Raw genomic sequence first — 72,089 nt, forward strand, 5'->3', positions numbered from 1 at the left:
TTTTTCTCTCCCGCACGCACTGACTGCTGCGCATGCAGATTCATCAAAGTCTACTCTCTGTCTGTAGGAGCAGCGCTGTGCTGTCACACAACACGGAGCAGTGCACCCTTGTATTGTGGTTTGTCAGCCTTCTATCTCGGGAGATTTTGTTTTAAGTTGTGTTGAGTGATATTTTTTTAAACAAAAATGTTGATTGTGATAATAAAGTATTTTGTTGTCACGTACAATGTTTGGCGAAATTCTATCTGAGGTCTTTTGGATCCTTTGGATCTATGAAGCTTAAATATGAAAAGATATCGGTATCGATATCAGCGATACTGGGCCTGTATTTACTTGGTATCGGATCAATACCAAAATTCCCGGTATCGCCCACCTCATAATGGTGTGATACTGATGTGTGTTTACTGGAATGTAATGTTCAAGCATCTGTAATGTAACATGTTGTTTATTTCATTTGTGTTGCAGTTACAGAAAAAAATATTTGAGAAGATTCAGTAAAGCAACTTCAGTCAAAGCTACTGGGTCTCTCATTTTGTTTGCTATCTGTCAGGACAGAATAACCTCTGACACGGCTCTTCCACTGGACCCACAACCATAAATTTGCTGTACTGTAACTTTAACAATCTTAAACTATTACAGCCCTGTGATAGACTGGTGGCCTGTCTAGTGTCTAACCCGCCTCTGGGAAACGCTCCAGCTCCCCTGTAGCACTTTACTGGAATAAGAAGGTACAGAAAATGAATGAATCAGCTATTACATTTGACATGTTTTCTGTTATTTCGCTTACATCATTGTGAAATATAACACATCTTTCATTAACTTTTTCTTTTTATTGCTTATCAAATCAAACTGCAAGGCATGAATCACAAGTAAATATTTTAATTTGACCAAACTCCCTGATTATTTTCCCACTCTTCTTCCCACTTGTTAATCTACATTACACACACTGATCGTGCCAGTTGGAAGGTTATATACAGTGGTGTGCAGGACTAACTAGATGGCTTCAAAATGAAATCTCGACAGATATGCTAATGTTTCCAGCAAAAAACAAATCAGTTTTTCATGTGTAATTAATATACCCAAAAAGTGATTATGCCACTTTAAAGAACTGGACCTTCATTCTCCTGTGAACATATCTGCATCACCAAACACCTCTGTCCAGTGACCTCATGACTGCATTCAGGTATTTCAGGGCTGACGACCCCAGCAGCTGGAGAAGACCGAGGGGACACCCACATTTTACCTGGCTATGGCAAACAGATGGTTACTTTTGAGGTGTAGGATGGCAACCACCATTTGCCATCTGGGATTTTGGAAGGTACCACAGTATGGCAACCACACAGGATCGTTGCCATCCTACACCTCAAAAGTTACTAATTAATGGCATTAAAAGTAATTAACTAATGGCAACCACCCAGGATCCATGATCCTGAGTGGTTGCCATTAGTTGAATGAATGAATGAATGAATGAATGAATGAATGATTTATTCAGCACGCACAAACAAAATCTCTCATTTACAAATCAAGTTAAGAGAAAACAAAAATGAAAACATATAGAACAAAACTCAAACAATTTACCAATTTAGTGCGGCTGAAAGGGTGTGGGCAGAAGCAAAAGCTTATAAACGCCCACCCCGTACATCAGTTTTTGTGTACAAACAAAAAATAAACACGAAAAACAAATACTAGTCAGCAATGTAACGCAGTTAAAGTAATACAACAAACAAACAAACAAAAATAGCCACACAGGCAATTTACTTAATTATGCAAACTATAACAAGTTATTATTTTTTACAGTCTTTTAAAACAAGCCAATGTACTAGATACTTTGATACAATCTAAACAATCATTCCACACTCTAACACCCTTTACAGAAATGCAATGACTTTTAGGAGTAGTTCGAATCTTTCTTCTATCAAAAACCAAAGATCCACGCAAATTATACCTGCACTCTCTCATTTTAAACAGCTCCTGGACATGTTGAGGCAAGAGTCCGTTTATAACTTTATACATTATCTGTATTGTAAAATAATCAACCAAGTCATAAAACAGTGAATTTGTTGGTTCACAATATGTTTTTTTACTTATCACTCTTATAGCTTTTTTTTTTGGTAACAGAAATATTGGATTAGTATTTGTTTTATATGTATTTCAAATCAAATCAAATCAATTTTATTTATATAGCACCAAATCACAACAAACAGCTGCCCCAAGGCACTTTATATTGTAAGGCAAGGCCATACAATAATTATGGAAAAACCCCAACGGTCAAAACGACCCCCTGTGAGCAAGCACTTGGCGACAGTGGGAAGGAAAAACTCCCATTTAACAGGAAGAAACCTCCAGCAGAACCAGGCTCAGGGAGGGGCAGTCTTCTGCTGGGACTGGTTGGGGCTGAGGGAGAGAACCAGGAAAAAGACATGCTGTGGAAGAGAGCAGAGATCAATCACTAATGATTAAATGCAGAGTGGTGCATACAGAGCAAAAAGAGAAAGAAACACTCAGTGCATCATGGGAACCCCCCAGCAGTCTAAGTCTATAGCAGCATAACTAAGGGATGGTTCAGGGTCACCTGATCCAGCCCTAACTATAAGCTTTAGCAAAAAGGAAGGTTTTAAGCCTAATCTTAAAAGTAGAGAGGGTGTTTGTCTCCCTGATCTGAATTGGGAGCTGGTTCCAGAGGAGAGGAACCTGAAAGCTGAAGGCTCTGCCTCCCATTCTACACTTACAAACCCTAGGAGCTACAAGTAAGCCTGCAGTCTGAGAGCGAAGCGCTCTATTGGGGTGATATGGTACTATGAGGTCCCTAAGATAAGATGGGACCTGATTATTCAAAACCTTATAAGTAAGAAGAAGAATTTTAAATTCTATTCTAGAATTAACAGGAAGCCAATGAAGAGAGGCCAACATGGTAGAGATATGCTCTCTCCTTCTAGTCCCTGTCAGTACTCTAGCTGCAGCATTTTGAATTAACTGAAGGCTTTTCAGGGAACTTTTAGGACAACCTGATAATAATGAATTACAATAGTCCAGCCTAGAGGAAATAAATGCATGAATTAGTTTTTCAGCATCACTCTGAGACAAGACCTTTCTAATTTTAGAGATATTGCGCAAATGCAAAAAAGCAGTCCTACATATTTGTTTAATATGCGCATTGAATGACATATCCTGATCAAAAATGACTCCAAGATTTCTCACAGTATTACTAGAGGTCAGGGTAATGCCATCCAGAGTAAGGATCTGGTTAGACACCATGTTTCTAAGATTTGTGGGGCCAAGTACAATAACTTCAGTTTTATCTGAGTTTAAAAGCAGGAAATTAGAGGTCATCCATGTCTTTATGTCTGTAAGACAATCCTGCAGTTTAGCTAATTGGTGTGTGTCCTCTGGCTTCATGGATAGATAAAGCTGGGTATCATCTGCGTAACAATGAAAATTTAAGCAATACCGTCTAATAATACTGCCTAAGGGAAGCATGTATAAAGTGAATAAAATTGGTCCTAGCACAGAACCTTGTGGAACTCCATAATTAACCTTAGTCTGTGAAGAAGATTCCCCATTTACATGAACAAATTGTAATCTATTAGATAAATATGATTCAAACCACTGCAGCGCAGTGCCTTTAATACCTATGGCATGCTCTAATCTCTGTAATAAAATTTTATGGTCAACAGTATCAAAAGCAGCAGTGAGGTCTAACAGAACAAGCACAGAGATGAGTCCACTGTCTGAGGCCATAAGAAGATCATTTGTAACCTTCACTAATGCTGTTTCTGTACTATGATGGATTCTAAAACCTGACTGAAATTCTTCAAATAGACCATTCCTCTGCAGATGATCAGTTATCTGTTTTACAACTACCCTTTCAAGAATTTCTGAGAGAAAAAGAAGGTTGGAGATTGGCCTATAATTAGCTAAGATAGCTGGGTCAAGTGATGGCTTTTTACGTAATGATTTAATTACTGCCACCATAAAAGCCTGTGGTACATAGCCAACTAATAAAGATAGATTGATCATATTTAAGATCAAAGCATTAATTAATGGTAGGGCTTCCTTGAGCAGCCTGGTAGGAATGGGGTCTAATAGACATGTTGATGGTTTGGAGGAAGTAACTAATGAAAATAACTCAGACAGAACAATCGGAGAGAAAGAGTCTAACCAAATACCGGCATCACTGAAAGCAGCCAAAGATAACGATATGTCTTTGGGATGGTTATGAGTAATTTTTTCTCTAATAGTTAGAATTTTATTAGCAAAGAAAGTCATGAAGTCATTACTGTTATATGGCTGGGGGGGCCTGGCTGCCGGTTTGTTTCTGTCTTTTGGTTTTCCTCCCAGGTGGCGTGCGTTTGGGACTGAGTGGCTGTGTTGCTGAGGCTGTCAGGACCTCACCCTGATCACCTGCGACTCATCAGGACTCACAGCTGTGGTGCATCTGGATGGATTGGAACATGTTGGCATTTAAGACTGGAGTGCACAGTGTGTATTTGCCAGAGACTCGACCTTGTGACCAGACGGGTGAGATCGTCGTCTCGGGAGCCATCTCATCAGCAGCGGATGCTGAGAATGTCCAGGTTTGATGCACAGTCTGTGAAAGAGGAGGGGGGTGAGGTTTCACGCTCGTCAGCACACTTCCTGAGGTACGTTAGATTTTGTGACTAACAGTTATACAGTCAGTAAATGTGGTGTCCCTCACACCTTATTGTATTGAGCTGTTTGTTAGTCATGTATCAGCTTCCACTGCAGTGGAGTTTTGTGAACTGGATGTTCCATGCCTGCAGGTTGGGAAGCTGATCAGTAATCAAGCCAGGAAGTGTTTGCTGTTTGTACACCTTTAAGTGTTCTGTGTGTAGAGTGTGGACTCACATAATGGTTCCTTCTTTCACAGACTCGGTTGTTGCGGCCACCTGGGGGGTGTCGGCGGGGTCCTTGGGTCCGAAACAGCTTCTGGCTCCGGACCGTTAGCGCTGCTGGGAGCGCACCACGCCAGGCCGCACCTTTTTGTTATTATATTATCACTGTTATGTATTAAATTCAGTTAGCCTTTGTACCGTGCTCTGCTTATTTCATACTGGGTCCTTCAAACGCTGGTCGGTTCTCCGAGCTGCGTCCGACACATAACAGTAGTCTCTGGCCAAACATCATGGACCCAGCGGTAGCAGAGACGGTAACGCGCCGGGAAGGCAGCAGCAGACGTTCAGTGGTTATCCGGATCAGTTGCGGGGCTCTCCGCCCGGAAGGTGCGTGTTTGAGAACCCATTACTGGATACTGATTTGTGCTCTCTTGCAGCCGTGTTCCTGTGTTGTGCCTTATCCATGGGTTGTGGTGGAGTGTGACTGGCGACGGCTTCGCGTCACACTCCGACCGGATAAGAGGTTTAAACGGGAGCTGCAAGAGTGCGTTTGTAATGGGTTCACGCGCACGGCGGAGCTCTGTTAGCACGGGTCGCTGGGCTTCCTGTGTTACAGTCGTAGCCCCGTTTCCCCGGACAAAGGTAACTACTGCGTCTGTTGTTTCAGCTCCGGCGTTATTTAGTTGAGCACATTTTGGTTGTGTGTTGCACTCAGCTGCGCACATAAAAGCAGCTCGTTTGTTTTTTCTGTCGCCAAAGGGTTTTTTTTGTTTTTAGCACTCTGGCTCCCCCTTGTGGTGACTGAATCACGTTACCGTCAAGCTCTTGAGTAGGAACAGGTGTGTTCCATTTGGTTGAGCTTGACGGTATAACTCACTGATTTGTTTTGTGTTAGTTCATTTTGTGTGGGTGTTGTTTGAGTTGGTTTTTGTGTGGGATTTTATTTTTTGTTTTCCACTATTTGTCTGGGGTTGTGACCCTGCAGCCTGTCTGAAAACGAACAAAAAAAGACAAAAAAAAAAAAAAAGGGGACCCAAACAACTGTGTGTTGGTCTGTTTGTTTTTCCTTTTATTTTTTTTTGTTTCACTTCCCCAGGGTTAGATGGAACGGTCCCCTGGGGGGTGATGGGGTGGTACTTGGGTTGTTTTTCCTCTTTTTGTTTTTGTTATGCCCTCTCTTCTCCTCTGACTCCAGCCGGGTGTGCCGTGGTGTCGGCATTGCTGGAGGGGTGCAGTTGGGTTGTGCTGGGCGTTTCCCAGGTAGCCTCTGCACCCGGGAGGGGAGGGGGGGGGTTTGGGGTATCTTTTTGTTTCCCCCCCCCCAGTTTCCGCCCTCAGGGTTTGACTGTGGTGTCCTCTGGGGGGGAAAGGGCTGTAGGCCCATCTAGCCATGGACGGCCGGGGCTGGGTCCATTGGTCATGAGGGGAGGCGTCTCCTGGGGTTGACGAGTGGTCCTCTGGGAGGCGCTGGTAGTCCCCGTGGGTGACGATGGATCCCAGAGGGACCTCGGTCGTGGTTATTACTCCTGGAGCTGGCGGGAGGCCCTCTGGGGGGTGTTGGTCCCTACATGTCGTTTGGGGGGAGGAGGGGGGGGGGGGGGTGTTGTAGCATTTTTGTTTGTGAGCTCAAGTTTGGGTTTTTCTTTTCTCCCCTTCCCTGGGGTTTGATGGAACGGTCCTCTGGGGGGGGGGAGGGGGGGTATTTTGGCATTTTGTTTGTGAGCTCAAGTTTGGGTTGTTTTTCTTTTCTCCCCTTCCCTGGGGTTTGATGGAACGGTCCTCTGGGGGGGGGGGGGGGGGGTGTTTTAGTATTTTTGTTTGTAGGCTTGGGTTTGGGTTGTTTTTCCTTTCTCCCCTTCCCTGGGGTTTGATGGGACGGTCCCCTGGGGAGGGGGGGGTGTTTTGGTTGTTTGTGTTTTCTTTTATGACTAATTACACATGTTTGGATAAAGGCTGACCGCACAGGTGTAGGAACTCCTGGCCACACCTGTGCTAAGAGACTGTCAGAAACAAGGGCAAAGATGCAGCCAGTTCAACCAGTCTGTTGGAGGATGAACGCGGACACGGTTTCCAGCCATGGTCCCTGGAGGGGGGTGTTTCTCCTGGGCCAGGTGTGTGTGGTCGCCGGGAGGCTTCCCGTGAGGGTGGGGTACTGTTATATGGCTGGGGGGGCCTGGCTGCCGGTTTGTTTCTGTCTTTTGGTTTTCCTCCCAGGTGGCGTGCGTTTGGGACTGAGTGGCTGTGTTGCTGAGGCTGTCAGGACCTCACCCTGATCACCTGCGACTCGTCAGGACTCACAGCTGTGGTGCATCTGGATGGATTGGAACATGTTGGCATTTAAGACTGGAGTGCACAGTGTGTATTTGCCAGAGACTCGACCTTGTGACCAGACGGGTGAGATCGTCGTCTCGGGAGCCATCTCATCAGCAGCGGATGCTGAGAACGTCCAGGTTTGATGCACAGTCTGTGAAAGAGGAGGGGGTGAGGTTTCACGCTCGTCAGCACACTTCCTGAGGTACGTTAGATTTTGTGACTAACAGTTATACAGTCAGTAAATGTGGTGTCCCTCACACCTTATTGTATTGAGCTGTTTGTTAGTCATGTATCAGCTTCCACTGCAGTGGAGTTTTGTGAACTGGATGTTCCATGCCTGCAGGTTGGGAAGCTGATCAGTAATCAAGCCAGGAAGTGTTTGCTGTTTGTACACCTTTAAGTGTTCTGTGTGTAGAGTGTGGACTCACATAATGGTTCCTTCTTTCACAGACTCGGTTGTTGCGGCCACCTGGGGGGTGTCGGCGGGGTCCTTGGGTCCGAAACAGCTTCTGGCTCCGGACCGTTAGCGCTGCTGGGAGCGCACCACGCCAGGCCGCACCTTTTTGTTATTATATTATCACTGTTATGTATTAAATTCAGTTAGCCTTTGTACCGTGCTCTGCTTATTTCATACTGGGTCCTTCAAACGCTGGTCGGTTCTCCGAGCTGCGTCCGACACATAACAATTACTAGTTAAAGGAATACTCGGCTCAATAGAGCTTTGACTCTTTGTCAGCCTGGCTACAGTGCTGAAAAGAAACCTGGGGTTGTTCTTATTTTCTTCAATTAGTGATGAGTAGTAAGATGTCCTAGCTTTACGGAGGGCTTTTTTATAGAGCAACAGACTCTTTTTCCAGGCTAAGTGAAGATCTTCTAAATTAGTGAGACACCATTTCCTCTCCAACTTACGGGTTATCTGCTTTAAGCTGCGGGTTTGTGAGTTATACCACGGAGTCAGGCACTTCTGATTTAAGGCTCTCTTTTTCAGAGGAGCTACAGCAGCCAAAGTTGTCTTCAATGAGGATGTAAAACTATTGACGAGATACTCTATCTCACTCAGAGTTTAGGTAGCTACTCTGCACTGTGTTGGTATATGGCATTAGAGAACATAAAGAAGGAATCATATCCTTAAACCTAGTTACAGCGCTTTCTGAAAGACTTCTAGTGTAATGAAACTTATTCCCCACTGCTGGGTAGTCCATCAGAGTAAATGTAAATGTTATTAAGAAATGATCAGACAGAAGGGAGTTTTCAGGGAATACTGTTAAGTCTTCAATTTCCATACCATAAGTCAGAACAAGATCTAAGATATGATTAAAGTGGTGGGTGGACTCATTTACATTTTGAGCAAAGCCAATTGAGTCTAATAATAGATTAAATGCCGTGTTGAGGCTGTCATTCTCAGCATCTGTGTGGATGTTAAAATCGCCCACTATAATTATCTTATCTGAGCTAAGCACTAAGTCAGACAAAAGGTCTGAAAATTCACAGAGAAACTCACAGTAACGACCAGGTGGACGATAGATAATAACAAATAAAATTGGTTTTTGGGACTTCCAATTTGGATGTACAAGACTAAGAGTCAAGCTTTCAAATGAATTAAAGCTCTGTCTGGGTTTTGGATTAATTAATAAGCTGGAATGGAAGATTGCTGCTAATCCTCCGCCTTAGCCCGTGCTACGAGCGTTCTGGCAGTTAGTGTGACTCGGGGGTGTTGACTCATTTAAACTAACATATTCATCCTGCTGTAACCAGGTTTCTGTAAGGCAGAATAAATCAATATGTTGATCAATTATTATATCATTTACTAACAGGGACTTAGAAGAGATCAATCAATCAATCAATCAATTTTTTTATATAGCGCCAAATCACAACAAACAGTTGCCCCAAGGCGCTTTATATTGTAAGGCAAGGCCATACAATAATTATGTAAAACCCCAACGGTCAAAACGACCCCCCTGTGAGCAAGCACTTGGCTACAGTGGATGGAAAAACTCCCTTTTAACAGGAAGAAACCTCCAGCAGAACCAGGCTCAGGGAGGGGCAGTCTTCTGCTGGGACTGGTTGGGGCTGAGGGAGAGAACCAGAAAAAAGACATGCTGTGGAGGGGAGCAGAGATCGATCACTAATGATTAAATGCAGAGTGGTGCATACAGAGCAAAAAGAGAAAGAAACAGTGCATCATGGGAACCCCCCAGCAGTCTACGTCTATAGCAGCATAACTAAGGGATGGTTCAGGGTCACCTGATCCAGCCCTAACTATAAGCTTTAGCAAAAAGGAAAGTTTTAAGCCTAATCTTAAAAGTAGAGAGGGTGTCTGTCTCCCTGATCTGAATTGGGAGCTGGTTCCACAGGAGAGGAGCCTGAGAGCTGAAGGCTCTGCCTCCCATTCTACTCTTACAAACCCTAGGAACTACAAGTAAGCCTGCAGTCTGAGAACGAAGCGCTCTATTGGGGTGATATGGTACTACGAGGTCCCTAAGATAAGATGGGACCTGATTATTCAAAACCTTATAAGTAAGAAGAAGAATTTTAAATTCTATTCTAGAATTAACAGGAAGCCAATGAAGAGAGGCCAATATGGGTGAGATATGCTCTCTCCTTCTAGTCCCCGTCAGTACTCTAGCTGCAGCATTTTGAATTAACTGAAGGCTTTTTAGGGAACTTTTAGGACAACCTGATAATAATGAATTACAATAGTCCAGCCTAGAGGAAATAAATGCATGAATTAGTTTTTTCAGCATCACTCTGAGACAAGACCTTTCTGATTTTAGAGATATTGCGTAAATGCAAAAAAGCAGTCCTACATATTTGTTTAATATGCGCTTTGAATGACATATCCTGATCAAAAATGACTCCAAGATTTCTCACAGTATTACTAGAGCTCAGGGTAATGCCATCCAGAGTAAGGATCTGGTTAGACACCATGTTTCTAAGATTTGTGGGGCCAAGTACATAACTTCAGTTTTATCTGAGTTTAAAAGCAGGAAATTAGAGGTCATCCATGTCTTTATGTCTGTAAGACAATCCTGCAGTTTAGCTAATTGGTGTGTGTCCTCTGGCTTCATGGATAGATAAAGCTGGGTATCATCTGCGTAACAATGAAAATTTAAGCAATACCGTCTAATAATACTGCCTAAGGGAAGCATGTATAAAGTGAATAAAATTGGTCCTAGCACAGAACCTTGTGGAACTCCATAATTAATCTCCATAAGAGAGAGACCCTAATGTTTAATAGACCACATTTAACTGTTTTAGTCTGTGGTGCAGTTGAAGGTGCTATATTATTTTTTCTTTTTGAATTTTTATGCTTAAATAGATTTTTGCTGGTTATTGGTGGTCTGGGAGCAGGCACCGTCTCTACAGGATGGGGTAATGAGGGGATGGCAGGGGGAGAGAAGCTGCAGAGAGGTGTGTAAGACTACAACTCTGCTTCCTGGTCCCAACCCTGGATAGTCACGGTTTGGAGGATTTAAGAAAATTGGCCAGATTTCTAGAAATGAGAGCTGCTCCATCCAAAGTGGGATGGATGCCGTCTCTCCTAACAAGACCAGGTTTTCCCCAGAAGCTTTGCCAATTATCTATGAAGCCTACCTCATTTTTTGGACACCACTCAGACAGCCAGCAATTCAGGGAGAACATGCAGCTAAACATTTCACTCCCGGTCTGATTGGGGAGGGGCCCAGAGAAAACTACAGAGTCCGACATTGTTTTTGCAAAGTTACACACCGATTCAATGTTAATTTTAGTGACCTCCGATTGGCGTAACCTGGTGTCATTACTGCCGACGTGAATTACAATCTTACCAAATTATGCTTAGCCTTAGCCAGCAGTTTCAAATTTCCTTCAATGTCGCCTGCTCTGGCCCCCGGAAGACAATTGACTATGGTTGCTGGTGTCGCTAACTTCACATTTCTCAAAACAGAGTCGCCAATAACCAGAGTTTGATCCTCGGCGTGTGTGTCGCCGAGTGGGGAAAAACAGTTAGAAATGTGAACGGGTTGGCGGTGTACACGGGGCTTCTGCTTAGGGCTACGCTTCCTCCTCACAGTCACCCAGTCGGCCTGCTTTCCCGGCTGCTCGAGATCTACTGGAAGGGAACTAACAGCGGCTAAGCTACCTTGGCTAAGCTACCTTGGTCCGCACCGACTACATTTCCCCAAACTTCAATGCAGTAAGTCATATAAGGGACAAGTAATGAGTGATACAATGAAACCAACACATGTTGGGGAGAAAGTATTGTACTTTGTACAAGATAACAATAACTTTTGATATTTTGGACTCAATATGTTTTATATGAGATTTCCAACTGAGCTTGTCATCAACAAAAACTCTAAGAAATTTAGACTGAGATACAATTTCAATTTCAATGCCATTCAACAATAATTTACTACTTACATTTCTGGGCTTATTTCCAAATATAATGCACTTAGTTTTACCAAAATGAAGTGGTAATTTATTAGCGTCAAACCAGTATTTAACTTTTTGCAGTTCCCTCTCCACCAAGTCCAAGAGCTGTCTCACATTATCTCCACTACCAATCACAGTTGTATCATCAGCAAACAAAATACAACTCAAAGACTTAGAAACCAAACCTACTGTATATCATTAATATACAGCAAAAACAATAATGGCCCGAGAACTGACCCCTGGGGCACTCCACATTCTCCAATTCTGATTTTATCCCACCAAGGCAAACACACTGATATCTATTACGTAAAGAGACCCATTTCTAAGATGCCATTTTTATCTAAAATACTTGAAAAGGTGGTCTATACTCAATTACAGTCGCACCTTACTGCATTTGACATAACTGAAAAATTCCAGTCTGGTTTTAAACCTTTGTACAGCACTGAAACTGCTCCTTTAAAAGTTTTTAATGATCTTCTTTTAATCATGGACTCTGGCAGCTCAGCTGTGCTTGTGCTTTTAGATTTAACTGCAGCCTTTGACACTGTTGACCACCAAATCTTATTATCTCACCTTGAATCGTGCGTTGGATTAAATGGCACAGTGCTCAAATGGTTCAAGTCCTATTTGACTGGTCGGTGCTTTTCTGTAAACCTTGGTCCCTTTGCATCACAGAAAGCCCTTTGACTTGTGGAGTACCTCAAGGTTCAATTTTAGGGCCAATTTTATTTTCGCTGTACTTGCTTCCTTTGGGATCAATTTTTAAGAAATATAAAATTCAGTTTCACTGCTTTGCTGATGATGTGCAGATTTATCTACCTCTGAACCTTAAAACAAACTCATCTGCCATCCTACAGACTTGAAGATGAAGATGATGAAGATGAAAACTGTTTATTTCGAACATTTGATACAACAACAATTACAAGATAGATCAGTAAAGACAACAACAAAAAAGTTCCTACTGTGTACCCAACATGTCCGAAAAGGGGTAGGGTGAAGCATCAGCTTGTTTATCCCTACCCCTTCTTCCCCACAACCCAGTAATACCCTTGCCACATATACACATAGATTCCTACACACCTAAACCAATATCAATATATATATATATATATATACATATCTCAACATACATATACATATATACATACATATACATACACATATATACACATACACACACATATATACACAAACATAAATATACACCTACACATACCTACTTACATACAAAATACTATATATTACAAGCCGAAGCAAAAAACAAAAACACCCTAACCCCATTACCCTTCCTCCTCCCTATACCTAGAAAAAAACATATTTTTGTACCGCTGTTTGAACTGGTTCATGCTTGGACATGCTTGAGCCCCACTCCCAATCTGTTCACATCCTCACCCCACAGACAGAAATACAGAAACCTTTTAATGTTGTTCGTGCCCACTGATGCTTTAAATAAATTTCCCCCTCAGACTGCAATCCCCTGATCTGTTTAAAAAACATATTTTTAATATTTGCTGGAAGTAAATTGTTTATTGCTTTATATACGATTTGTACTGTTTGAAATGAACCCAAGTCTGTGAATTTTAAGAATTTGGATTGTAAAATAGTGGATTTGTATGATCTCTATAGCCAGTATTATGAATAATTCTTATAGCTCTTTTCGCATTACTGATAGTGATTGTGTTGTACCTTATAAGTATTACCCCATACCTCTGCAGAGTACTGTAAATATGGTAAAACCAGTGAGCAGTAAAGAATGCGGAGTGAGTTGTGGTCCAGAATATGTTTCGCTTTGTTTAGAACTGAAATGCTTCTTGACAGTTTACTTTGTATATGTTTTATATGAGTCTTCCAGTTTATCTTATCATCTATTATCACCCCCAGAAACTTATTTCATGTACCCTTTCAATATCTACCCCCTCGACTTGTAACTGAACCTGCCTGTCTGTATACAATAGCCAAATAACATGTATTTTGTTTTACTTAAGTTTAATGATAATTTGTTTCTGTCAAACCATATTTCAATTTTCCCATTTCTATATGATCCTCCTCAGTAACTCCTGCAAATCCCCCCCTGAACAAAAAATGCTTGTGTCATCTGCAAGTAATACTAATTTTAATATTTTGGAAACATTGACAATATCATTTATATAAATTAGAAACAGTTTTGGACCCAATACTGACCCCTGTGGGACGCCACAAGCATTGTCCAAGCATGATGATGTATATTTCCCCCAACTTCACAAAACTGTTTTCTGTACTTAAGTAGCTTCTCACCCAGTGCAACACCAACCCCCTAATCCCATACTGTTCAAGTTTACTGATTAATATGTCATGATGATTGTATCAAAGCCTTTTTAAGGTCTATAAATATTCCAACTGAATGTAATTTGTGGTCTATGGCGTTGTAATCTCCTCAACTGATTCTATTAATGCAAGTGATGTTGAACTATGTGCTCTGAATCCATATTGACTATCAGTAAGTAATTTATGTTTATTTATGAATTTGTCTAATCTATTATTGAATAACTTTTCTAATAATTTGGAAAATTGTGGAAGCAAAGAAACAGGTCTAATAATTGTGAAGTGGTGTCTATCCGCAGTCTTATACAGCGGCACAACCTTAGCTATTTTCATTTGATTGGAAATTACCGGTTTGAAATGATAAGTTACGATGTATGTTAATGGTTCTACAATCCATTCAATGACCTGTTTTACCCACCACCATATCAATTTCATTTAAATCGGTAGATGTTTTATATTTACAATTATTCACAATGTCTATAATTTCTTTTCCATCCACTGCTGTGAGGAACATTGAACAGGGATTTCTTTCTATGAGATTATTATCCCAATCCTCAGGTTGGGAATTGGGAATTTTTTCTGCCAAGCTTGGTCCAATATTTACAAAAAATTATTAAAACCGTTTTCCTTATTTTCCTTCTTGATATTATTATCAATGAAATACTGAGGGTAACTCTGTTTTTTATTGCCATTTTTGATAATGCTATTAATCTATCCCATTTCCTTTAATATTGTTTTTGTTATTATATAATATGTACTATAATATTCCTTCCTACATACCGTATAATATTAGTTAATCTATTTTTGTATTTCTTATATCTATTTTTCTGCCTCTTTAGTCTTTAGTTTTATGAATTCTCTATACAGTGTATTTTTCTTATTACATGCATTTCGTAAACCCTTTCGTCATCCATGGTCGAGCTTGGATTTTTTTGTTTTCTGTAGTCTTGTTTAATGGACAATTTGTTATCATATAATGATGTAAATATTTGTAAAAAGTTTCATATGCACTATCAACATCACTTTCACTGTATACCTTTTCCCAGTTTTGCTCCTGTAAATCCTTCTTTAGTGTGTTCATGTTTTCCTCTGTCCGCACTCGCCTGTATTTATTTTCTCCTCTGGCTGATTCCGCCGATGGTTTCTATTATAAACGATGAAAACTGGTAGATGATCACTAATGTCATTGATTAATAATCCACTCACAGTGTTATTCTCAATATCATTGCTGAATATATTATCAATTAAGGTAGCACTATGGGATGTAATTCTGCTTGGCCTGGTGATTTTTGGATATAAACTCATACTGTACATTATATTGATAAATTCATCTGTTATTTTATGCTTATTTGGATTGAGCAGATCAATATTTAAGTCACCACAAATATGAACAGTTTTTTTGATTAGTTTTTGAGAACATTTTTCCCATACAGTCAGTGAATGTTTCAATACTAGATCCTGGTGCTCTATATCTACAGCTGACTAATACATTTTGCTTTTTTCTTCACATATTTCAAGAGTTATACATTCTAATAAGTTATCAATCACAGTTGTCATATTGTCTACTATTTTATAATCCATGTTCTTATCCACATACACAGCCACTCCTCCTCCACTCTTATTTTTTCTGTTTACACAATTAAATTCATATCCATCCAGTTCAAAATCCATTCCTTTATCTTCATTGATCCATGTTTCTGATATAGCAATTATGTTAAATATTTTTTTTTAAACTGACTTAAATATTCTTAATGTTGTTAAAGTTTGCATATAGACTTCTGCTGTTGAAATGGATTATTGATAATTTGTTATCCGTTTTTAATGATCCGATTAAACTGTTCATCTGTATAATAGCAACAACTGTCATTGATATTTGAGAAGAAATTATTGTCCGGGTCTATATCGTGCTCCAAGTCCAGTACATTGTGGTCTGTGTATTTAAATGTTCTCAGTTCTACTTTTCCATGATCAGCAATCCTTTGAGTTATATCCTTCTTGTCTCCAGATGTAGATGATGCAGTAGATGAATAGGTTCCTCTGGTCTGTGTCATGGTGTTGTGATGTGTTTGTGTCCTCATACCTTATTGGTCGTATTTGTCCAGATCCTCGATGTTCCTGATTACCATAACCTTCACTTGTTCTGGTGTTCCGTTCAATTTGATAAATGTTTTGCAGTTGGATGTCCATGTCTGTTGAATTTTTCCCTGCTTTTTTAGGAAACGAGCTTTCCTGGCGATGTCTGCGTTTCTTTGGTCAAATGTTCATTGATGAATACGTTTGTTCTTTTAAGTTTCCGTCCCCTGTTTTAACAATGCCATTTTATGTTTTCTGTTGACAACCTCATTATAACTGCTCGTTTCACTGCTTTGCTGATGATGTGCAGATTTATCTACCTCTGAACCTTAAAACAAACTCATCTGCCATCCTACAGACTTGCTTTCAAGAAGTCAAAGACTGGATGTCTTTAAACTTTTTGAATCTAAATGAAAGCAAAACAGAGATTGTGGTCCTTGGTGACCTTGATCTTTCTGCCTTGGTTCACTCGCCTCCTACTGTCATTCATCTGCTAAGACCCTTGGTGTTTTTATAGACAGCTCTTTTAAATTCGAGAAGCAGATCAACACAGTGGTCAAAACAAGCTTCTTCCAGCTTAGACTTTTAAGTAAATCAAGCGTTACCTGCCCCCAAAACAGCTGGAACAGGTTGTGCACGCCTTGATCACGTCTCGTTTAGACTACTGCAATTCTCTGTATGTTGGTCTTAATCAGTTGTCTCTGCATCGCCTCCGATGGTGCAAAATGCAGCTGCGCGTCTGCTCACTGGAGCCAAACGGCACCAACAACTTTGTCCTGTTTTATCTTCACTGCTCTGGTACCTGTTGCTTTTAGAATCAATTTTAAGATTTTTTTGCTTGTTTTTAAATCAATTCACGGTTCAAGCCCATTCTGTTATTGATATGCTGTCATTGCACACTCCAGGAAGAGCTCTGTGCTCCGCGGACCAGAGTTACTGGTCTGTCCCCAGGTCTAAGCTGAAGACCAGGGGAGACAGAGCCTTTGCTGTTGCGGGGCCCAAGCTCTGGAACTCTCTGCCATAAATGTCCGACTGGCTCCTTCAATTGACTCTTTTAGACTCTTTTAAGACACATCTTTTTGCACTGGCTTTTAACACAAGATGAGCTGAATACTGCCACATCTTTATTGTGTTGTTGATTTATTTTGTTCTTGTATTTAACTAAATATAATTTTAATTCCTTTTACTGTACAGCACTTTGGGGCAGTGTTGACTGTTTGTAAATGTGCTTTATAAATAAACCTGACCTTGACCTTGATAAATTTTTACCAACATTAACAAAATAATCATTAAAATAGTTAGCCATCTAGGATTTTGGAAGGTACCACAGTATGGCGGATGAGGTGACGTGTTGCACCAGTACATGCACTCAGATGTGCATAAATATCTGCCAAATCTGTCCACAGCATAACAAACAGACTTTTGAAAATGTTAATGTGCTGTTTAAGGTTTATCAAGCTTTATATGCAAAGATATGAATATAAAAACACGTTAAACAACTTTCACAGAAAACAAATCACCACAACTTGGTTACAATAAAGCATGAATTACTGTGAATTCAGATGTACATGTTACACAGTTACTGTGAATGAAGATTACACAAAAGCTCCTCAGGAAATTATGAGGGAAAACAGTTACATTGTTCTCCTTCAAACACACAGTAAGTTTTGAAAAATGACTATGAGTAACGCAATCATAAAAATATTACAACAATGCAAAAACAGAAGGGGTTTGTCAAACCGATTCTTTCTACAACTTTAAACATAATGGGAACAAAAGCAAAATATCTTGTCTCATTCAAAACAACAGACAATGTGTGATTCACTCTTTGAAACATTTGGAAATATTTTTAAATGTATCATAAATTTCTTTGAAGTAGTGTTTAAGAATTTATACGAAAGACAGGTTGTATTTAATATTGAAATGAGTTTCGTTAATGAAAGATTTATTTATTTTTACACTTGATGTTTGTAATAATCAGAATATTTGTACATTTAAATTTAGATTTTATGTTCATGTTGAACTACAAACGCAAAAACTAATTAACTTCATTTTTATGAAAATGCTAATGTTCTTAAAGCTTCTGCACATTAACTGGCAAACACAATCTTGCTGAAAACAAGCTCTGTGAAGATTTTATAGACTTTTATTTGAGTCTCTTACTACTGCAAGCTGAACTTATGAAGCTTTTCTGAATTAAAAGTGAAACATCTTCGAAGAACTAAAGAAGACCAGTTGAACTAACTCAACCTACTTGAATACCACTTCCTGGATGACTGAGCATCTTAAAAAAACTGGATTTTCATGTCTAAAAACTGATTCTATATCGAAATTTGACATCTCGTGTAGGACGCAATAACCCAAAACCAAATCGTTTTGCATCCAACTCAGGTACTGCCTCATCAGGATTCTTCAGCTCACACTCAAAATATGCCAGCATGAAGAAAATGAACTGTTTCAGCTCACTGGTGGCAAAGAAACGCCCAGGACACATGGTAAACCCGGCACCCCAGGGCATGTAGTAATACTTCACCTTCTTCCCCCCTTTATAAAAATCTGTTTTTTTGCTCCCGTCTGGATTCAGAAAGCGGTCATATTTGAATGAAAATGGGTCAGGGTGGACCTCTGGATCAAGGTGAACTGTAGTATGAGGACAGATTGCCACTCTGTCACCCTTGCGAATACAATATTCCTGACCGTCAGACATTTTTAAAGTCACATTGTCAACCGCGATCCTGCTCATGGTTGCTGCAACGGTGAGTCGGAGGGTCTCTTCTATAGCACTGTCCAGGATTGGCATTTTCCCCAGCATGTCACGGGTCAAGGTAATGAAAGGAACATCACCTCGGTCTTCCTGCCCAGTTTCCTTAAGGAGCTTGTTGACTTCCTCCTTCACAGCTATCATAGCTTCAGGGTGCTTCAGAAGGTAGAGAAGAAGCCAGAAACAAGCGGTGGTCGTGTTGCTCTGGGAGGCCCAAAGCTGCACAAATGTGAATCGGCATATCATCGACTCTTTCAGACCCATTTCTTCTCTAATCTGCTGATTGTCCAACACCCAGGAACTGACATTGTCCTTCTTCCTTATTTTCTGCACTGCTAAAGCGTCCCAGAAGTCTGACTTTAGCTTCTCTGCCTCCATCTTTTTCCTTGGTGTAAGGACCCCGTATACCAGGTCAGGGAAGAGTTCATCATATTTTAGAAACTTGTGAAACAGAGTTTCTGCTTCCACTCTGTCTTGCTCTTTGGCCTTCTCTACATTTTTATTAATCGAATGTGGCTCATTACCGAACAGTGATAAATAGCCCGCTGTAAAAATAGTGCTAGAGCAGTACATAACATGTCATCTTCTTTCCAGCCTGCTTTCGGTCAGACACTGAGCCAGTAGGGTTGCAACATCACGTCTCTGTAGGTTTCTTCATCATGGCTGGATCAATAACTCCAGTCCATCTCCATTCAGTGGCTTTTGATGAAATTGTCAAGAAATTGATGTTCATCCTTTGCACCCTTATAATTAAGGCTCTTCCTAACCCGCCCTTGCAGTGTTGCGGATGTCCAGCTTTTCTCGGCTCTCCTTAAGAATGGATCCAAATGAAAGCGGGTCTTGACATGAATGTGATGTATTGCCCTCCCAGCTGGACTGTGAAGATCTTCCCATGCTTTTTTTGTCATACGCTCAAGGAATTTACTGGCATTCTCTTTGAAAAGTCTAAGATATGACCCAGCCAAGGGATGAGACCCTTGTCCAATGGGGGTTCTCCACGGCGACGTTGACGAAAATGTACCAAGAAGGTACAACCTCCAATCAGAGCAGCAAGCAAAGACAACCAGGATCGGCAAGCAGCAGCAGTCCCATGACTGAGTCCTTTGGCAGCCACAGAGCTTTGACAACAGACCAACATATCCTGCTAGTTAAATATGTCTTTGCTCCTCCTACAGGTGAAGGCCTTGTTAATATATAACTTAGAAATGCGTATGTCATATGATATCAATTTAAAGGTATTCTAAGTTATATATTAACAGCCTCTTATGGGGGCTGGGTTCATGAGTGTCCTTCTGCAGTAAGACAGACAGTGAATGGTTTAGCATTAAGAGCATGTTCTAAAAAATCCTCCTCAAAACTATCCTGGAATTGAAATCACAGAATGGTTCCTGATTGCATTGTTAGTTCAAATTAAGTTGAAACAACCTATATTTACAGTAAGTGTTTGGGCTACACTCATGGTTAGGGTTAGTTACACTTGACAGACCATGCATGTGCCTTTAGAGGCAAAACGTGCACAGACTACATATCTACTGGGAAAAACAGCATAACACTGAATGTGCATCATAAGGAAACATGCAACTGTTTTAACTATTTCCTTTAAAGCCAATGTGTCACAATTTGGAATATTTTGGAATATTTATCATCCAAATTATGTCTGTGATGCTTTCTTGATTGCTGTTTATTGACTCTTATCTTTTTTACTTTTTTCTTGCATGAACTTTACCTTTGTTCTGATCTAGAAACTAATTCTCTAAGGCCCAAACTATGTGTCTGTTATATGTTAGTTAGTTTGCTAGTCTGTCTGGTGAAAAACTTAAATACCACACACAGTAAGCTTGCCATTTTTTCTTGTAAAATTACATGAAGATGAAGGCTTTACCATGGCTGAATAAAAATACAAACTAACGAAGATAAGCGATCTTGCACTCAAACTCTCAAGTTACAACAACATACACAGACAGTCTTATTTTTAAAGAAATAAGAAATAGGGTAACTAGCAGTGATGCCGGTAACGCGTTACTTAGTAATGCGTTACTCAGTAATGCGTTACTCTAATCTAACCACTTTTTTTTTTAGTAACGAGTAATCTAACGCGTTAATCTTTCCAAATCAGTAATCAGTTACTTCTCCAAGTCACTGTGCGTTACTATTATTTTTGCATTGTGGGTCGATAGCCGCGATGGTTCGTCTTTAAGCAGGACAATGACCCTAAGCACACAGCCAAGATATCAAAGAACTGACTTCAGGACAACTCTGTGAATGTCCTTGAGTGGCCCAGCCAGAGCCCAGACCTGAATCCGGTTGAACATCTCTGGAAAGATCTGAAAATGGCTGTGCACCGACGCTCCCCATCCAACCCCCATCCCCAAAGAGGAATGGGTAAAACCGCCCAAAGTTAGGTGCACCAAGCTTGTGGCATCATATTCAAGAAGACTTGAGGCTGTAATTGTTGCCAAAGGTGCATCAACAAAGCAGGTGTTAATTTGGGGATGAAAATTTACAGGGTGATTCCATAATTTATTCCTCAGAATTGAGTGAGTCCATATTTTTTTCCTCTGCTTGGTCTAAAAAAGTAACCGTTACTGACTGCCACAATCTTTTTTTCTTGATTTCTTATAGTGTTTCTTAAAGCCAGAAAGTTGCCATTTGAAATTACTTTAGTTTTGTGTCATGTCTGTGATCTGCTTTTTTTCTACAAATTAAACAACTGAATGAACATCCTCCGAGGCCGGTGATTCCATAATTTTTGCCAGGGGTTGTGGACCAAGCAGAGGGAAAAAAATATGGAATCACTCAATTCTGAGGAAAAAATTATGGAATCATGAAAAACAAAAGAATGCTCCAACACATCACTAGTATTTTGTTGCACCACCTCTGGCTTTTATAACAGCTTGCAGTCTCTGAGGCACGGACTTAATGAGTGACAAACAGTACTCTTCATCAATCTGGCTCCAACTTTCTCTGATTGCCAGATCAGCTTTGCAGGTTGGAGCCTTGTCATGGACCATTTTCTTCAACTTTCACCAAAGATTTTCAATTGGATTAAGATCTGGACTATTTGCAGGCCATGACATTGACCCTATGTGTCTTTTTGCAAGGAATGTTTTCACAGTTTTTGCTCTATGGCAAGATGCATTATCATCTTGAAAAATGATTTCATCATCCCCAAACATCCTTTCAATTGATGGGATAAGAAAAGTGTCCAAAATATCAACATAAACTTGTGCATTTATTGATGATGTAATGACAGCCATCTCCCCAGTGCCTTTACCTGACATGCAGCCCCATATCATCAATGACTGTGGAAATTTAGATGTTCTCTTCAGGCAATCATCTTTATAAATCTCATTGGAACGGCACCAAACAAAAGTTCCAGCATCATCACCTTGCCCAATGCAGATTTGAGATTCATCACTGAATATGACTTTCATCCAGTCATCCACAGTCCATGATTGCTTTTCCTTGGCCCATTGTAACCTTGTTTTTTTCTGTTTAGGTGTTAATGATGGCTTTCGTTTAGCTTTTCTGTATGTAAAGCCCATTTCCTTTAGGCGGTTTCTTACAGTTCAGTCACAGACATTGACTCCAGTTTCCTCCCATTCGTTCCTCATTTGTTTTGTTGTGCATTTTTGATTTTTGAGACATATTGCTTTAAGTTTTCTGTCTTGATGCTTTGATGTCTTCCTTGGTCTACCAGTATGTTTGCCTTTAACAACCTTCCCATGTTGTTTGTATTTGGTCCAGAATTTAGACACAGCTGACTGAACAACCAACATCTTTTGCAACATTGCGTGATGATTTACCCTCTTTTAAGAGTTTGATAATCCTCTCCTTTATTTCAATTGACATCTCTCGTATTGGAGCCATGATTCATGTCAGTCCACTTGGTGCAACAGCTCTCCAAGGTGTGATCACTCCTTTTTAGATGCAGACTAATGAGCAGATCTGATTTGATACAGGTGTTAGTTTTTGGGATGAAAATTTACAGGGTGATTCCATAATTTATTCTGCAGAATTGAGTGATTCCATATTTTTTTGCCTCTGCTTGGTCTAAAAAAGTAACCGTTACTGACTGCCACAATTTTTTTTCCTGATTTTTTATAGTGTTTCTTAAAGCCAGAAAGTTGCCATTTGAAATGACTTTAGTTTTGTGTCATGTCTGTGATCTGCTTTTTTTCTACAAAATTAAACAACTGAATGAACATCCTCTGAGGCCGGTGATTCCATAATTATTGCCAGGGGTTGTAGATGTACAGTGGTCCCTCGTTTATCGTGGGAGTTACGTTCTAAAACTAGCCCACAATAGGTGAAATCCGTGAAGTAGTCAGCGTTATTTTTTACAATTATTATAGACATTTTAAGGCTGTAAAACCCCTCACTACACACTATACACTTTTCTCAATCAGGCATTAACATTTTCTCACTTTTCTCTCATGTGTAAACACTCTCAAAGTTCAAACCTTAGTAGAAAAATAAGGCCAACCTGTTTTCACGCCCAAACATTTGTTTGAGAAATAAAAATAGAATGTTTTCCTATAAATAATTATGATGGCTTTTTAGAACTAACAAATTTAATTTTAACGATCAACCTATGTGGTTGGACACATAAGAAATTATTAATAGTGACTGACCAGTATTTCACTGTTCCTCTGATCGCGCTTCTTCGTCCTGGTGCCACTGTTGCGTCTTTTTCCACTCACACCTCGCTGCAGGTGTCTTTTTCCGAGTGAAGAACACAGTTATGGGTAGTTGTTGGCGCTCTTTTTCTTCTGGGCGAGAAGATTCTTATAAACAGACACGCAGAACACAATGTGCGTACTCTCCCTTCACGGTGCCGCAACAGGTGTCCCGTCATCTCGACAGAACACCGGCCTGCTTGATGAGGACGCAGAGCACAATGCGCTGTGAAAAAAAACAAACCAAAAAAAAACATGCAAAATTGGACTAAAAAAAATCCGCGAAACTGCGAGGCGCTATATTTTCCAGTATTTCTTTTTCTTTCTTTTTTATTTTTATTTTTGATAACTCTCACATATGAGGGGGCAAGGTTGATGACGTAAGGGGGCGTCGCCCCCAAACGCCCCCTCGTGGCGCCGGGTCCTGGCACTGGCTGTCTTCCAAAGCCTGGAGAACAATGTTCTTTGTGACATGGGGTGATGTTACTCATGTTAGATAATATGATAATCATTTGTTTGAAAAAGATAGAAAAGAAAAGTGTGATTTTTCACCAGCTTTCTGTTTATTTTTTAGGATTTGTTATCTCTCCTGGCAGCCTGATAAGATGTCCTTGTTTTGGAAGACAATGCCTGGGAAATACTTCAATTCTTTATTGTGGAAATTACGGAAGAAATGTAACATTTTTAAAGACATCCCTCATCACAGCACTCTATTCTGGCATCCCTCGTCTCAAAAATAAATTCCATTAATGACCCACCAAGACAAAAAAAAAAAAAAAAAGTCCCTCGATGTTTGTCTGCTCCAGGTGCTTTTCTCAGCATGAAACACAGGACACCCACACTTTGTCCCACCAACAACAACCAAAAGTGAATGACATGAAGTGAATCTTACTGGGTCAGTGTAAACAGAAACCTTTTCAAGAATGAAAAAATAATGGTATGAACTGGTTAGCATTATTTAAAAATAACGATTCTGTTACGGAACATGAAAAATGTACGTAAAGTTTCTGCTTTCATTTTCGTTCCTAGCAAACCAAATGCTTTTGGTATTTGTTCCTTGAACCAGTTCAAAGCCTTGACCACAACAGTCCCAGCATTCACCGCAGCCATCTGTATCTTCAGCATTCTGCACGCGACAAAAATAAATCCCATTAATGATCCACCAAGACAAAAACAGTATGTTAAATTACACGGTCTGGACTGGTGATGATAACATCAGCAATCCAAGATGGTGGCAGTGCTTCCACAATGCCGCCAGTGGCTGTCGTCTAAAATGCATCAGATCTTTGCCTCTTGGTACTACATTCTCTTTGGTGGAAACATCAGAAATGAAACTGCAGTTGAAACAGAAAACACTTCATTCTGGCAGATCTAGTGCAGAGAACTTTATTTGGATGAGCGTCTGGTGGCCCCCTTATCTTGAGGGGAACTTCCCACTTGTCCTAGTATTAAGGAGAGCATGCTGAAGTTATTTTTACATTTATGTTAGGTTATATTTGCAGTAAAGCTGGTTAAGTAATGTTACAAAAGTGTGACATTTAAAAAAAATTATGGTAAAGTACCATTATTTCTTGATTTTCAATTCAACAGCAGACAAAATTCTCGAGAAATACCATCTTTTAAGTTTTAACAACTTTATAATGTTTAAGCGTGCTTGTCTCATTTACAAAACTCTCCATGGCCTAGCCCCTCCTCCTCTGGAGGAATTTATTAGACATAGAGAGCCTAACCCCAGGACTAGGTCTGCTTCTAGAGGGGACTGTGAGGTGCCTTTCAGACGAACTGCCACAGGACAAAACACCATTTCTGTGAAGGGTTGTACAAACTGGAACAGCCTTCCAACAACTATACAAGACAGTCCCACCCTGAGTGCTTTTAAAAATGAGCTTAAAAAATACAAAAAACAATCAAACCTGTCAACACAGGTGAGATGTATTGTACATAATCTCATGTTTTGTTTTAATTTATTTATTGTAATTATTGTTTGTTGTGTGTCTGAGGACTACAGATGGAAAGTAGCTTTTAGCTAAATCTAGCATATTTACACTGAGGCATGAAAATGTACAAAGTGTTCATTAATAGCATTGTCCTCATCAAATAAGTAATAAAGAAGAAAGAAAGTACAAGTAAAGGCGATTAATGGTGCATGTCAACAGCATCATGAGAACTTACGGTAATGAGAATCAGCGGCGCATTAGTGTGAAACTTCCGTTTTTTCCTCTGCGTTATGACATCACAGGCTTCGTTTACCGTAATACACCATATATATCATTGGAAATCCCTTTTTTTTAATTAGGTTGCCAGATACCTACAACTGCATTATTGATGAAGAGAATAAATTATACATCTTGGTTGCAAAAACTTTTTTTTTTTTTTTTTGTTAGCTCCACAAGTATTTTGTTGTTGTCTTGTTCTCTCAGGTGTAGGCCTATAGGATAGATTCGTGATTTTGGGTGCAATTTTGTTATTTAAGCTATTTGTTTGTTTGCCTACACGCTTAATATTGTAAATAAAGTGTTAAATTATTCAGCATTATGTCGTCATATGTTATGTATTATGCTGTACTTGTGCGTCTAATGGTATGAGTGGGTTAGGGGGTGGTGGGCAGGGGGGCCGGGGGGGGGGGTGGTATTGTCCCTACCAAAGCTGAGACCAAACCTACGCCCTTGCCCCTCAGTAATTCTTCCAGCGTGACAGGGGTTTGAAGTGAGGATCCTCTTACAAACAATTTCCCCCTGCTCCCAGACATTTAATGCATCCGTGTCTTCACACTGATTATACGCACAGACACAGTGTCCAACAACATGCTGTAAGATGTATATATATATATATATATATATATATATATATATATATAAACCACACTGTAAGACGTTTATTAAAAATGAATTATAATTATATTATAATTATATATGAATTATAATTATATATATAATTATATTTACTTCTCTGTGCCTTTTTCTTTTTTAAATAAAAAATAAGCAGACAAACGTGATGTGGGTGATGTTTACGTTGGGTTGTTTTGGTTTACAATAAATACAATTCAGCTTTTACACTGTAAAAAATAATCCAGTTGATTTTACAGAAAACGTCTGGCCGCTGTGGTTGCCAGGGGAATTCTGTCAAAATTACAATGAATACGTAAATGGTTTTACACATACATATTTATGTAAATTTTACAGTTTAAACCTATAATTTAAAAAGTTGTAATTTTGATGGTCTTTTTTATGTTGAATTTGCATGGCCATGCTGATATTAAACCATTTTTCTCTGACAGTAAAAATGTCTTACGGCGTGTTGTTGGACACCGTGTGTGTGCGTGTAATCAACGTGAAGATACGCATGCATTAAACGTCGTCAAAAGATTATGAAAAGGATTTTTTATATCATGTATTGAACAACCAACATACTGTTATATTTGTCTGGAGGAGATCGTTTGGAAGCGCTGCACTGAGTCGTGCTCCGGCTCCGGCTCCTACAGACTGGATTAGGCTTCTTATTAGCTCCTGTCAGTGTGCTGTTGGTTCCCACCGTCTCCTGTTGTTTCTCCTGTTGGCTGCTTTTGGTTCCTGTCAGTGTTTAGCCGCACCGCCCCCCTGCCCGTCAAAATGCACAGAACAACACTGCCATCTACGTGAATAGCGACGTACATATTTGAAACTCAGCAGTTTTGCGCTGTCTCAATATTGCGTAAGTGAGCAACACGATGAATGTGTACAATCGGTGATCTACAAATGCTGAATGACACTTCACAAACAGAATTTTGATTTATGCTTTTGTGCTTGTGGATCACAAAACACGTGTACAAATCGAGGAATATTTGTAAATCGCCCTCTGTGCATTCGCAGCTGTTGCTTTGTGTGAATCGTGGGCTGTTTGTGGATTTGTGCAGTTTTGCGCTGAGAATGTCTCAATATTGTGTAACTGAGCAAAGTGATGAATGTGTGTAATCGGGGATCCACAAATGCTGAATCACACTTCTCAAACAGAATTTTCAGTTTTGCAAATGCCTTTTCTTTTTTCTTTTTTTTTTACAAATGAAAAAAAAACACAATATATTTACAAATACATATTTATTTGTAAAAACCAACACACAAGTTACAAATCAGAAATTTGTGTTTGTGGATCACAAAGCAGGTGTACAAATCAAGGGATATTTTTAAATCACCCTCTGTGCATTTGCAAATATTAATGACACAAATTTAACTCCATATATGTGGCTGTGATTGGATAAATTGTGCACAGTGCAAATTCTGCATTTTGTATCACCACTATTAAGTAGTGGAGAAGGATATTCTTTCACCAAAACAGATGAAATCGTGGCTTGCATCTCAGATGCAATGTGTAGCTAAACTTTCAGGTCATCTTTTAAGAAAATCCTCCTCTTTGTGCAGCAGATAACTGAAACAATCCTGCACTTGGTGATACAAGCATCAGATTTGGAAATGAATGTTCTCCATAAATCAGTGTTTAAGAAAAAAGTACGGGCCACTTGAAAATCCAATATGGCGGCCAGGTAGGGGTCAATGAAAAATTACACAGGGGTCAAAATTTAAAAATGCTCCAATCATATTGAAAGCTATACCGCATTATGTGTCTGATCACAAAGATTCCAAAAAGGTATAGTTTGGACTATCTATGACTGAATGTTCTGGAGTTATGGGGTAAAAACAGCAAGAATGGTGACAAAGGTCAATTTTAGTTTGTACAGGAGTCAAAAGTTAAACTTGCTCCAATTTTGGTAAAAGGTGGTGCAAATTATTGGTTGAGCTAATAGGATTAATAAATGGAATAGTTTTGAAGGTGTTGAATGCTTGGTTCGCAAAGTACATGTCAAACAATGTTGACATACATTGGATTCTATGGCATGTGACATATGTTACCCTGTAATGTGACAACTGAGCATGACACATGGTGTAAACTATTCTTTTTTAAAACCCTATTACCCTATCAACCAATTTTTAAATTTTGACCCCTGTCTAATTCATTGACCCCTACCTGGCCGCCATACTGGATTTTCAAGTGGCTTGCACTTTTTTTCTTAAACACTGATTTATGAAGAACATTCATGCCAAATCTGATGCTTGTATCACCAAGTGAACAATTCTGGCAAAAATCAAACTTATCTGCTGCACTATCTATACCACTTCATCCTGAAGCTGTATAACTGATGATTTAAAATGCAAAGCTTGCACTGTGCAGAATTTCTCATGTGCCTCACTACTTCAATGGGAACTCGGAAGGCCAAGTTTATAATGAAGAATGTGGACATATACCTCAACAGTCATTGCAAATACACTGAAATGTTTCTGCAGCCTATTATGCATTTAGAGCTAACCCTGATGCATGTCTCCATCTTCTGGTCAGTTATGGTATTACTCGGCAAGTGGAGGATGTAGATACAGTAAGTGGGATAACTTCCGCTAACTCAAAGTTAACTTCCTTTGTCTCATTAATACCAGCAAATGCACAGAGGGTGATCTACAATGTTCCTTGATTTGCATAACTTCCGCTTTTGTCAAAAGCTCATGTACACGCGCACGCAAAGCCTCCTGCAGATGCTGTTAAAACATAAATATTGTTTTGATTGATTAATAGAGGGGTTTTACTGAACATGACCAAATTGTATGTAAGACAACAGGATCTTGATAATTAAACAACTGCAAATTATTGGATTTTGAGTTTGGCTCATAAGGCAAGGGGTATTTTAGCACTGCATTATTTTTTATTATGGTATCTATGTTTCCTATTGACATTTTATCACCATGCACTCTGAACTGCCTTGACAGTCCTGCTTTAGTGCACAGTGTTGGATTATGATGCATACCTACCAACATTTGAATGTATCAATGCGGGACACCTACGTGTGCCTGCAAGCACCAAATGCACGAAGTGTAACTAGGGGAGTCCGAGGGCGTAAATAACACGGGGGTAAATAACACCCAATGTGGGATGGTTGGCAGCTCTGGTGATGCTATTGATCCAACCCATACTCAGCCAAATGCCCGGTCTTCCTAAAGTATAAAAATCATCAACTTCTTTGCATTAAACAGTTTTTCATTTTCAGTTTTAATTTCAAGTTTGCTGAAGCTGATCAGACTGTGGAATGAAGTGCTGCAGGTTCACACTGAAGTGTGTTGGTCATTAGTGGATATGTAATGTCACCTATTGAATAAATCACCTTTGTAATAATGTACATAACATAAATAAAATATGGTTTTAACCATACCACAAAGACCTATGCTGCTTATTTACGAAATAGTGTTTTACAAACTCAAGTTGTTCCATGAATAAAGGTCATTATGACCTTTATTCCTGGAGTTCAGTTCTTTCAGCAGAACGTTCTGTTCTGATTGTGCACACTTTGCCCATTGTGTAAATGTTAGGAAACACAACACATGCACAGATTTCTTTCCCTTCTGAAATGAAAGCAAGTAAGAGTGAGTGTGATAACTGCAATAGCATTAAGGGGGAGCATGGTGGACAGTTTCTCTATTTCTAGGATTGGGAAAATTTGGAAAGTTCATTCACAGAGGTGGGGTACACCCTAGAAGAGTTACCAGTTCCTCTAACCTGCATGTCTTTGGAAGTGGGAGGAAGCCGGAACACCTGGAGAAAACCAGGCAAACAGGGAGACAACATACAAAATCCACACAGAAAGGGCCATGTGAGAAATGAACCTGGAACCTCCTGACTCCGAGGCAGCAGTGCAAACCAGAAAGTCAATGTGCTGAGCCCAGGCATGTTCCCTGCAACATGCAGTGGGCCTGATGTAATGAAGTGTTCCATATGTAAAAATGTGCAAACTTCATAGAACAGGAAGAGAACTTGAAAGAAAGCTGCAGTTACAGCCAGCGATGGTGCATGTGATCTGTCCATGTGGAGTGGACGTGCACGTCCTCTCACTGGCGATCGGTCCATGAGGAGTGGGCATGGACATGTCCTCTTGCTGGCGATCTGTCTCTAAAGAGTTAGTAAATGTGGAAGCGGCCGGCCCACCTCTTCTTCTTCCATGGTTTTGAAGCTTCACTGCCAGCAAAGTCCAGTGAGATAAATAAAATCTAGCAATGCAGGTATGTACTGATAAAAAACCGAAAAGGATTTTTCGCCCTGGTGTAGGGTTGTGTACAGTTGTGGAGGCTTGGTGTAGAGTGGCGCAGTGTTGTGTAGATTTACATACAGTAGCAGAGTGTTGTATAGACTTGCATGGAACACTGTGTCCCTGCTCTACGCCGAAAGTCCGTGAAAAAAAATTAAATGTTTACTTTTTTGCATTCATTTCACAGGTCCCTTTACGTCCTTAAGCATATTGCCACGTTGGGCTGCATAAACTCTACGTTGGCCCAGTGTAGAAGAGGCTTAAGCTCTTTCAGTGTGCATGCATAAGCCACAATGCTACATCACAGAGTTGGTTGTCTGAGTCTTGGAGCGAAATCAACAGTGACTATGAATAAACGTGGTTATTCTAGTTGTTTTATGCCAGTGTGATCCTCACTATAGTGTTTGAGATGTTATTTTAAGTAACAAAAATTGTAAAAACTACTAGAGGTGGGCGGATCGATCCTAATATCAATAATATCGATACCAACGCTGGTATTGATATTGAACAATCCTCGTGTAAAAAGAACGCTACTCAAGCTTTTTTCTCTCCCGCACGCACTGACTGCTGCGCATGCAGATTCATCAAAGTACTCTCTGTCTGTAGGAGCAGCGCTGTGCTGTCACACAACACGGAGCAGTGCACCCTTGTATTGTGGTTTGTCAGCCTTCTATCTCGGGAGATTTTGTTTTAAGTTGTGTTGAGTGATATTTTTTTAAACAAAATGTTGATTGTGATAATAAAGTATTTTGTTGTCACGTACAATGTTTGGCGAAATTCTATCTGAGGTCTTTTGGATCCTTTGGATCTATGAAGCTTAAATATGAAAAGATACGTGTATCGATATCAGCGATACTGGGCCTGTATTTACTTGGTATCGGATCAATACCAAAATTCCCGGTATCGCCCACCTCATAATGGTGTGATACTGATGTGTTTACTGGAATGTAATGTTCAAGCATCTGTAATGTAACATGTTGTTTATTTCATTTGTGTTGCAGTTACAGAAAAAAATATTTGAGAAGATTCAGTAAAGCAACTTCAGTCAAAGCTACTGGGTCTCTCATTTTGTTTGCTATCTGTCAGGACAGAATAACCTCTGACACGGCTCTTCCACTGGACCCACAACCATAAATTTGCTGTACTGTAACTTTAACAATCTTAAACTATTACAGCCCTGTGATAGACTGGTGGCCTGTCTAGTGTCTAACCCGCCTCTGGGAAACGCTCCAGCTCCCCTGTAGCACTTTACTGGAATAAGAAGGTACAGAAAATGAATGAATCAGCTATTACATTTGACATGTTTTCTGTTATTTCGCTTACATCATTGTGAAATATAACACATCTTTCATTAACTTTTTCTTTTTATTGCTTATCAAATCAAACTGCAAGGCATGAATCACAAGTAAATATTTTAATTTGACCAAACTCCCTGATTATTTTCCCACTCTTCTTCCCACTTGTTAATCTACATTACACACACTGATCGTGCCAGTTGGAAGGTTATATACAGTGGTGTGCAGGACTAACTAGATGGCTTCAAAATGAAATCTCGACAGATATGCTAATGTTTCCAGCAAAAAAACAAATCAGTTTTTCATGTGTAATTAATATACCCAAAAAGTGATTATGCCACTTTAAAGAACTGGACCTTCATTCTCCTGTGAACATATCTGCATCACCAAACACCTCTGTCCAGTGACCTCATGACTGCATTCAGGTATTTCAGGGCTGACGACCCCAGCAGCTGGAGAAGACCGAGGGGACACCCACATTTTACCTGGCTATGGCAAACAGATGGTTACTTTTGAGGTGTAGGATGGCAACCACCATTTGCCATCTGGGATTTTGGAAGGTACCACAGTATGGCAACCACACAGGATCGTTGCCATCCTACACCTCAAAAGTTACTAATTAATGGCATTAAAAGTAATTAACTAATGGCAACCACTCAGGATCATGGATCCTGAGTGGTTGCCATTAGTTGAATGAATGAATGAATGAATGAATGAATGAATGATTTATTCAGCACGCACAAACAAAATCTCTCATTTACAAATCAAGTTAAGAGAAAACAAAAATGAAAACATATAGAACAAAACTCAAACAATTTACCAATTTAGTGCGGCTGAAAGGGTGGGGCAGAAGCAAAAGCTTATAAACGCCCACCCCGTACATCAGTTTTTGTGTACAAACAAAAAATAAACACGAAAAACAAATACTAGTCAGCAATGTAACGCAGTTAAAGTAATACAACAAACAAACAAACAAAAATAGCCACACAGGCAATTTACTTAATTATGCAAACTATAACAAGTTATTTTTTACAGTCTTTTAAACAAGCCAATGTACTAGATACTTTGATACAATCTAAACAATCATTCCACACTCTAACACCCTTTACAGAAATGCAATGACTTTTAGGAGTAGTTCGAATCTTTCTTCTATCAAAAACCAAAGATCCACGCAAATTATACCTGCACTCTCTCATTTTAAACAGCTCCTGGACATGTTGAGGCAAGAGTCCGTTTATAACTTTATACATTATCTGTATTGTAAATATAAACCAAGTCATAAAACAGTGAATTTGTTGGTTCAATATTTTTTTACTTATCACTCTTATAGCTTTTTTTTTTGGTAACAGAAATATTGGATTAGTATTTGTTTTATGTATATTTCAAATCAAATCAAATCAATTTTATTTATATAGCACCAAATCACAACAAACAGCTGCCCCAAGGCACTTTATATTGTAAGGCAAGGCCATACAATAATTATGGAAAAACCCCAACGGTCAAAACGACCCCCTGTGAGCAAGCACTTGGCGACAGTGGGAAGGAAAAACTCCCATTTAACAGGAAGAAACCTCCAGCAGAACCAGGCTCAGGGAGGGGCAGTCTTCTGCTGGGACTGGTTGGGGCTGAGGGAGAGAACCAGGAAAAAGACATGCTGTGGAAGAGAGCAGAGATCAATCACTAATGATTAAATGCAGAGTGGTGCATACAGAGCAAAAAGAGAAAGAAACACTCAGTGCATCATGGGAACCCCCCAGCAGTCTAAGTCTATAGCAGCATAACTAAGGGATGGTTCAGGGTCACCTGATCCAGCCCTAACTATAAGCTTTAGCAAAAAGGAAGGTTTTAAGCCTAATCTTAAAAGTAGAGAGGGTGTTTGTCTCCCTGATCTGAATTGGGAGCTGGTTCCAGAGGAGAGGAACCTGAAAGCTGAAGGCTCTGCCTCCCATTCTACACTTACAAACCCTAGAGCTACAAGTAAGCCTGCAGTCTGAGAGCGAAGCGCTCTATTGGGGTGATATGGTACTATGAGGTCCCTAAGATAATGGGACCTGATTATTCAAAACCTTATAAGTAAGAAGAAGAATTTTAAATTCTATTCTAGAATTAACAGGAAGCCAATGAAGAGGCCAACATGGTAGAGATATGCTCTCTCCTTCTAGTCCCTGTCAGTACTCTAGCTGCAGCATTTTGAATTAACTGAAGGCTTTTCAGGGAACTTTTAGGACAACCTGATAATAATGAATTACAATAGTCCAGCCTAGAGGAAATAAATGCATGAATTAGTTTTTCAGCATCACTCTGAGACAAGACCTTTCTAATTTTAGAGATATTGCGCAAATGCAAAAAAGCAGTCCTACATATTTGTTTAATATGCGCATTGAATGACATATCCTGATCAAAAATGACTCCAAGATTTCTCACAGTATTACTAGAGGTCAGGGTAATGCCATCCAGAGTAAGGATCTGGTTAGACACCATGTTTCTAAGATTTGTGGGGCCAAGTACAATAACTTCAGTTTTATCTGAGTTTAAAAGCAGGAAATTAGAGGTCATCCATGTCTTTATGTCTGTAAGACAATCCTGCAGTTTAGCTAATTGGTGTGTGTCCTCTGGCTTCATGGATAGATAAAGCTGGGTTATCATCTGCGTAACAATGAAAATTTAAGCAATACCGTCTAATAATACTGCCTAAGGGAAGCATGTATAAAGTGAATAAAATTGGTCCTAGCACAGAACCTTGTGGAACTCCATAATTAACCTTAGTCTGTGAAGAAGATTCCCCATTTACATGAACAAATTGTAATCTATTAGATAAATATGATTCAAACCACTGCAGCGCAGTGCCTTTAATACCTATGGCATGCTCTAATCTCTGTAATAAATTTTATGGTCAACAGTATCAAAAGCAGCAGTGAGGTCTAACAGAACAAGCACAGAGATGAGTCCACTGTCTGAGGCCATAAGAAGATCATTTGTAACCTTCACTAATGCTGTTTCTGTACTATGATGGATTCTAAAACCTGACTGAAATTCTTCAAATAGACCATTCCTCTGCAGATGATCAGTTATCTGTTTTACAACTACCCTTTCAAGAATTTCTGAGAGAAAAAGAAGGTTGGAGATTGGCCTATAATTAGCTAAGATAGCTTGGGTCAAGTGATGGCTTTTTACGTAATGATTTAATTACTGCCACCATAAAAGCCTGTGGTACATAGCCAACTAATAAAGATATTGATCATATTTAAGATCAAAGCATTAATTAATGGTAGGGCTTCCTTGAGCAGCCTGGTAGGAATGGGTCTAATAGACATGTTGATGGTTTGGAGGAAGTAACTAATGAAAATAACTCAGACAGAAATCGGAGAAAGAGTCTAACCAAATACCGCATCACTGAAAGCAGCCAAAGATAACGATATGTCTTTGGGATGGTTATGATAATTTTTTCTCTAATAGTTAGAATTTTATTAGCAAAGAAAGTCATGAAGTCATTACTGTTATATGGCTGGGGGGCCTGGCTGCCGGTTTGTTTCTGTCTTTTGGTTTTCCTCCCAGGTGGCGTGCGTTTGGGACTGAGTGGCTGTGTTGCTGAGGCTGTCAGGACCTCACCCTGATCACCTGCGACTCATCAGGACTCACAGCTGTGGTGCATCTGGATGGATTGGAACATGTTGGCATTTAAACTGGAGTGCACAGTGTGTATTTGCCAGAGACTCGACCTTGTGACCAGACGGTGAGATCGTCGTCTCGGGAGCCATCTCATCAGCAGCGGATGCTGAGAATGTCCAGTTTGATGCACAGTCTGTGAAAGAGGAGGGGGTGAGGTTTCCCGCTCGTCAGCACTTCCTGAGGTACGTTGATTTTGTGACTAACAGTTATACAGTCAGTAAATGTGGTGTCCCTCACACCTTATTGTATTGAGCTGTTTGTAGTCATGTATCAGCTTCCACTGCAGTGGAGTTTTGTGAACTGGATGTTCCATGCCTGCAGTTGGAAGCTGATCAGTAATCAAGCCAGGAAGTGTTTTTGTTTGTACCCTTTAAGTGTTCTGTGTGTAGAGTGTGGACTCACATAATGGTTCCTTCTTTCACAGACCGGTTGTTGCGGCCACCTGGGGGGTGTCGGCGGGGTCCTTGGGTCCGAAACAGCTCTGGCTCCGACCGTTAGCGCTGCTGGGAGCGCACCACGCCAGGCCGCACCTTTTTGTTATTATAGTTATCACTGTTTATGTATTAAATTCGTTAGCCTTTGTACCGTGCTCTGCTTATTCATACTGGGTCCTTCAAACGCTGGTCGGTTCTCCGAGCTGCGTCGACACATAACAGTAGTCTCTGGCCAAACATCATGGACCCAGCGGTAGCAGAGACGGTAACGCGCCGGGAAGGCAGCAGCAGACGTTCAGTGGTTATCCGGATCAGTGCGGGGCTCTCCGCCCGGAAGGTGCGTGTTTGAGAACCCATTACTGGATACTGATTTGTGCTCTCTTGCAGCCGTGTTCCTGTGTTGTGCCTTATCCATGGGTTGTGGGGGTGTGACTGGCGACGGCTTCGCGTCACACTCCGACCGGATAAGAGGTTTAAACGGGAGCTGCAAGAGTGCGTTTGTAATGGGTTCACGCGCACGGCGGAGCTCTGTTAGCACGGGTCGGGGCTTCCTGTGTTACAGTCGTAGCCCCGTTTCCCCGGACAAAGGTAACTACTGCGTCTGTTGTTCAGCTCCGGCGTTATTTAGTTGAGCACATTTTGGTTGTGTGTTGCACTCAGCTGCGCACATAAAAGCAGCTCGTTTGTTTTTTCTGTCGCCAAAGGGTTTTTTTTTGTTTTTAGCACTTGGCTCCCCCTTGTGGTGACTGAATCACGTTACCGTCAAGCTTTGAGTAGGAACAGGTGTGTTCCATTTGGTTGAGCTTGACGGTAAACTCACTGATTTGTTTTGTGTTAGTTCATTTTGGTGTGGGTGTTGTTTGAGTTGGTTTTTGTGTGGGATTTTATTTTTTGTTTTCCACATTTGTCTGGGGTTGTGACCCTGCAGCCTGTCTGAAAACGAACAAAAAAAGACAAAAAAAAAAAAAAGGGGACCCAAACAACTGTGTGTTGGTCTGTTTGTTTTCCTTTTATTTTTTTGTTTCACTTCCCCAGGGTTAGATGGAACGGTCCCCTGGGGGGTGATGGGGTGGTACTTGGGTTGTTTTTCCTCTTTTTGTTTTTTGTTATGCCCTCTCTTCTCCTCTGACTCCAGCCGGGTGTGCCGTGGTGTCGGCATTGCTGGAGGGGTGCAGTTGGGTTGTGCTGGGCGTTTCCCAGGTAGCCTCTGCACCCGGGAGGGGAGGGGGGGGGTTTGGGGTATTTTTGTTTCCCCCCCCCAGTTTCCGCCCTCAGGGTTTGACTGTGGTGTCCTCTGGGGGGAAAGGGCTGTAGGCCCATCTAGCCATGGACGGCCGGGGCTGGGTCCATTGGTCATGAGGGGAGGCGTCTCCTGGGGTTGACGAGTGGTCCTCTGGGAGGCGCTGGTAGTCCCCGTGGGTGACGATGGATCCCAGAGGGACCTCGGTCGTGGTTATTACTCCTGGAGCTGGCGGGAGGCCCTCTGGGGGGTGTTGGTCCCTACATGTCGTTTGGGGGGGAGGAGGGGGGGGGGGGTGTTGTAGCATTTTGTTTGTGAGCTCAAGTTTGGGTTTTTCTTTTCTCCCTTCCCTGGGGTTTGATGGAACGGTCCTCTGGGGGGGGGGGGAGGGGGGGTATTTGGCATTTTTGTGTGTGAGCTCAAGTTGGGTTGTTTTTCTTTTCTCCCTTCTGGGTTTGATGGAACGGTCCTCTGGGGGGGGGGGGGGGTGTTTAGTATTTTTGTTTGTAGGCTTGGGTTTGGGTTGTTTTTCCTTTCCCCTCCCTGGGGTTTGATGGGACGGTCCCCTGGGGGGGGGGGGGTGTTTTGGTTGTTTGTGTTTTCTTTTATGACTAATTACACATGTTTGGATAAAGGCTGACCGCACAGGTGTAGGAACTCCTGGCCACACCTGTGCTAAGAGACTGTCAGAAACAAGGGCAAAGATGCAGCCAGTTCAACCAGTCTGTTGGAGGATGAACGCGGACACGGTTTCCAGCCATGGTCCCTGGAGGGGGGTGTTTCTCCTGGGCCAGGGGTGTGTGGTCGCCGGGAGGCTTCCCGTGAGGGTGGGGTACTGTTATATGGCTGGGGGGGCCTGGCTGCCGGTTTGTTTCTGTCTTTTGGTTTTTCCTCCCAGGTGGCGTGCGTTTGGGACTGTGGCTGTTGCTGAGGCTGTCAGGACCTCACCCTGATCACCTGCGACTCGTCAGGACTCACAGCTGTGGTGCATCTGGATGGATTGGAACATGTTGGCATTTAAGACTGGAGTGCACAGTGTGTATTTGCCAGAGACTCGACCTTGTGACCAGACGGGTGAGATCGTCGTCTCGGGAGCCATCTCATCAGCAGCGGATGCTGAGAACGTCAGGTTTGATGCACAGTCTGTGAAAGAGGAGGGGGTGAGGTTTCACGCTCGTTCAGCACACTTCCTGAGGTACGTTAGATTTTGTGACTAACAGTTATACAGTCAGTAAATGTGGTGTCCCTCACACCTTATTGTATTGAGCTGTTTGTTAGTCATGTATCAGCTTCCACTGCAGTGGAGTTTGTGAACTGGATGTTCCATGCCTGCAGGTTGGGAAGCTGATCAGTAATCAAGCCAGGAAGTGTTTGCTGTTTGTACACCTTTAAGTGTTCTGTGTGTAGACGTGTGGACTCACATAATGGTTCCTTCTTTCACAGACTCGGTTGTTGCGGCCACCTGGGGGGTGTCGGCGGGGTCCTTGGGTCCGAAACAGCTTCTGGCTCCGGACCGTTAGCGCTGCTGGGAGCGCACCACGCCAGGCCGCACCTTTTTGTTATTATATTATCACTGTTATGTATTAAATTCAGTTAGCCTTTGTACCGTGCTCTGCTTATTCATACTGGGTCCTTCAAACGCTGGTAGGTTCTCCGAGCTGCGTCCGACACATAACAATTACTAGTTAAGGAATACTCGGCTCAATAGAGCTTTGACTCTTTGTCAGCCTGGCTACAGTGCTGAAAAGAAACCTGGGGTTGTTCTTATTTTCTTCAATTAGTGATGAGTAGTAAGATGTCCTAGCTTTACGGAGGGCTTTTTTATAGAGCAACAGACTCTTTTTCCAGGCTAAGTGAAGATCTTCTAAATTAGTGAGACACCATTCCTCTCCAACTTACGGGTTATCTGCTTTAAGCTGCGGGTTTGTGAGTTATACCACGGAGTCAGGCACTTCTGATTTAAGGCTCTCTTTTCAGAGGAGCTACAGCAGCCAAAGTTGTCTTCAATGAGGATGTAAAACTATTGACGAGATACTCTATCTCACTCAGAGTTTAGGTAGCTACTCTGCACTGTGTTGGTATATGGCATTAGAGAACATAAAGAAGGAATCATATCCTTAAACCTAGTTACAGCGCTTTCTGAAAGACCTTCTAGTGTAATGAAACTTATTCCCCACTGCTGGGTAGTCCATCAGAGTAAATGTAAATGTTATTAAGAAATGATCAGACAGAAGGGAGTTTTCAGGGAATACTGTTAAGTCTTCAATTTCCATACCATAAGTCAGAACAAGATCTAAGATATGATAAAGTGGTGGGTGGACTCATTTACATTTTGAGCAAAGCCAATTGAGTCTAATAATAGATTAAATGCCGTGTTGAGGCTGTCATTCTCAGCATCTGTGTGGATGTTAAAATCGCCCACTATAATTATCTTATCTGAGCTAAGCACTAAGTCAGACAAAAGGTCTGAAATTCACAGAGAAACTCACAGTAACGACCAGTGTGGACGATAGATAATAACAAATAAATTGGTTTTTGGGACTTCCAATTTGGATGTACAAGACTAAGAGTCAAGCTTTCAAATGAATTAAAGCTCTGTCTGGGTTTTGGATTAATTAATAAGCTGGAATGGAAGATTGCTGTAATCCTCCGCCTTAGCCGTGCTACGAGCGTTCTGGCAGTTAGTGTGACTCGGGTGGTGTGACTCATTTAAACTAACATATTCATCCTGCTGTAACCAGGTTTCTGTAAGGCAGAATAACTCAATATGTTGATCAATTATTATATCATTTTACTAACAGGGACTTAGAAGAGATCAATCCAATCAATCAATCAATTTTTTTATATAGCGGCCAAATCACAACAAACAGTTGCCCCAAGGCGCTTTATATTGTAAGGCAAGGCCATACAATAATTATGTAAACCCCCAACGGTCAAACGCCCCCCTGTGAGCAAGCACTTGGCTACAGTGGGAAGGAAAAACTCCCTTTTAACAGGAAGAAACCTCCAGCAGAACCAGGCTCAGGGAGGGGCAGTCTTCTGCTGGGACTGGTTGGGGCTGAGGGAGAGAACCAGAAAAAAGACATGCTGTGGAGGGGAGCAGAGATCGATCACTAATGATTAAATGCAGAGTGGTGCATACAGAGCAAAAGAGAAAGAAAACAGTGCATCATGGGAACCCCCCAGCAGTCTACGTCTATAGCAGCATAACTAAGGGATGGTTCAGGGTCACCTGATCCAGCCCTAACTATAAGCTTTAGCAAAAAGGAAAGTTTTAAGCCTAATCTTAAAAGTAGAGAGGGTGTCTGTCTCCCTGATCTGAATTGGGAGCTGGTTCCACAGGAGAGGAGCCTGAGAGCTGAAGGCTCTGCCCCCATTCTACTCTTACAAACCCTAGGAACTACAAGTAAGCCTGCAGTCTGAGAACGAAGCGCTCTATTGGGGTGATATGGTACTACGAGGTCCCTAAGATAAGATGGGACCTGATTATTCAAAACCTTATAAGTAAGAAGAAGAATTTTAAATTCTATTCTAGAATTAACAGGAAGCCAATGAAGAGAGGCAATATGGGTGAGATATGCTCTCTCCTTCTAGTCCCCGTCAGTACTCTAGCTGCAGCATTTTGAATTAACTGAAGGCTTTTTAGGGAACTTTTAGGACAACCTGATAATAATGAATTACAATAGTCCAGCCTAGAGGAAATAAATGCATGAATTAGTTTTTCAGCATCACTCTGAGACAAGACCTTTCTGATTTTAGAGATATTGCGTAAATGCAAAAAAGCAGTCCTACATATTTGTTTAATATGCGCTTTGAATGACATATCCTGATCAAAAATGACTCCAAGATTTTCACAGTATTACTAGAGGTCAGGGTAATGCCATCCAGAGTAAGGATCTGGTTAGACACCATGTTTCTAAGATTGTGGGGCCAAGTACAATAACTTCAGTTTTATCTGAGTTTAAAAGCAGGAAATAGAGGTCATCCCATGTCTTTATGTCTGTAAGACAATCCTGCAGTTTAGCTAATTGGTGTGTGTCCTCTGGCTTCATGGATAGATAAAGCTGGGTATCATCTGCGTAACAATGAAAATTTAAGCAATACCGTCTAATAATACTGCCTAAGGGAAGCATGTATAAAGTGAATAAAATTGGTCCTAGCACAGAACCTTGTGGAACTCCATAATTAACTCCATAAGAGAGAGACCTAATGTTTAATAGACCACATTTAACTGTTTTAGTCTGTGGTGCAGTTGAAGGTGCTATATTATTTTTTCTTTTTGAATTTTTATGCTTAAATAGATTTTTGCTGGTTATTGGTGGTCTGGGAGCAGGCACCGTCTCTACAGGGATGGGGTAATGAGGGGATGGCAGGGGGAGAGAAGCTGCAGAGAGGTGTGTAAGACTACAACCTCTGCTTCCTGGTCCCAACCCTGGATAGTCACGGTTTGGAGGATTTTAAGAAAATTGGCCAGATTTCTAGAAATGAGAGCTGCTCCATCCAAAGTGGGATGGATGCCGTCTCTCCTAACAAGACCAGGTTTTCCCCAGAGCTTTGCCAATTATCTATGAAGCCTACCTCATTTTTTGGACACCACTCAGACAGCCAGCAATTCAGGGAGAACATGCAGCTAAACATGTCACTCCCGGTCTGATTGGGGAGGGGCCAGAGAAAACTACAGAGTCCGACATTGTTTTTGCAAAGTTACACCACCGATTCAATGTTAATTTTAGTGACCTCCGATTGGCGTAACCGGGTGTCATTACTGCCGACGTGAATTACAATCTTACCAAATTTATGCTTAGCCTTAGCCAGCAGTTTCAAATTTCCTTCAATGTCGCCTGCTCTGGCCCCCGGAAGACAATTGACTATGGTTGCTGGTGTCGCTAACTTCACATTTCTCAAAACAGAGTCGCCAATAACCAGAGTTTGATCCTCGGCGTGTGTGTCGCCGAGTGGGGAAAAACAGTTAGAAATGTGAACGGGTTGGCGGTGTACACGGGGTTCTGCTTAGGGCTACGCTTCCTCCTCACAGTCACCCAGTCGGCCTGCTTTCCCGGCTGCTCGAGATCTACTGGAAGGGAACTAACAGCGGCCTAAGCTACCTTGGCTAAGCTACCTTGGTCCGCACCGACTACATTTCCCCCAAACTTCAATGCAGTAAGTCATATAAGGGACAAGTAATGAGTGATACAATGAAACCAACACATGTTGGGGAGAAAGTATTGTACTTTGTACAAGATAACAATAACTTTTGATATTTTGGACTCAATATGTTTTATATGAGATTTCCAACTGAGCTTGTCATCAACAAAAACTCTAAGAAATTTAGACTGAGATACAATTTCAATTTCAATGCCATTCAACAATAATTTACTACTTACATTTCTGGGCTTATTTCCAAATATAATGCACTTAGTTTTACCAAAATGAAGTGGTAATTTATTAGCGTCAAACCAGTATTAACTTTTTGCAGTTCCCTCTCCACCAAGTCCAAGAGCTGTCTCACATTATCTCCACTACCAATCACAGTTGTATCATCAGCAAACAAAATACAACTCAAAGACTTAGAAACCCAAACCTACTGTATATCATTAATCTACAGCAAAAAAACACTAATGGCCCGAGAACTGACCCCTGGGGCACTCCACATTCTCCAATTCTGATTTTATCCCACCAAGGCAAACACATGATATCTATTACGTAAAGAGACCCATTTCTAAGATGCCATTTTTATCTAAAATACTTGAAAAGGTGGTCTATACTCAATTACAGTCGCACCTTACTGCATTTGACATAACTGAAAAATTCCAGTCTGGTTTTAAACCTTTGTACAGCACTGAAACTGCTCCTTTAAAGTTTTTAATGATCTTCTTTTAATCATGGACTCTGGCAGCTCAGCTGTGCTTGTGCTTTTAGATTTAACTGCAGCCTTTGACACTGTTGACCACCAAATCTATTATCTCACCTTGAATCGTGCGTTGGATAAATGGCACAGTGCTCAAATGGTTCAAGTCCTATTTGACTGGTCGGTGCTTTTCTGTAAACCTTGGTCCCTTTGCATCACAGAAAGCCCTTGACTTGTGGAGTACCTCAAGGTTCCATTTTAGGGCCAATTTTATTTTCGCTGTACTTGCTTCCTTTGGGATCACATTTTTAAGAAATATAAAATTCAGTTTCACTGCTTTGCTGATGATGTGCAGATTTATCTACCTCTGAACCTTAAAACAAACTCATCTGCCATCCTACAGACTTGAAGATGAAGATGATGAAGATGAAAACTGTTTATTTCGAACATTTGATACAACAACAATTACAAGATAGATCAGTAAAGACAACAACAAAAAAGTTCCTACTGTGTACCCAACATGTCCGAAAAGGGGTAGGGTGAAGCATCAGCTTGTTTATCCCTACCCCTTCTTCCCCACAACCAGTAATACCCTTTGCCACATATACACATAGATTCCTACACACCTAAACCAATATCAATATATATATATATATATATATATATATATACATATCTCAACATACATATACATATATACATACATATACATACACATATATACACATACACACACATATATACACAAACATAAATATACACCTACACATACCTACTTACATACAAAATACTATATATTTACAAGCCGAAGCAAAAAACAAAAACACCCTAACCCTCATTACCCTTCCTCCTCCCTATACCTAGAAAAAAACATATTTTTGTACCGCTGTTTGAACTGGTTCATGCTTGGACATTGCTTGAGCCCCACTCCCAATCTGTTCCACATCCTCACCCCACAGACAGAAATACAGAAACCTTTTAATGTTGTTCGTGCCCACTGATGCTTTAAATTAAATTTCCCCCTCAGACTGCAATCCCCTGATCTGTTAAAAAACATATTTTTAATATTTGCTGGAAGTAAATTGTTTATTGCTTTATATACGATTTGTACTGTTTGAAAATGAACCAAGTCTGTGAATTTTAAGAATTTGGATTGTAAAAATAGTGGATTTGTATGATCTCTATAGCCAGTATTATGAATAATTCTTATAGCTCTTTTCTGCATTACTGATAGTGATTGTGTTGTACCTTTATAAGTATTACCCCATACCTCTGCAGAGTACTGTAAATATGGTAAAACCAGTGAGCAGTAAAGAATGCGGAGTGAGTTGTGGTCCAGAATATGTTTCGCTTTGTTTAGAACTGAAATGCTTCTTGACAGTTACTTGTATATGTTTTATATGAGTCTTCCAGTTTATCTTATCATCTATTATCACCCCCAGAAACTTATTTTCATGTACCCTTTCAATATCTACCCCCTCGACTTGTAACTGAACCTGCCTGTCTGTATTACAATAGCCAAATAACATGTATTTTGTTTTACTTAAGTTTAATGATAATTTGTTTCTGTCAAACCATATTTTCAATTTTCCCATTTCTATACTGATCCTCCTCAGTAACTCCTGCAAATCCCCCCCTGAACAAAAAATGCTTGTGTCATCTGCAAGTAATACTAATTTTAATATTTTGGAAACATTGACAATATCATTTATATAAATTAGAAACAGTTTTGGACCCAATACTGACCCCTGTGGGACGCCACAAGCATTGTCCAAGCATGATGATGTATATTTCCCCAACTTCACAAACTGTTTTCTGTTACTTAAGTAGCTTCTCACCCAGTGCAACACCAACCCCCTAATCCCATACTGTTCAAGTTTACTGATTAATATGTCATGATTGATTGTATCAAAAGCCTTTTTAAGGTCTATAAATATTCCAACTGAATGTAATTTGTGGTCTATGGCGTTTGTAATCTCCTCAACTGATTCTATTAATGCAAGTGATGTTGAACTATGTGCTCTGAATCCATATTGACTATCAGTAAGTAATTTATGTTTATTTATGAATTTGTCTAATCTATTATTGAATAACTTTTCTAATAATTTGGAAAATTGTGGAAGCAAAGAAACAGGTCTATAATTTGTGAAGTGGTGTCTATCCGCAGTCTTATACAGCGGCACAACCTTAGCTATTTTCATTTGATTGGGAAATTTACCGGTTTGAAATGATAAGTTACAGATGTATGTTAATGGTTCTACAATCCATTCAATGACCTGTTTTACCACCACCATATCAATTTCATTTAAATCGGTAGATGTTTTATATTTACAATTATTCACAATGTCTATAATTTCTTTTCCATCCACTGCTGTGAGGAACATTGAACAGGGATTTCTTTCTATGAGATTATTATCCCAATCCTCAGGTTGGGAATTGGGAATTTTTTCTGCCAAGCTTGGTCCAATATTTACAAAAAAATTATTAAAACCGTTTTCCTTATTTTCCTTCTTGATATTATTATCAATGAAATACTGAGGGTAACTCTGTTTTTTATTGCCATTTTTGATAATGCTATTTAATATATCCCATATTCCTTTAATATTGTTTTTGTTATTATATAATATGTTACTATAATATTCCTTCCTACATACCCGTATAATATTAGTTAATCTATTTTTGTATTTCTTATATCTATTTTCTGCCTCTTTAGTCTTTAGTTTTATGAATTCTCTATACAGTGTATTTTTCTTATTACATGCATTTCGTAACCCTTTCGTCATCCATGGTCGAGCTTGGATTTTTTGTTTTCTGTAGTCTTGTTTAATTGGACAATTTGTATCATATAATGATGTAAATATTTGTAAAAAAGTTTCATATGCACTATCAACATCACTTTCACTGTATACCTTTTCCCAGTTTTGCTCCTGTAAATCCTTCTTTAGTGTGTTCATGTTTTCCTCTGTCCGCACTCGCCTGTATTTTATTTTCTCCTCTGGCTGATTCCGCCGATGGTTTCTATTATAAACGATGAAAACTGGTAGATGATCACTAATGTCATTGATTAATAATCCACTCACAGTGTTATTCTCAATATCATTGCTGAATATATTATCAATTAAGGTAGCACTATGGGATGTAATTCTGCTTGGCCTGGTGATTTTTGGATATAAACTCATACTGTACATTATATTGATAAATTCATCTGTTATTTTATGCTTATTTGGATTGAGCAGATCAATATTTAAGTCACCACAAATGAACAGTTTTTTTGATTAGTTTTTGAGAACATTTTTCCCATACAGTCAGTGAATGTTTCAATACTAGATCCTGGTGCTCTATATATACAGCTGACTAATACATTTTTGCTTTTTTCTTCACATATTTCAATAGTTATACATTCTAATAAGTTATCAATCACAGTTGTCATATTGTCTACTATTTTATAATCCATGTTCTTATCCACATACACAGCCACTCCTCCTCCACTCTTATTTTTTCTGTTTACACAATTAAATTCATATCCATCCAGTTCAAAATCCATTCCTTTATCTTCATTGATCCATGTTTCTGATATAGCAATTATGTTAAATATTTTTTTAAACTGACTTAAATATTCTTTAATGTTGTTAAAGTTTGCATATAGACTTCTGCTGTTGAAATGGATTATTGATAGTTTGTTATCCGTTTTAATGATCCGATTAAACTGTTCATCTGTATAATAGCAACAACTGTCATTGATATTTGAGAAGAAATTATTGTCCGGGTCTATATCGTGCTCCAAGTCCAGTACATTGTGGTCTGTGTATTTAAATGTTCTCAGTTCTACTTTTCCATGATCAGCAATCCTTTGAGTTATATCCTTCTTGTCTCCAGATGTAGATGATGCAGTAGATGAATAGGTTCCTCTGGTCTGTGTCATGGTGTTGTGATGTGTTTGTGTCCTCATACCTTATTGGTCGTATTTGTCCAGATCCTCGATGTTCCTGATTACCATAACCTTCACTTGTTCTGGTGTTCCGTTCAATTTGATAAATGTTTTGCAGTTGGATGTCCATGTCTGTTGAATTTTTCCCTGCTTTTTTAGGAAACGAGCTTTCCTGGCGATGTCTGCGTTTCTTTTGGTCAAATGTTCATTGATGAATACGTTTGTTCTTTTAAGTTTCCGTCCCTGTTTTAACAATGCCATTTTATGTTTTCTGTTGACAAACCTCATTATAACTGCTCGTTTCACTGCTTTGCTGATGATGTGCAGATTTATCTACCTCTGAACCTTAAAACAAACTCATCTGCCATCCTACAGACTTGCTTTCAAGAAGTCAAAGACTGGATGTCTTTAAACTTTTTGAATCTAAATGAAAGCAAAACAGAGATTGTGGTCCTTGGTGACCTTGATCTTTCTGCCCTTGGTTCACTCGCCTCCTACTGTCATTCATCTGCTAAGACCCTTGGTGTTTTTATAGACAGCTCTTTTAAATTCGAGAAGCAGATCAACACAGTGGTCAAAACAAGCTTCTTCCAGCTTAGACTTTTAAGTAAAATCAAGCGTTACCTGCCCCCAAAACAGCTGGAACAGGTTGTGCACGCCTTGATCACGTCTCGTTTAGACTACTGCAATTCTCTGTATGTTGGTCTTAATCAGTTGTCTCTGCATCGCCTCCAGATGGTGCAAAATGCAGCTGCGCGTCTGCTCACTGGAGCCAAACGGCACCAACACATTTGTCCTGTTTTATCTTCACTGCTCTGGTTACCTGTTGCTTTTAGAATCAATTTTAAGATTTTTTTGCTTGTTTTTAAATCAATTCACGGTCAAGCCCCATTCTGTTTATCTGATATGCTGTCATTGCACACTCCAGGAAGAGCTCTGTGCTCCGCGGACCAGAGTTTACTGGTCTGTCCCAGGTCTAAGCTGAAGACCAGGGGAGACAGAGCCTTGCTGTTGCGGGCCCAAGCTCTGGAACTACTCTGCCATTAAATGTCCGACTGGCTCCTTCAATTGACTCTTTTAAGACTCTTTTAAAGACACATCTTTTTGCACTGGCTTTTAACACAAGATGAGCTGAATACTGCCACATCTTTTATTGTGTTGTTGATTTATTTTGTTCTTGTATTTAACTAAATATAATTTTAATTCCTTTTACTGTACAGCACTTTGGGGCAGTGTTGACTGTTTGTAAATGTGCTTTATAAATAAACCTGACCTTGACCTTGATAAATTTTTACCAACATTAACAAAATAATCATTAAAATAGTTAGCCATCTAGGATTTTGGAAGGTACCACAGTATGGCGGATGAGGTGACGTGTTGCACCAGTACATGCACTCAGATGTGCATAAATATCTGCCAAATACTGTCCACAGCATAAACAAACAGACTTTGAAAATGTTAATGTGCTGTTTAAGGTTTATCAAGCTTTATATGCAAAGATATGAATATAAAACACGTTAAACAACTTTCACAGAAAACAAATCACCACAACTTGGTTACAATAAAGCATGAATTACTGTGAATTCAGATGTACATGTTACACAGTTACTGTGAATGAAGATTACACAAAAGCTCCTCAGGAAATTATGAAGGGCAAACAGTTACATTGTTCTCCTTCAAAACACACAGTAAAGTTTTGAAAAATGACTATGAGTAACGCAATCATAAAAATATTACAACAATGCAAAAACAAGAGGGTTTGTCAAACCGATTCTTTCTACAACTTTAAACATAATGGGAACAAAAGCAAAATATCTTGTCTCATTCAAAACAACAGACAATGTGTGATTCACTCTTTGAAACATTTGGAAATATTTTAAATGTATCATAAATTTCTTTGAAGTAGTGTTTAAGAATTTATACGAAAGACAGGTTGTATTTAATATTGAAATGAGTTTCGTTAATGAAAGATTATTTATTTTTACACTTGATGTTTGTAATAATCAGAATATTGTACATTTAAATTTAGATTTTATGTTCATGTTGAACTACAAACGCAAAAACTAATTAACTTCATTTTTATGAACAGGCTAATGTTCTTAAAGCTTCTGCACATTAACTGGCAAACACAATCTTGCTGAAAACAAGCTCTGTGAAGATTTTATAGACTTTTATTTGAGTCTCTTACTACTGCAAGCTGAACTTATGAAGCTTTTCTGAATTAAAAGTGAAACATCTCGAAGAACTAAAGAAGACCAGTTGAACTAACTCAACCTACTTGAATACCACTTCCTGGATGACTGAGCATCTTAAAAAAACTGGATTTTCATTGTCTAAAAACTGATTCTATATCGAAAATTTGACATCTCGTGTAGTACGCAATAACCCAAAACAAATCGTTTTGCATCCAACTCAGGTACTTGCCTCATCAGGATTCTTCAGCTCACACTCAAAATATGCCAGCATGAAGAAAATGAACTGTTTCAGCTCACTGGTGGCAAAGAAACGCCCAGGACACATGGTAAACCCGGCACCCCATGGCATGTAGTATACTTCACCTTCTTCTCCCCCCTTTATAAAAATCTGGTTTTTTTTGCTCCCGTCTGGATTCAGAAAGCGGTCCATATGTGAATGAAAATGGGTCAGGTGGACCTCTGGATCAAGGTTGAACTGTAGTATGAGGACAGATTGCCACTCTGTCACCCTTGCGAATACAATATTCCTGACCGTCAGACATTTTTAAAGTCACATTGTCAACCGCGATCCTGCTCATGGTTGCTGCAACGGTGAGTCGGAGGGTCTCTTCTATAGCACTGTCCAGGATTGGCATTTTCCCCAGCATGTCACGGGTCAAGGTAATGAAAGGAACATCACCTCGGTCTTCCTGCCCAGTTTCCTTAAGGAGCTTGTTGACTTCCTCCTTCACAGCTATCATAGCTTCAGGGTGCTTCAGAAGGTAGAGAAGAAGCCAGAAACAAGCGGTGGTCCGTGTTGCTCTGGGAGGCCCAAAGCTGCACAAATGTGAATCGGCATAATCATCGACTCTTTCAGACCCCATTTCTTCTCTAATCTGCTGATTGTCCAACACCCAGGAACTGACATTGTCCTTCTCCTTATTTCTGCACTGCTAAAGCGTCCCAGAAGTCTGACTTTAGCTTCTCTGCCTCCATCTTTTTCCTTGGTGTAAGGACCCCGTATACCAGGTCAGGGAAGAGTTCATCATATTTTAGAAACTTGTGAAACAGAGTTTCTGCTTCCACTCTGTCTTGCTCTTTGGCCTTCTCTACATTTTTATTAATCGAATGTGGCTCATTACCGAACAGTGATAAATAGCCCGCTGTAAAAATAGTGCTAGAGCAGTACATAAACATGTCATCTTCTTTCCAGCTGCTTCGGTCAGACACTGAGCCAGTAGGGTGCAACATCACGTCCTGTAGGTTTTTCATCATGGCTTGGATCAATAACTCCAGTCCATCTCCATTCAGTGGCTTTTTGATGAAATTGTCAAGAAATTGATGTTCATCCTTTGCACCCTTATAACTAAAGGCTCTTCCTAACACGCCCTTGGCAGTGTTGCGGATGTCCAGCTTTTCTCGGCTCTCCTTAAGAATGGATCCAAATGAAAGCGGGTCTTGAATGAATGTGATGTATTGCCCTCCCAGCTGGACTGTGAAGATCTTCCCATGCTTTTTTGTCATCCGCTCAAGGAATTTACTGGCATCTCTTTGAAAGTCTAAGATATGACCCAGCCAAGGGATGAGACCTTTGTCCAATGGGGGTTCTCCACGGCGACGTTGACGAAATGTACCAAGAAGGTACAAACCTCCAATCAGAGCAGCAAGCAAAGACAACAGGATCGGCAGCAGCAGTCCCATGACTGAGTCCTTTGGCAGCCACAGAGCTTTGACAACAGACCAACATATCCTGCTAGTTAAATATGTCTTTTGCTCCTCCTACAGGTGAAGGCCTGTTAATATATAACTTAGAAATGCGTATGTCATATGATATCAATTTAAAAGGTATTTCTAAGTTATATATTAACAGCCTCTTATGGGGGCTGGGTTCATGAGTGTCCTTCTGCAGTAAGACAGACAGTGAATGGTTTATGCATTAAGAGCATGTTCTAAAAAAATCCTCCTCAAAACTATCCTGGAATTGAAATCACAGAATTGGTTCCTGATTGCATTGTTAGTTCAAATTAAGTTGAACAAACTATATTTACAAGTAAGTGTTTGGGCTACACTCATGGTTAGGGTTAGTTACACTTGACAGACCATGCATGTGACTTTAGAGGCAAAACGTGCACAGACTACATATCTACGGAAAAAACAGCATAAAACTGAATGTGCATCATAAAGAAACAGCAACTGTTTTAACTATTTTCCTTTTAAAGCCAATGTGTCAAAATTTGGAATATTTTGGAATATTTATCATCAAATTATGTCTGTGATGTTTCTTGATTGCTGTTTAATTGACTCTTATCTTTTTTACTTTTTTCTTGCATGAACTTTACCTTTGTTCTGATCTAGAAACTAATTCTCTAAGGCCCAAACTATGTGTCTGTTATATGTTAGTTAGTTTGCTAGTCTGTCTGGTGAAAAACTTAAATACCACACACAGTAAGCTTGCCATTTTTTCTTGTAAAATTACATGAAGATGAAGGCTTTACCATGGCTGAATAAAAATACAAACTAACGAAGATAAGCGATCTTGCACTCAAACTCTCAAGTTACAACAACATACACAGACAGTCTTATTTTTAAAGAAATAAGAAATAGGGTAACTAGCAGTGATGCCGGTAACGCGTTACTTAGTAATGCGTTACTCAGTAATGCGTTACTCTAATCTAACCACTTTTTTTTTAGTAACGAGTAATCTAACGCGTTAATCTTTCCAAATCAGTAATCAGTTACTTCTCCAAGTCACTGTGCGTTACTATTATTTTTGCATTGTGGGTCGATAGCCGCGATGGTTCGTCTTTAAGCAGGACAATGACCCTAAGCACACAGCCAAGATATCAAAGAACTGACTTCAGGACAACTCTGTGAATGTCCTTGAGTGGCCCAGCCAGAGCCCAGACCTGAATCCGGTTGAACATCTCTGGAAAGATCGAAAATGGCTGTGCACCGACGCTCCCCATCCAACCCCCATCCCCAAAGAGGAATGGGTAAAACCGCCCAAAGTTAGGTGCACAAGCTTGTGGCATCATATTCAAGAAGACTTGAGGCTGTAATTGTTGCCAAAGGTGCATCAACAAAGCAGGTGTTAATTTGGGGATGAAAATTTACAGGGTGATTCCATAATTTATTCCTCAGAATTGAGTGAGTCCATATTTTTTTCCTCTGCTTGGTCTAAAAAAGTAACCGTTACTGACTGCCAACAATCTTTTTTTCTTGATTTCTTATAGTGTTTCTTAAAGCCAGAAAGTTGCCATTTGAATTACTTTAGTTTTGTGTCATGTCTGTGATCTGCTTTTTTTCTACAAAATTAAACAACTGAATGAACATCCTCCGAGGCCGGTGATTCCATAATTTTTGCCAGGGGTTGTGGACCAAGCAGAGGGAAAAAAATATGGAATCACTCAATTCTGAGGAAAAAATTATGGAATCATGAAAAACAAAAGAATGCTCCAACACATCACTAGTATTTTGTTGCACCACCTCTGGCTTTTATAACAGCTTGCAGTCTCTGAGGCACGGACTTAATGAGTGACAAACAGTACTCTTCATCAATCTGGCTCCAACTTTCTCTGATTGCCAGATCAGCTTTGCAGGTTGGAGCCTTGTCATGGACCATTTTCTTCAACTTTCACCAAAGATTTTCAATTGGATTAAGATCTGGACTATTTGCAGGCCATGACATTGACCCTATGTGTCTTTTTGCAAGGAATGTTTTCACAGTTTTTGCTCTATGGCAAGATGCATTATCATCTTGAAAAATGATTCATCATCCCCAAACATCCTTTCAATTGATGGGCTAAGGAAAAGTGTCCAAAATATCAACATAAACTTGTGCATTTATTGATGATGTAATGACAGCCATCTCCCCAGTGCCTTTACCTGACATGCAGCCCCATATCATCAATGACTGTGGAAATTTAGATGTTCTCTTCAGGCAATCATCTTTATAAATCTCATTGGAACGGGACCAAACAAAAGTTCCAGCATCATCACCTTGCCCAATGCAGATTTGAGATTCATCACTGAATATGACTTTCATCCAGTCATCCACAGTCCATGATTGCTTTTCCTTGGCCCATTGTAACCTTGTTTTTTTCTGTTTAGGTGTTAATGATGGCTTTCGTTTAGCTTTTCTGTATGTAAAGCCCATTTCCTTTAGGCGGTTTCTACAGTTCAGTCACAGACATTGACTCCAGTTTCCTCCCATTCGTTCCTCATTTGTTTTGTTGTGCATTTTTGATTTTTGAGACATATTGCTTTAAGTTTTCTGTCTTGATGCTTTGATGTCTTCCTTGGTCTACCAGTATGTTTGCCTTTAACAACCTTCCCATGTTGTTTGTATTTGGTCCAGAATTTAGACACAGCTGACTGAACAACCAACATCTTTTGCAACATTGCGTGATGATTTACCCTCTTTTAAGAGTTTGATAATCCTCTCCTTTATTTCAATTGACATCTCTCGTATTGGAGCCATGATTCATGTCAGTCCACTTGGTGCAACAGCTCTCCAAGGTGTGATCACTCCTTTTTAGATGCAGACTAATGAGCAGATCTGATTTGATACAGGTGTTAGTTTTTGGGATGAAAATTTACAGGGTGATTCCATAATTTATTCTGCAGAATTGAGTGATTCCATATTTTTTTGCCTCTGCTTGGTCTAAAAAAGTAACCGTTACTGACTGCCACAATTTTTTTTTCCTGATTTTTTATAGTGTTTCTTAAAGCCAGAAAGTTGCCATTTGAAATGACTTTAGTTTTGTGTCATGTCTGTGATCTGCTTTTTTTTCTACAAAATTAAACAACTGAATGAACATCCTCTGAGGCCGGTGATTCCATAATTATTGCCAGGGGTTGTAGATGTACAGTGGTCCCTCGTTTATCGTGGGAGTTACGTTCTAAAACTAGCCCACAATAGGTGAAATCCGTGAAGTAGTCAGCGTTATTTTTTACAATTATTATAGACATTTTAAGGCTGTAAAACCCCTCACTACACACTATACACTTTTCTCAATCAGGCATTAACATTTTCTCACTTTTCTCTCATGTGTAACACTCTCAAGTTCAAACCTTAGTAGAAAAATAAGGCCAACCTGTTTTCACGCCCAAACATTTGTTTGAGAAATAAAAATAGAATGTTTTCCTATAAATAATTATGATGGCTTTTAGAACTAACAAATTTAATTTTAACGATCAACCTATGTGGTTGGACACATAAGAAATTATTAATAGTGACTGACCAGTATTTCACTGTTCCTCTGATCGCGCTTCTTCGTCCTGGTGCCACTGTTGCGTCTTTTTCCACTCACACCTCGCTGCAGGTGTCTTTTTCCGAGTGAAGAACACAGTTATGGGTAGTTGTTGGCGCTCTTTTTCTTCTGGGCGAGAAGATTCTTATAAACAGACACGCAGAACACAATGTGCGTACTCTCCCTTCACGGTGCCGCAACAGGTGTCCCGTCATCTCGACAGAACACCGGCCTGCTTGATGAGGACGCAGAGCACAATGCGCTGTGAAAAAAAACAAACCAAAAAAAAACATGCAAAATTGGACTAAAAAAAATCCGCGAAACTGCGAGGCGCTATATTTTCCAGTATTTCTTTTTCTTTCTTTTTTATTTTTATTTTTGATAACTCTCACATATGAGGGGGCAAGGTTGATGACGTAAGGGGGCGTCGCCCCCAAACGCCCCCTCGTGGCGCCGGGTCCTGGCACTGGCTGTCTTCCAAAGCCTGGAGAACAATGTTCTTTGTGACATGGGGTGATGTTACTCATGTTAGATAATATGATAATCATTTGTTTGAAAAAGATAGAAAAGAAAAGTGTGATTTTTCACCAGCTTTCTGTTTATTTTTTAGGATTTGTTATCTCTCCTGGCAGCCTGATAAGATGTCCTTGTTTTGGAAGACAATGCCTGGGAAATACTTCAATTCTTTATTGTGGAAATTACGGAAGAAATGTAACATTTTTAAAGACATCCCTCATCACAGCACTCTATTCTGGCATCCCTCGTCTCAAAAATAAATTCCATTAATGATCCACCAAGACAAAAAAAAAAAAAAAAAAAAGTCCCTCGATGTTTGTCTGCTCCAGGTGCTTTTCTCAGCATGAAACACAGGACACCCACACTTTGTCCCACCAACAACAACCAAAAGTGAATGACATGAAGTGAATCTTACTGGGTCAGTGTAAACAGAAACCTTTTCAAGAATGAAAAAATAATGGTATGAACTGGTTAGCATTATTTAAAAATAACGATTCTGTTACGGAACATGAAAAATGTACGTAAAGTTTCTGCTTTCATTTTCGTTCCTAGCAAAATACCAAATGCTTTTGGTATTTGTTCCTTGAACCAGTTCAAAGCCTTGACCACAACAGTCCCAGCATTCACCGCAGCCATCTGTATCTTCAGCATTCTGCACGCGACAAAAATAAATCCCATTAATGATCCACCAAGACAAAAACAGTATGTTAAATTACACGGTCTGGACTCGTGATGATAACATCAGCAATCCAAGATGGTGGCAGTGCTTCCACAATGCCGCCAGTGGCTGTCGTCTAAAATGCATCAGATCTTTGCCTCTTGGTACTACATTCTCTTTGGTGGAAACATCAGAAATGAAACTGCAGTTGAAACAGAAAACACTTCATTCTGGCAGATCTAGTGCAGAGAACTTTATTTGGATGAGCGTCTGGTGGCCCCCTTATCTTGAGGGGAACTTCCCACTTGTCCTAGTATTAAGGAGAGCATGCTGAAGTTATTTTTACATTTATGTTAGGTTATATTTGCAGTAAAGCTGGTTAAGTAATGTTACAAAAGTGTGACATTTAAAAAAAATTATGGTAAAGTACCATTATTTCTTGATTTTCAATTCAACAGCAGACAAAATTCTCGAGAAATACCATCTTTTAAGTTTAACAACTTTATAATGTTTAAGCGTGCTTGTCTCATTTACAAAACTCTCCATGGCCTAGCCCCTCCTCCTCTGGAGGAATTTATTAGACATAGAGAGCCTAACCCCAGGACTAGGTCTGCTTCTAGAGGGGACTGTGAGGTGCCTTTCAGACGAACTGCCACAGGACAAAACACCATTTCTGTGAAGGGTTGTACAAACTGGAACAGCCTTCCAACAACTATACAAGACAGTCCCACCCTGAGTGCTTTTAAAAATGAGCTTAAAAAATACAAAAAACAATCAAACCTGTCAACACAGGTGAGATGTATTGTACATAATCTCATGTTTTGTTTTAATTTATTTATTGTAATTATTGTTTGTTGTGTGTCTGAGGACTACAGATGGAAAGTAGCTTTTAGCTAAATCTAGCATATTTACACTGAGGCATGAAAATGTACAAAGTGTTCATTAATATGCATTGTCCTCATCAAATAAGTAATAAAGAAAGAAAGAAAGTACAAGTAAAGGCGATTAATGGTGCATGTCAACAGCATCATATGTTTTATTTTTGTAAATTGAACAAAACGATCTGGCTTGTTAGTTATTTGAAAGTATTACATTTATTTGTGAACTTTAAAATCAGTTTGGGGTTGTCATATACACCATCTAATAATATAAAGAGGTTACGGCCTGTAGACCCCCTTCCCCTCCAGAGGTGTGTTATTATGTAAATGGCTGTTCAGTCTGTGCTTAGAATAACAATTCAAAGAAATACCTAGCTGGTCTCTTCCAGCATCTCTTTCAGGGATGAAAGTAAGCCGGAACGCACCAGTACACTGTGTCACAGTCTCAGCGCTCCCATCGTCTGAGATACCAAAGGCAAAACACAAGAATACACTTAGATCTCAAATACAAAAAAAAATTAAATAAATGATAAACGCAGTGATTTCACTGAACAAAGTCGATCTTTGAATGTTGGAAACTCATCTGAATCTTCTTCACTATCATCATTAACTAAAGTACTGCATACATTTGGCCAGATCTGTGCATGGAACATTATTCTGCAGATGTACAAACGTCTGAATATCTGCATTTACTTATTATCTTGCCAAAACGAAGTTTTGAAAGATATGTTAGTCAGTATCTATGTTTGTTTTTGTAATCATTGCATTTTTTTTTTCAATTTTAACTCGCTGTGCAGCACACAGTTTACACTGCAGACTCTTGCAACTTCACATATAGCAGCCCTAGCAGTGTATCTTTCAGCACACAAAAGGATCAAGGTCAAAGGTTACAGCAAGGTCAAGTTATGGTTTTAAGTTATGATGTCATCGTGGAAAAAAAAATCTTGCAAAATCTGGATTTTTTTTTTAAGGGTGTGACAAACAGTGTAAATCATCATTGCAGACTATTGTAAGTTCACATATAGCAGTCCTATGGAGGTACATTTCAGCACACAAAAGGACCAAGCTCAAGGTTAAAGGTCAAGGTCACAGGAAGGTCAAACACTAAATTCAACAAAACAACTTTCCTGGTCACAATTTATGACATTTTGCCTCCAAATTTGGAATGAACACAGATTAGCCTTGCCCATAAGCCATTACCTGGGATAAGGGCCCCTTCATACATAGTGCGAATTTGGTCTATTTGCGCATAAAGTGTGTATGAAGCAGGAATTGTGTACAAAACTGTTGGGAAAAGTGACACGGACCCACAACAGGGGGCGTAAATGAACGGACAATGAAAGAGTCAAATATGAACACTTTACTGTTGTGAAAAGCACAACCAAACACAGCAGATTACAGAATAAGTACAATAGTCAAGTAGCAAAGGTGACGTGTGGGCAGGCTCGAGGATAGAAGACGTCTGTCCTGAGAAGAACCGGAACCACACGATTTCCTCCGCCGCCGAACCCGGAGAATACTGGAGCCGCCAAATCCCGAACACCCCAGGTGGCCACTGTCTCCGCGTGTCGGATCTGGTACTGCTGGCGAGGAGCAGAGACAATCAGATGTGGGTGTGTGAACACCCAGTAACAACAACGGTGGGAATTCCACCTCCACCTCTAACACAGCGTCTGTTTAACCACTTATCTGACGGGAAGTAGGACGAAACAGTCGCGACCCACGCCGGTCCTCTGGTTAGACAGCTGCAACACAATAGCACTTGGAATCAATCAATGCAGGCAGAGAAAGTTACCTCCTAAGGTAGACGATATCTCGGCAACGAGGTGGAGATGACGTCCGGTCTTTATGGAGTAGGATGATGAAGTGTAGATGGGTGACAGCTGTCAAGAGATAATGAGTGACAGCTGTCACCCCCGGCTGTGTCCGTGGCGGCAGCGCCCTCTCGTGCCTGAAGCCCGCACTTCAGGCAGGGCGCCCTCTGGTGGTGGGCCAGCAGTACCTCCTCTTCTGGCGGCCCACACAACAGGACCCCCCCCTCAACGGGCGCCTCCTGGCGCCCGACCAGGCTTGTCCGGGTGACGGCGGTAGAAATCGGCCAGGAGGGCCGGGTCCAGGATGAAGCTCCTCTTCACCCAGGAGCGTTCTTCGGGTCCATACCCCTCCCAGTCCACCAAATACTGGAACCCCCGGCACATCCGACGGACGTCCAGGAGCTGGCGCACTGTCCAAGCCGGCTCCCCGTCGATGATCCGGGCAGGAGGCGGCGCCGGTCTGGGAGCACAGAGAGGTGAGGTGCGGTGGGGTTTGATTTTTGACACGTGAAAAACCGGGTGGATCCGCAGTGAAGCTGGGAGTCGGAGCTTCACTGCGGCAGGACTGAGGATCTTGAGGATTTCAAACGGTCCAATGTACCTGTCTTTGAGCTTGGGAGAGTCCACCTGGAGGGGGATGTCCTTCGTGGAAAGCCACACCTCCTACCCGGGCTGGTAAGCAGGGGCCGGGGACCGCCGGCGGTCTGCATGGGTCTTCGCCCTCATCCGGGCCTTTAACAAGGCAGAACGGGCGGAGCGCCACACCCGACGGCACTTCCGCAGGTGGGCCTGGACCGAGGGCACACCGACCTCTCCCTCCACCACGGGAAACAACGGGGGCTGATACCCCAAACACACCTCAAATGGGGAGAGGCCGGTGGCAGAGGACACCTGGCTGTTATGTGCGTACTCGATCCAGGCCAGATGTTCACTCCAGGCCGTCGGGTAGGCGGACGTCACACAGCGCAAGGCTTGCTCCAATTCCTGATTGGCCCGTTCTGCCTGTCCATTGGTCTGCGGGTGATACCCGGACGAGAGGCTCACAGTGGCCCCCAGTTCCCGGCAGAAGCTCCTCCAGACGTGTGAGGAAAACTGGGGACCACGATCAGAGACGATGTCGGTAGGTATCCCATGCAGACGGACTACATGGTGGACCAGGAGGTTTGCAGTCTCCTGGGCCGTGGGGAGCTTCGGGAGGGCCACGAAGTGGGCCGCCTTGGAGAACCGGTCCACTATCGTGAAGATGGTTGTCATGCCCTGGGACGGCGGGAGGCCCGTGACAAAATCCAGACCGATGTGGGACCAGGGGCGATGAGGCACAGGAAGTGGCTGAAGAAGTCCCTGTGCCTTCTGGTGGTCTGCCTTGCCCCTGGCACAGGTGGTGCAGGCCTGGATATATTCCCGGACGTCGGCCTCCAGGGACGCCCACCAGAAGCGCTGCCGGACCACTGCCACGGTCCGTCGCACCCCCGGATGACAGGAGAGCTTAGAACCGTGACAGAAATCCAAGACAGCAGCTCTTGCCTCTGGTGGGACGTAGAGTCTGTTCTTCGGCCCTGTTCCGGGGTCAGGGCTCCGTGCCAGGGCCTCCCGGACGGTCTTCTCCACGTCCCAGGTGAGGGTGGCCACGATAGTGGACTCCGGAATGATGGGCTCCGGTGGATCCGACAGCTCAGTCTTGACTTCATCTTCATGCACCCGGGACAAGGCATCCGATCTCTGGTTCTTGGTCCCGGGGCGGTAGGTGATTCGGAAGTCAAAACGCCCAAAGAACAGTGACCAGCGGGCTTGCCTGGGGTTCAGTCGCCTGGCGGTCCTGATATACTCCAGGTTCCGATGGTCAGTGAAAACCGTGAACGGCACAGACGCTCCCTCCAACAGGTGTCTCCACTCCTCAAGAGCCTCTTTCACCGCAAGAAGTTCTCGACTGCCGACGTCATAGTTCCGTTCAGCTGGGGTCAACCTGCGGGAAAAATAGGCACACAGGTGAAGGACATTATCGGTCTCTCCGCTCTGAGATAGCACGGCTCCTATCCCTGAGTCAGAGGCGTCCACTTCGACCACAAACTGGTGGCCAAGGTCGGGCTGCACCAGCACTGGTGCAGTCGAGAACCGTCGTTTCAACTCCTTGAATGCAGCTTTGCACCGATCCGACCAGGTGAAGGGGACTTTAGGAGAGGTCAGGGCTGTCAGGGGGCTAACTACCTGGCTATAGCCCTTTATGAACCTCCTGTAGAAATTTGCAAAGCCGAGGAACTGTTGCAGCTTCCCCTGGCTTGTAGGTTGGGGCCAATCTCTCACCGCCGCAACCTTGGCCGGATCAGGGGCGACGGAGTTAGAGGAGATGATAAACCCCAGGAAGGACAAAGAAGCACGGTGAAACTCACACTTCTCGCCCTTCACAAACAGCCGGTTCTCCAACAACCGCTGCAGGACCTGACGTACATGCTGGACATGAGTCTCAGGGTCCGGGGAAAAGATGAGAATATTGTCCAGATATACGAAGACGAATTGGTGCAGGAAGTCCCGCAAGACATCGTTTACCAAAGCTTGGAACGTTACGGGGGCGTTAGTGAGGCCGAACGGCATAACCAGGTACTCAAAGTGACCTAACGGGGTGTTAAATGCCGTCTTCCATTCGTCTCCCTTCCGGACCCGAACCAGGTGATACGCATTCCGAAGATCCAATTTTGTAAAGATTTTGGCTCCATGCAGGGGGGTGAACACGGAATCCAACAAGGGCAACGGGTATCGATTGCGAACCGTAATCTCATTCAGCCCCCTGTAATCGATGCATGGATGGAGTCCGCCATCTTTCTTGCCCACAAAAAAGAAACCTGCACCCATCAGGGAGGTGGAATTTCGGATCAACCCGGCAGCTAATGAGTCCCGGATGTAGGCCTCCATTGATTTGCGTTCAGGTCGTGAGAGGTTGTACAGCCTGCTGGACGGGAACTCCACGCCTGGTATCAAATCAATGGCACAATCGTACGGACAGTGCGGAGGAAGGGTGAGTGCCAGATCCTTGCTGAAGACGTCAGCAAGATCGTGGTACTCAACCGGCACCGCTGTCAGATTGGGAGGGACTTTGACCTCCTCCTTAGCCTGTAAACCGGGAGGAACCGAGGATCCTAAACACACCCGATGGCAGGTTTCGCTCCACTGAACCACCACCCCAGACGGCCAATCAATCCGGGGATTGTGTTTCAACATCCAAGGGAAGCCCAAAATCACGCGGGAGGTAGAAGGAGTCACAAAAAACTCGATCTCCTCCCGATGATTCCCAGACACTACCAGAGTTACTGGTTGTGTCTTGTGCGTGATTAAAGGGAGAAGGGTGCCATCTAGTGCCCGCACCTGCAATGGTGAAGGAAGTGCCACCAGAGGGAGCCCTGCTTCCCTAGCCCATCTGCGATCCAGAAGATTCCCTTCTGACCCCGTGTCCACCAGTGCTGGGGCTTGAAGGGTTAAATCCCCACTCAGGATTGTAACTGGGAGTCGTGTGGCAATACGTGTGTGTCCCACGTGCATGTTATGACCCCCCTTTAGCCCAGTCTCTAAAGGCGAGTGTTGTCGTTTTGGCCGTTTGGGGCAGTTTCTCTGTATATGCTCCTTTGAGCTGCAGAAAAAGCACTCCCCGTGGACCAGCCTCCTCATTCTGTCATTTGATCTTATATTGGCCCTGTGCGTTTCCCTAGCAACACCAGCAGGGGGTGCTGTTGCCCCACGGAGCGCTGCGGCTGTGGAGCGTGGGGAGGGCGGAACCTTTCAGACCCGGAAGGGAGAGGGACGGCGCATGCCCGGTCACGTCCTTCGTCTCGCTCCCGACGGCGTTCCTCTAACCGATTGTCTAACCGTATAACAAAATCAATAAGTCCATCCAAATCCCGCGGTTCATCCTTGGCCACCAGGTGCTCCTTCAGGACCGACGACAGTCCGTTAATGAAGGCGGCGCGGAGCGCAGCGTTATTCCACCCGGACCTCGCAGCCGCAATGCGGAAGTCGACTGCATAAGCGGCTGCGCACCGGCGTCCCTGTCTCATTGACAGCAGCACAGTTGAAGCGGTCTCTCCTCTATTAGGGTGATCAAACACTGTTTTGAACTCCCTCACAAACCCAGTGTACGTATGAAGGAGCCGTGAATTTTGCTCCCAAAGCGCCGTAGCCCAAGCGCGTGCCTCTCCTCGAAACAGATTAATTACATAAGCTACTTTACTAGCATCAGACGCGTACATGACGGGACGTTGTGCAAAGACGAGCGAACACTGCATGAGAAAGTCCGCGCACGTCTCCACACAACCTCCGTACGGCTCTGGGGGGCTTATGTATGCTTCAGGGGATGGTGGGAGGGGTTGTTGAACGACCAGTGGAACGTTTATATCCTGCACAGGGTCGGCAGGAGGAGGAGCTGCAGCAGCGCCCTGAGCGCTCGCTGCCATCTGTGCGGAGAGAGCCTCCACCCTGCGGTTCAGGAGGATGTTTTGCTCGGTCATCTGATCCAACCGAGCCGTAAAGGCGGTGAGGATGTGCTGCAACTCACCAATCACACCTCCTGCAGACGCCTGTGCACCCTGCTCTCCCATTGGCCGTTCAATGGCTGGGTGACGCCTCTCGGAGTCCATGACGCTGGCCAAGATATCCTGTTGGGAAAGTGTCGTGACACGGACCCACAACAGGGGGCGTAAATGAACGGACAATGAAAGAGTCAAATATGAACACTTTACTGTTGTGAAAAGCACAACCAAACACAGCAGATTACAGAATAAGTACAATAGTCAAGTAGCAAAGGTGACGTGTGGGCAGGCTCGAGGATAGAAGACGTCTGTCCTGAGAAGAACCGGAACCACACGATTTCCTCCGCCGCCGAACCCGGAGAATACTGGAGCCGCCAAATCCCGAACACCCCAGGTGGCCACTGTCTCTGTGTGTCAGATCTGGTACTGCTGGCGAGGAGCAGAGACAATCAGATGTGGGTGTGTGAACACCCAGTAACAACAACGGTGGGAATTCCACCTCCACCTCTAACACACACTCGTGCAGCGTCTGTTTAACCACTTATCTGACGGGAAGTAGGACGAAACAGTCGCGACCCACGCCGGTCCTCTGGTTAGACAGCTGCAACACAATAGCACTTGGAATCAATCAATGCAGGCAGAGAAAGTTACCTCCTAAGGTAGACGATATCTCGGCAACGAGGTGGAGATGACGTCCGGTCTTTATGGAGTAGGATGATGAAGTGTAGATGGGTGACAGCTGTCAAGAGATAAAGAGTGACAGCTGTCACCCCCGGCTGTGTCCGTGGCGGCAGCGCCCTCTCGTGCCTGAAGCCCGCACTTCAGGCAGGGCGCCCTCTGGTGGTGGGCCAGCAGTACCTCCTCTTCTGGCGGCCCACACAACACAAAACGTGTAAAATCGTAGCTGCCTCATACATCTGTTGCTACAACTATTTGTGCATACCAGTGGCTGAAAGACAGAGTGTGCACTGTGACTGGCCATCAATCCCTCTCGCGGCAGGTGTCAGCCAAATTCCAGTTGGCACATAGGAACATGTAACACCGCTTGCATGGCACTTCATCATCATGAAAACACTCTACAGACAACCACTGTCGAGGTGGATATGAAATTTGTCTAAGTTCCCCACGAGTGTGGCTTTGCAAACAGACAGTGATGCGTTGGTGTTTGCACTGAACTGAGAGGACATGTGGCCGCCGACAGGAGCAGCTGTGGATCTGGACGTCATAGCTGGAGACATCCAGAACGTCACGGCTGGGGATGGCTGTCTTGCGGTGCACCATCCACAAGACATGCGTGTCGGGGAGGACATGCGCGCGGGGCAGGCTGCACAGGCTGACAGCAGATGTGGACCTAAGAGATCACTGCTTCTCATTCATGTCATTTCATGACTGTACATCTGTGACCATGGGTCATCTACAGAGGAACAGACGGATCATACTTGTATTGCCCGCTTGATAAGAAGGATTCAATATAATGCGGTGTTTTTATATGCTGTGTGGTTTTATTTATTTTTTAAATAAATCCATGTCCTTCCTGATATTAGGCAGTTTCCCACAGCATTCACAGGACAGTGATGGCAGCTTAGTGGTAAAGTTTCTGACTGACAATCAGAGCTTTTGGAAAGTGCGGGTTCGATTCACATGGGTGTTGTGTCATTTTTATTTATTTTTTTATTTTCACAGCAGCTGCGTGATGTGTAACCACATCACGCAGCTGCTGTGAAAAGCTGCTGTGTTTGCACGTGCACAGAACTGTTGCAGTATGCATTTAAAAAAAAAAATTATTTATTGTTTCTTCACAGCGGCTGCGCGATGTGTAACCACATTGTGTTCCACTGCCACTGTGTTCCTGTGTGCACGAACAGTTGCACCAAGATCCTTGCATGCCTGCCCGTTGGTGCGATATTTCGTGGTTTGCTCATACGAACTGTTATGGCGTGGTTCGCCCTGAGTTGTACATATTTGCACTATGTGTGAAGGGGCCCTAAGTGATGTACCTTGACCTTCACGGTTTCGCTGGAGGTCAAACATCACCTAAATTAGGTCAAACTTCAGACTACAGTAAAACATATTGTGTTACACACCAAATTAAAGGGCTTGATGAGCGGATCCAGAATATATCAAAGGTTTTAAGTTATGACATCATTTGATGACAACATCATGAAACTATTCTTAAGGGTGTGACAAAGCATGTAAATCATCATTGCAGTCTCTTGTAAGTTCACATATAGCAGTCCTATGGACTTAACTTTCAGCACACAAAAGGACCAAGCTCAAGGTCAAAGGTCAAGGTCACAGGAAGGTCAAACACCAAAGTTAACAAAACAACTTTCCTGGTTGCAATTTTTGAAATTTTGCCTCCAAATTTGGCATGAACATAATGATGGGCCTTATCCATAGGCCATTACTTGGGATAAGTGATCAACCTTGATAATCAGGGTTTACCTTGAGGTCAAAGGTGACCTACAATTAGGTCAAATTTCAGATTACAGTAAAGCATGTCATGTAATACATGGCTCAGGGCATCACTGTTTTTTTGCAGATGATGTGGTCCTGCTGGCTTCACTGGTCTGTCACCACCAGCACTCACCGGGTCGGTTCGTAGCCGAGTGTGAAGCGGCTGGGATGAGGATCAGCACCTCTAAATCTTGGTTTGCCCAAAGTGAAAGAGTAAAAGTACCTTGGAGTCTTATTCATGAGTGAGGGGACAATGGAGCGTGAGACTGGTGTTGCATTTGTGCTACCGTGCTGTTGTGATGAAAAGGGAGCTGAGCCAAAAGGCGAAGCTCTGGATCTACCGGTCAATTTTCGTCCCTACTCTCACCTATGTTCATGAGGGTTGAATCATTACTGAAAGAACTAGATCACGGGTACAAGCGGCTGAAATGGGTTTCCTCAGGAGGGTGGCTGGTGTCTCCCTTTGAGGGTAGGAAGCTCAGTCATTCATGAGGGGCTTGGAGTAGAGCTGATGCTCTTTCACGTTGAAAGGAGCCAGCTGAGGTGGTTTGGGCATCTGGAAAGGATGCCCCCTTGGGTGCCTCTCGAGGGAGGCGGTCCAGGCATGTCCAGCTGGGAGGAGACCCCCAAGGAAGACCCAGGACTAGGTGGAGAGATTATATAGTCACACTGGTCTGGAACACCTCGGGATTCCCCAAAGGTGGTTAATGTGGCCTGGGAAAAGGAAGTTTGGGATTCCCTGCTAGAGCTGTTGCACTCGTGATCCAAGCGCTTGAAGATGTATGTATATATGTATAATTACTCATTAATGTACACAAATATTGCATGTGAAAAGTATCTGAACATTTTCTGGAATATTCTCTACCAAATATACAAAAATCTTGCCCACCCTTTTTATAAGTCACACAAAGACACAATGTATTGGGACAGCTGGGTTTTTAGTTCATTTTTCAAAAATGGCTCACTTTTTCCCCACAGGCTAGTTTGCTATCAGGTAGGGAAACAAACAACCAAGACTATGGTCCAAAATGTTATTTGTCTCAACTATCTCCTTTCAGACACAGTGTCAGACCACACCAATCAGTTTATTTCATGGTTTTGGAAGGAGTCTTTAATGCTTGCTGCATTATTTATTTATAACGCAAATACTGCATTCACAAGAAGCTCAGCTGTGTGTGCTTCAGTGCTGTACAGTGACAAACAGCCAGATCTAAAATAAAATAATGAAATCAGCATTGCATAACCAGTCCATCCTCTTTCCAACTGCTTTGATAAGCCGTTAAGTCAATATTATGTAACATCTGGTCTTGCAAATAATTTATTATGGGTTGTGTTATGACCGCTGGTTCCATCACCTTTTAGATTATTGCTGGCTTGTTCCAGAATTTGACATTTTTTTTCTTTGGCTTTCACTTCTTTTCCCTCAGTTGAGAGTGTTCCATTGCTGTACAGTAAAAAATACTAATCTCGAAAGACAATATTAGCACAATATATGATCATTCTTTTTCCCACTTGCTTTGATCACCCGCTGAGCCAACATAATGCGATGTCAGGTTCTGTATATTATTCACTGTGTCTTGTGTTACAACCTTCAGTCCATCTCAGTTAATGTAATCTTATTTTTGGAAATTTCCAGACTCTGATGATCACCATGCACAGAGTGCAGCCCTATAGCCAAAGTCTCTTTGCATTAAACTTTTGGAAAAACTTGATATCCAGCTTTTCTCAACTCTCCTTTGCAAAGTGTACAGACTATGAAGAAGAAATCACATGTACATAAGTATTCACAGCCTTTCTCAATATTTTGTTGATGCACCTTTGGCAGCAATTATAGCCTCGAGTCTTCTTGGTGCACCTATCTTTGGGCAGTTTTTCCTCATTCCTCTTTGCAGCACCTCTCAAGCTCCTTCAGGTTGGATGGGGAACGTCGGTGCACAGCCATTTTCAGATCTCTCCAGAGATGTTTGATCAGATTCAGGTCCTGAAGTTGTCCTGAAGCCACTCCTTTGATATTTTGGCTGTGAGCTTAGGATCATTGTCCTGCTGAAAGATGAACTGTCACCCCAGTCTGAGGTCAAGAGCGCTCTGGAGCAGGTTTTCATCCAGGATGTCTCTGTACATTGCTGCATTCATTTTTCTCTCAATCCTGACTAGTCTCCCAGTTCCAGTCACTGAAAAACATCCTCACAGCATGATGCTGCCACCACCATGCTTCACTGTAGGGATGGTGCCTGTTTTCCTCCAAACATGACACCTGGCATTCATGCCAAACAGTTCAATTTCTGTCTCATCAGACCAGAGAATTTTGTTTCTCAGGGTCTGAGAGTCCTTCAGGTGCCTTTTGGCAAACTCCAGGCAGGCTGCCATGTGCCTTTTACTAAGGAGTGGCTTCTGTCTGGTCACTCTAACATACAGGCCTGATTTGGTGGATTGTTGCAGAGATGGTTGTCCTTCTGGAAGGTTCGCCTGTCTCTACAGAGGAATGCTGGAGCTCTGAAAGAGTAACCACTGGGTTCTTGGTCACCTCCCTGACTCAGGCCCTTCTCCCCCGATTGCTCAGTTTAGACGTCCAGACAGCTCTAGGAAGAGTCCTGGTGGATCCAAACCTCTTCCATTTATGGATGATGGAAGCCACTGTGCTCACTGGGACCTTCAAAGCAGCAGAAATGTTTTAGTACCCTTACCAAAATTTGGGCTTCAAGACAATCCTGTCTCCCCCTCTAGCTGCCACCTTATCGTGGTGGGGGAGTTTGCGTACCTGGATGATCCTAGGAGCTATGTTGTCCGGGGCTTTGTGCTCCCTGTAGGGTCTCCCAAGGCAAACAGGTCCTAGGTGACGGGTCAGACTAAGGGCAGTTCAGAACCTCCATAACCAGTAAAAAAAAAAATCAAGGGCCGAGACGTTGCCCGGTATGGCGGAGCCGGGGCCCCACCCTGGAGCCAGGCCTGGGGTTGGCCTTGGTGGTCGGGCCTTAGCCCATGGGGCCCGGCCGGGCTCAGCCCGAAAGAGCAACGTGGGCCCGCCCTCCTGTGGGTTCACCACCTGCAGAGGGGGCCATGGGGGTCGGGTGCAGAGAGGATCGGGTGGCGGCCGAGGGCGGGTGGCCCGGCGGCCTGGTCCATGCTCACAGCCCCTGGCTGTTGGGACGTGGAATGTCACCTCGCTGGTGGGGAAGGAGCCTGAGCTTGTGCGGGAGGTTGAGAAATACCAACTAGAGATAGTCGGGCTCACCTCCACGCACAGCTTGGGCTTTGGTACCCAACTCCTGGAGAGGGGCTGGACGCTTCATTTTTCTGGTGTTGCCCACGGGGAGAGGCGGAGACCTGGGGTCGCATTGCTTATTGCTCCCCAGCTCAGTCGCCATGTGTTGGATTTCACGCCAGTGAACGAGAGCGTCGCGTCCCTACGCCTTTGGGTTGGGGACAGGTCTCTCACTGTTGTCTCGGCCTACGGGCCGAGCAGCAGTGCAGAGTACCCGACCGTCCTGGAGTCCCTGGGAGGGGTACTAGATAGCGCTCTGACTGGGGACTCCATTGTTCTCCTGGGGGATTTCAACGCCCACATGGGCGGCGACAGTGAGACCTGGAGGGGGGTGATCGGGAAGCACGGCCTCCCCGATCTGAACCCAAGTGGTGTTCAGTTGTTGGACTTCTGTGCTAGTCACAGTTTGTCCATCATGAACACCATGTTCGAGCACAAGGGTGTCCATAAGTGCACGTGGCACCAGGACACCCTGAGCCGGAGGTCGATGATCGACTTTGTAGTCGTATCACCTGACCTTCGGCCACGTGTCTCGGACACTCGAGTGAAGACAGGGGCAGAGCTGTCGACCGATCACCACCTGGTGGTGAGTTGGATCCGCTGGGAGGGGAGGAAGCCGGTCAGACCTGGCAGGCCCAAACGTATTGTGAGGGTCTGCTGGGAACGACTGGCGGAACCCTCTGTCAGCGAGGTCTTCAACTCCCACCTCCGGGAGAGCTTCTCCAAGATCCCGGGGGAGGTTGGAGACATGGAGTCCGAGTGGACCATGTTCTCCACCTCCATTGTTGATGCGGCCGCTCGTAGCTGTGGTCACAAGGTCTCTGGTGCCTGTCACGGCGGCAATCCCCGAACCCGGTGGTGGACACCGGAAGTAAGGGATGCTGTCAAGCTGAAGAAGGAGTCCTACTTATCTTTGTTGGTAGGTGCGACCCCAGAGACAGCTGGCAGGTACCGGCAGGCCAAGCGTGCCGCAGCCCGTGCGGTCGCAGAGGCAAAAACTCAGGTCTGGGAGGAGTTCGGGGAGACCATGGAGGAGGACTATCGGTCGGCCTCAAAGAGATTCTGGCAAACCGTCTGACGCCTCAGGAGGCAGAAGCAGCTCTCCACCAGCACTGTTTACGGTGCGGGTGGGGAGCTGTTGACCCTGACTGGGGATGTTGTCGGGCAGTGGAAGGAGTACTTTGAGGATCTCCTCAATCCCATCATCATGTCTTCCGAAGAGGAAGCAGAGACTGGGGACTCAGAGGCGGACTCATCCATTACCCAGGCCGAAGTCACCAAGGTGGTTAGAAAGCTCCTCTGTGGCAAGGCTCCTGGGGTGGATGAAGTCCGTCCTGAGTACCTTAAGTCTCTGGATGTTGTGGGACTGTCTTGGCTGACACGCCTCTGCAACATCGCGTGACGTTCGGGGATAGTGCCTATGGATTGGCAGACCAGGGTGGTGGTCCCTCTGTTTAAGAAGGGGGATCGGAGGGTGTGTTCCAACTATAGGGGGATCACACTCCTCAGCCTCCCCGGTAAGGTCTATTCCAGAGTACTGGAGAGGAGAATTCGACCGATGGTCAAACCTCGGATTCAGGAGGAGCAGTGTGGTTTTCGTCCTGGTCGCGGCACACTGGACCAGCTCTACACACTCCATCGGGTGCTCGAGGGTTCATGGGAGTTCGCCCAACCAGTCCACATGTGTTTTGTGGATCTGGAGAAGGCGTTCGACTGTGTCCCTCGGGGCACCCTGTGGGGAGTGCTCCGGGAGTACGGGGTCCGGGGTCCTATGGTAAGGGCTATCCGGTCCCTGTACAACCACAGCAGGAGCTTGGTTCGCATTGCCGGTAGTAAGTCAAACCTGTTTCCAGTGCACGTTGGCCTCCGCCAGGGCTGCCCTTTGTCACCGGTTCTGTTCATTATTTTTATGGACAGCCAGGGTGTAGAGGGGGTCTGGTTTGGGAACCACAGAATCTCGTCTCTGCTGTTTGCGGACGATGTGGTTCTGTTGGCTTCGTCAAATCAGGACCTTCAGCGTGCACTGGGGCAGTTTGCAGCTGAGTGTGAAGCGTCCGGGATGAAGATCAGCACCTCCAAATCCGAGGCCATGGTTCTCGACCGGAAAAAGGTGCTTTGCCCTCTTCAGGTCGGTGGAGTGTCCTTGCCTCAAGTGGAGGAGTTTAAGTATCTCGGGGTCTTGTTCACGAGTGAGGGACGGATGGAGCGTGAGATCAATAGACGGATCGGTGCAGCATCTGCAGTGATGTGGTCGCTGTATCGGACCGTCATGGTGAAGAGAGAGCTGAGTAGGGGGGCAAAGCTCTCGATTTACCGATTGAGCTACGTTCCGATCCTCACCTATGGTCATGAGATTTGGCTCATGACCGAAAGAACGAGATCGCAAGTACAAGCGGCCGAGATGAGTTTCCTCCGCAGGGTGGCTGGGTGCTCCCTTAGAGATAGGGTGAGGAGCTCAGTCACTCGGGAGGAGATCGGAGTCGAGCCGCTGCTCCTCCACGTTGAAAGGAGTCAGCTGAGGTGGCTCAGGCATCTTTTCCGGATGCCCCCTGGACGCCTCGCTGGAGAGGTGTTCTGGGCACGTCCCATTGGGAGGAGGCCCCAGGGAAGACCCAGGACATGCTGGAGGGACTACATCTCTCGGCTGGCTTGGGAACGCCTTGGGGTTCCCCCGGAGGAGCTGGGGGAGGTGTGTGTGGATCGGGAGGTCTGGGCGGCTTTGCTTGAGCTGCTGCCCCCGCGACCCGACTCCGGATAAAGCGGAAGAAAATGGATGGATGGATGGATGGACAATCCTGTCTCGGAGGTCTGCAAACAATTCCTCTGACTTCATGCTTGGTTTGTCCTCACACATGCATTATCAACTGTGGGACCTTATATGTAGACAGGTGTGTGCCTTTCTAAATCATCTGCAATCAACTGAATTTACCCCAGGTGGACTCCAATTAAGCTGTAGAAACATCTCAAGGATAATCAGTGGAAACAGAATGCTCAATTTTGTGCTTCATGGCAAAGGCTGTGAATACTTACGTGCATGATATTTCTTAGGGCTTTTTTAACATTTTAATAAATTTCACCTTTTTTCTCATTATCAATCAATCAATCAACTTTTTTCTTATATAGCGCCAAATCACAACAAACAGTTGCCCCAGGGCGCTCCATTATGGGGTACTGTGTGTAGAATTTTGAGGACAAAAATTAATTTCATTCATTTTGGAAAAAGGCTATAACATAGCAACATTTCTTTCTTTGTTTGTTTATTTGTAAAAGTACCATATGTAATAAAAAAACATAAATGTTTCCATTTGATGCATTGTATCAGTTAGCTTAAAACTAATTTACATCTGCATTTGGAAAAAGTGGAAAAACTGAAGCGCCGTGAATACTTTTCAGATGCACTGTATATTTTAAAGTATTAACAGCTACAGTATTTACTTCCAACTCTACTAACTGCCGGAATCTGTCTGTATTTCAAAACAGAAACTGTAAAGTGCGTTATAATTATGAACTAATATGGTTGATGGGATTTAAAAAGAAAAAGAAAAGAAAAAGAGCAATCTTTTTACAAAAAAAGGCAGCTATTTTACAATACTTTAGTGGGGAATACTTTATTGGAGAAGACAATTTAGTCACCTGTGTCAGGGAAGAGGTGCAGGTCCTG

General features: G+C 42.4%; 1 pseudogene; it reads right to left on the reverse strand.

The window, feature by feature from the left end:
• Nucleotides 1-18,258: 18,258 nt before the first annotated feature.
• Nucleotides 18,259-50,778, reverse strand: LOC117521281 (annotated as a pseudogene).
• Between the last annotated feature and the right edge of the window lie 21,311 nt (nt 50,779-72,089).

The sequence above is a fragment of the Thalassophryne amazonica genome, chromosome 12, assembly GCF_902500255.1.
Source record: "Thalassophryne amazonica chromosome 12, fThaAma1.1, whole genome shotgun sequence".
In the NCBI taxonomy this organism is placed as follows: Eukaryota; Metazoa; Chordata; class Actinopteri; order Batrachoidiformes; family Batrachoididae; genus Thalassophryne; species Thalassophryne amazonica.